The 72,089-nt window shown below is 46.1% G+C and overlaps 1 protein-coding gene across 1 annotated transcript; it reads right to left on the bottom strand.

The window, feature by feature from the left end:
- Positions 1 to 25,948: 25,948 nt before the first annotated feature.
- On the bottom strand, positions 25,949 to 62,958 carry LOC141053928 (uncharacterized). The gene is made up of 2 exons (XM_073551098.1): positions 62,853 to 62,958; positions 25,949 to 28,600 (listed from the first exon to the last, which is right to left on the bottom strand). Exons 1-2 carry the CDS (start codon positions 62,956 to 62,958, stop codon positions 26,409 to 26,411), a joined length of 2,298 nt encoding a protein of 765 aa, XP_073407199.1. The 3' UTR covers positions 25,949 to 26,408.
- Positions 62,959 to 72,089: the final 9,131 nt, after the last annotated feature.

The raw sequence follows: 72,089 nt of genomic DNA, 5'->3' as shown, positions 1-72,089 counted from the left end.
CGTGAAAAAAGTTGAAGAAGTTGTGTTGGCAGATCGAAGAGTGACTATCAGGCATGTAGCTGAGGTCACAGGGATCTCATATGGCAGTATTCAAAGAATCCTTGAAAAAGAATTGCATATGAGAAAGGTCTCCGCGCATTGGGTGCCATAAATGTTAACCGACGAGCAAAAGAAGAAACGAGTTGACATTTCAATAGCAAATCTCGAAAAGTTCCAAGCAGACAAGGAGAATTTTTTGTCACGTTTTTTGACCATGGATGAGACCTGGATCCACCACTTTGATCCCGAAACTAAACAACAATCGATGACATGGAAACGAGCCGACAAAACGACGCCGAAGAAATTCAAAGTGTCAAGCTCAGCAGGGAAGGTTATGGCGTCCGTTTTTTTGGATACTGAAGGAATAATTAAGGTGGACTATTTGGAGAAGGGAGCCACTATTATGGGCTCCTACTACGCAGAACAAATAAGAAGATTGCGGGAGGCTATCAAGGAGAAAAGGCGCAGCAAACTGCGGGCTGGAGTGCTGTTTCACCAAGATAACGCACCGGCTCACAAAGCTGCAGTTGCCATGGCTACCATTCAAGAAGCGGGCTTTGAACTGGTGGAACACCCCCCCTATTCACCAGATCTAGCCCCCAGTGACTTCTTTCTCTTTCCTCGGCTCAAGGAACACCTCCGGAGCAAGAAATTTGCCGACAATAGCGACGTGATAACCGCTGTTGGGGAGTTTTGAGGGTCAAGATCAAGAATTTTTTTCGAAGGGAATTCTAAGTTTAGAAAAGAGATGGACTAAATGTATAGACTTGTTAGGAGACTATGAAAAACAAAAACAAAACACAAAACAAATATCCTGGAATAAAAAAAGTAAAAAAATATATTGCAAAAATTGCATGAAGGTAGTAATAATAGTAATAATAAGGGTATTTAGTTAACATAATTTTGATCAAAATAATGTAGAAGCCATCCCGCCATGTCACGGCAACCCTTGTGGGACAGTCCTAACTCTTGTATTTAAAACCGTTAGGAGACTATGTAGAAAAATAAAACATTTTTTTGACTATATTCATTGTGTTTGTTATAGATTATCATTACTTTTGGATCGCCCCTCGTATGTGGTAATCTTCAATCTCTCCCTAAAGTCTGGATTCAAACGTCTGATGCTTTTGTTTTCTTGGATATTAAATCACTGGCAGAGAAGTCTCAGAGCAGATTTCTTCTCTCCCCATATAAAGAAGAGATAAACCTATGGCCGAATGTTAACTTCTATGAAGTAATCGGAAGAGACAGCTGTGAGCAGACTCCGGTATAGCTGTGTCTACACGAACATCACTACATACAGTATGTGTCTAATAACAGCTAATGGCTCCATAGTCCCAAAATTGGACACATCCTCATCGTCATCAGTAGTGACAGTAGATGATAGAGATATCGGCTCCGGTCACGCTCCTCACCACCATGTTCTCGCTGTATCTTACACCCATATTATAGCTGCACTGCGGTGTTATCATAGAGCACTATCACATTATCACCAGATATCACCTGTATTTATCTGAATGGGGAAATCTACGGCTGAAGAAATGGAGAAAACACAAAACATAAAACCTCCAGCTCAGAACTGTCCGGTTTGGAGATTGAGGAGAACGTGACTCTTCTCTGCTTTATTTAGTGATGGCTCCTCACCGGGGTGGTTACCTGTGGGACCGTCCTCTGTGCACCGCTCATCACCCCGCACATCACACTCTTCTTTCTCCATTACGGCTGCAGAACTAAGATTCATCAGATCTTCACCAGATTTCATAACTGTGAAAGAAATAATAGAAAAGTTATAGATGGAAAGAAAAGTCAACATAACTGGAGAAAAAAGACAATGGACCGCACATCTAAAACTAATACAGGTGCTTCTCATAAAACTAGAATATCATCAATATGTTAATTTATTTCATTTCTTCAATACAAAAAGTGACTCTCCTATATTCTATAGAGTCATTACACACAGAGTGATCTATCTCACGGGTTTATTTCTGGTAATGTTGATGATTATGGCTTACAGCCAATGAGAACCCAAAAGTCATTATCTCAGGAAATATTGTGGTATTTCCTGAAGAAGGAGTCATATGGACTCCGAAACGCGTTGAATAAACCACTATTTTCTTCTTCACTACGTCTGGTTTTGAATTTGCTGGCAGTGCGGATTACAATCCACAAATCTTCCTATATAACAATTCTGTTATGGTCGTAGGCCGACCCCTGGAACTGCAGCAGCCGGCATTATACGCTTGTGAATACACTGACATCAGGTGAGCAGCTCTTTGTAGGTATGTTTTTCTTTTAAATTGTGAGATAAGACACTATCTGTGCTTTTTTCCTATAAGTTTTATTACTAAAAATGTGGTGGAGTGGACCGCTGCTGGAGTCATTGCTTCAAGAGCCGCCACACACAGACGTGTCCAGGACATGGGCTACAAGTGTCACATTCCTTGTGTCAGCCACTCATGACCAATAGGCAATGCCAGAAGCGTCTTACTTGGGCCAAGGAGAAGAACTGGACTGTTGTCAGTGGTAACGGAGTCTGGAGGAAGAGTGGAGAGGCCACAATCCAAGCTGCTGGAGGTCTATTGTGAAGTGTCCACCATCAGTGAGGGTTTGGGGGCCATGTCATCTGCTGGTGTAGGTCCACTGTGTTTTATCAAGACCAAAGTCAGTGCAGCCGTCTACCAGGACATTTTAGAGCACTTCATGCTTCCCTCTGCCGACAAGCTTTATGGAGATAGAAATGCCATTCTCCAGCAGGACTTGGCACCTGTCCACACTGCCAAAAGTACCAATATCTGGTGTACATGTGGCGCCCCTGAGGCTCAGTCACCACAGAGGTACTGCACCTCCTCCTGAGGTGCGGTGCCCCACCATCCAGGTAAGGTGGAGACTCCCAACCACGCTCCAACACCTGCACCCCACAACACAAAGTAGTGTAGCAAAGCACCTTCAGCGGCTCCCTGCTTGGAGTATAGCAAAGCACCCATTGGTGGCTCCCTGCTTGGAACATGAAACGTGCTTGGAGGTGGGTGGAGTTAGTTTATATTACAAAGAGCGGGAAGAGTTTAGGAATCAGTCAGTCATTCAGTCAGCCATGCAGTCGGTCATGGAGTGATTCAGTGATTGGGATGCAGAAGGACAGAGAGTGAGACAGAGAAGATCCCCGGGAGAGGGATGGATGAAGGAAGTGCTGCAGCAGGCCACAGTGACCTGGGTCTGCTGGCACAAGAAAGAGACATAGAAAAGAAATCTGATTTTTCCATAGAAAGAAAGGATTAGTACGGAATGTGAGGAGTAAAAGAGAACAGAGGACGTGGGTTAGAGGAGAACCCTTCCTAGAAGTTCTAAGCGCAAGGCCGGGGCCCGGTCCCTGAGGTTGTGTGGATACTAATGATCCTGCAGCAGACACCGGAGGAGTAGAAGTTAACAATACTTTATTCCCACATCAGACTTGGGGGCATAACAGCATCAGAGAAGTGAGCCGGGGCTAGGAAGCAAGGAGTCCCCGAAGCAGGCTACAGCTGTCTGCCGTACAAGGAAAGTTCATAATAACATTGAACACTAGGAACTCCAGTGTAACTCAGTACTAGGAGTACTTCATTTATAGGCGCTATAAGAGAAGACGTTCAGAAAGGCACATGTTGGTGGAGTGTTGGAAGGGAGCATTCCATCCGGCCTGGAGGTTGACTGAGTCCCTGACCCGGAGGATACAGCACGGAGGCAGGCACCTGTTTGCACAACAGACTGTGAGTAAAGCTTTGGAACTACATGCTCTGGTGTCCTCCACTTATTCCTGCACCAACACACCCGGCACTGCTACATCTTGGTGCCCGACATTGCCTCACCTACGCCTTCCCTTTGTCTCTACATCTACACTGCCCTGGGACTACAGCTTCACCTGTGGGGAGCTATAACATCTTTGCTGCACCACACCATCAGTCCCAGAGGATCTGCATGCAGCGTCGGCTTAACATCTCCCTTGCCGAACACCACAGGTGGCGTCACAAACTATTTATTTAATCAACTACATTCCCCCATTCAATCTCCCTTTTACTTGGGCGCTCAGGGCCACGGACCAGGTCACCGCTGCTGTGACATTCCCATCTGAGAGACCGGCCTGGTACCGAGTACTCCACAGCCCTGGGAGGGCGACCCAAACTTGGCGTCACGAACAGGATGACTAGACCCGATGCCATCGGGTTCTGTGTGCCTAAGACTCAAAGTTTTTGAAAATGTGCAGAAGACCCAATTTAATAGACTGTAGAATGAACGCTAAAAATGGCCGCTAGTGGGGTAAAGAAGGGCGTGACAACATGGGTGGTCCTAAGAAAAGACCGCGAACTGTCCTGGGCCTCCCCTGTCTGAACTTCTATGCGACAGCAACATGGCCCACCCCCCGAGGGGTTCGTATACTGGCCTGGTATGGAGGAGTTGGAAGAAGACGCCACCCCCAGAAGGAGGAGCGGAGGCCAGTGGCGGGAAAAGAGCTTAGGCAGGAAGAAGAACGCCAGAACGCCATCTTGGAAGGAGAAGGGAGGAGGCCTGCGGAGCGCGCAGAGGTTGAGTTGAACCTCCCCGGCGCCATGGCTGAAGGCTCCAACCCCGTCTCTGGGATGAACCGCCAACAGCTGGAGGACGAGATAGCACAGCTGACGTGCTGCCTGCGACTGAGGCAGGAAGCGTTATGGACATTGAACCTGCAGCGTGCCCAGAAGGGTCCTACACCTGCGGTACCAGCAACACCGTTACCTGTCACCGCTGCATCGGATCTCCCCAGGAAGACCCTGTAGCACCTGAGATGGCTGCAATGACCCCGGCAGGGTCTGTGGGCATCTCCCCGCCGCTCCATGCTGCCAATTGAGCCGAAGCAGAGGAAGAGGAGCTCCTGCCTGGACCTGACACGGCTGTGCAGGTCCCACCGGAGACCCCCGCAGACCGGGAGCCGCCAGTTCCACCGCCATCTCCGGTATCTACCCGGGCAGCCATTACCATCGCCGCTGCCACCGGGAACCACACCGTGCCTGTACCAGACCCGAGACAACACCACCGGGAGGTGCCAGGTATAGATCCGGGCCCTCCTAACGGGCTACCCCCTGAATTTACATTGTCAGAGGCTGGCCTGCGGGAGCTTGAAATGGGGATGTTGGACGAGCCGTCTGGGGGCACTAGACTGTCGGAAATGGGGAGGTGGAAGAGGTCCTTGCTGAGAAGGGTCCGGCTGGACCAGGCGTGCACGATTCGACACCTTCAGGGCTTGGAAGAGTCTAGGCCGCTTGGGGATATCGAAATCCCTTGGCCACAAAGCCCCTGTGTAGCTGCCTACCAACGCCAACAGGCCGCGGTGTCCCTAGATGTCAGGCCATGCACCAGAGCAGCAGTACCACCTGCAAATGAGGAACAGTATCCATTAGTACCAGCTGCTACTCCTACTGAACTCCTGGTAGCAGAGACGCCACCAGCAACCATTGATATCACCACTCCTGCTGTACCTCAGGCAGCAGCCATGCCATATGAGAATCAGCACATCCTCAACCCATCTGGACACCCAGAGCATCTCCCCTGGAAGCAGCCCAAGCAATCAGCTTCCAGAACCCAAGGAGGGGATCACCACTAGTAATTTACAGTAAACTAACTTTGTTGCCCAGGAGGGTATTTGCACCATTGTGCCTGTTTTTTCAGTTTTCTAATATTTTTTCTATTTTTGATTATGGTATCTGTTGATCCAGTTGTTGCCTAGTTCCATTGGCAGCCTTTACACTTGAACTGTGGAGATCATGGACCCTGAGTGATCCAGAACTGTAAATGTAAATAGTTTGCACCTCTTTAGGTGCTCTCTCTTGGTTTTACATAGGAACCTTCCCTTGAACAAGGATTACCTCATAATAAGGACATTTCAAGACATGATGGCCGGACCAGTGTCTACTCTTTCCCCTTATTAATAATGCTTAATATTTTTGAATAAGAACTAGACAGTGATAGTGTGTAGTGAAAGTATTAATGACAGATTTTATAAGGTCTAATTGAGAAAGAAAAATAGTGAATGTGTTACAGAGTTTGAATAAAGATGTGAGCGTTAAATAAAAATGTGAAAGATAAACAGAAAAGAAATGTGTTGCTAGCAAATGTATTGCTCAAGTTGATAGTGAATCTGTTGCTATAGCACTTTGAGCTAGGTAGCATAACTTTAAATATAGATAGGCAGTTAACTTGTTTGTAACATTCAAGAAACAGTGCCTCCCACATTGGGAAGTTTAGTATAAGGAATGTTCATTATGTAATATAAAAATGTTGTATGTTCCTATATTGCCAACTTTGTTTAACTTGCAGCCCACGGACGTGCTGTGTTTAATGGGGGGGTATGTGGCGCCCCTGAGGCTCAGTCACCACAGAGGTACTGCACCTCCTCCTGAGGTGTGGTGCCCCACCATCCAGGTAAGGTGGAGACTCCCAACCACACTCCAACACCTGCACCCCACACCACAAAGTAGTGTAGCAAAGCACCTTCGGCGGCTCCCTGCTTGGAGTATAGCAAAGCACCCATTGGTGGCTCCCTGCTTGGAACACGAAACATGCTGGGAGGTGGGTGGAGTTAGTTTATATTACAAAGAGCGGGAAGAGTTTAGGATTCAGTCAGTCATGCAGTCAGTCAGGCAGTCAGTCATTCAGTCAGTCATGCAGTCGGTCATGGAGTAATTCAGTGATTGGGATGCAGAAGGACAGAGAGTGAGACAGAGAAGATCCCCGGGAGAGGGATGGATGAAGGAAGTGCTGCAGCAGGCCACAGTGACCTGGGTCTGCTGGCACAAGAAAGAGACATAGAAAGGAAACCTGATTTTTCCATAGAAAGAAAGGATTATTATGGAACGTGAGGAGTAAAAGAGAACAGAGGATGTGGGTTAGAGGAGAACCCTTCCTAGAAGTTCTAAGCGCAAGGCCCGGGCCCGGTCCCCGAGGTTGTGTGGATACTAATGATCCTGCAACAGACACCGGAGGAGTAGAAGTTAACAATACTTTAGTCCCACATCAGACTTGGGGACATAACAGCATCAGAGAAGTGAGCCGGGGCTAGGAAGCAAGGAGTCCCCGAAGCAGGCTACAGCTGTCTGCCGTACAAGGAAAGTTCATAAGAACAGGAGGAACTCCAGTTTAACTCAGTACTAGGAGTACTTCATTTATAGGCACTATAAGAGGAGACGTTCAGAAAGGCATATGTTGGCGGAGTGTTGGAAAGGAGTTTTTCATCTGGCCTTTAGGTTGACTGAGTCCCTGACCTGTAGGACACGGCACGGAGGCAGACACCTGTTTGCACAACAGACTGTGAGTAAAGCTTTGGAATTACATGCTCTGGTGTCCTCCACTTATTCCTGCGCCAACACACCCGGCACTGCTACATCTTGGTGCCCGACATTGCCTCACCTACGCCTTCCCTTTGCCTCTACATCTACACTGCCCTGGGACTACAGCTCCACTTGTGGGGAGCTATAACATCTTTGCTGCACCATAGCACCAGTCCCAGAGGATCTGCATGCAGCGTCGGCTTAACATCTCCCTTGCTGAACACCACAGGTGGCGTCACAAACTATTCATTTAATCAACTACATTCCACCATTCAATCTCCCTTTTACTTGGGCACCCAGGGCCACGGACCAGGTCACCGCTGCTGTGACATTCCCATCTGAGAGACCGGCCCGGTACCGAGTACCCCACAGCCCTGGGAGGGCGACCCAAACTCACAACAGTATCACTGGGCTTGATTGGCAGCAAACTCTCCTGATCTTATCCCCATAGAGAATCTATAGAGTATTGTCAAGAGGAAGATGAGAAACACCAGACCCAACAATGCAGACGAGCTGAAGGCTGCTATCAAAGTAACCTCGGCTTCCATAACCCCTCAGCAGTGCCACAGGCTGATCGCCGCCATGCCACGCCGCATTGATGCAGGAATTGATGCAGAAGGAGCCCGACCAAGTATTGAGTGCATTTACTGAACAGACATTTCAGATTTTACAATCATTTTTCAGGCTGGTGTTATAAAGTGTTCTAATGTACTGAGATAATGACTTTTGCGTTCCCATTGGCTGTAAGCCATAACCATCAACATTACCAGAAATAAACACGTGACATAGATCACTCTGTGTGCAATGACGCTATACTTTAGAATAGAGGAGAGTCACTTTTTGTATTGATGAACTGAAATAAATTCACTTTTTGGTGATATTCTAATTTTGTTGAAAGCACCTGTAGTTCTTTTGAAGCTATGAAAAAATATATTAAGCTGAACATGTGGTTCTTAGTTAAAGGGATTGTTCTCTTTAAGGAAATATTGGTCACCGGCTCCAAGTTATTGTAAATAAACAATCTGAACTCATCTTCCCGGAGTGTTTCCTCTGCTCCCGGTGTCTGGGATTGGCTGCAGTGTTGAGGTCAAATCAACAGCACAGCAGTCAATCAGTGAGCTCAGGAGGTCGGAGCGTTGGGTCCCCATGTAGATGTAATACCCCACTCAGTTCACTGATTGGCTGCCGCACTGTTGATATGACATCAGCACCGCAGCCAGTCCCAGACACCGGGAGCAGGGTCGGCGTTAGGGGCAGGCAGACCAGGCAGCTGCCTAGGGCCCCTGCTCCTCCAGGGGCCCCCAGCCAGCGGCACATCACACAGCCGCTATGGGGCCCCTGTGAGGCAGGGGGGCCTGCCTGCCCCCAGCGCCAACTCCCGCCGCCGCCGCATTGAAGGAGGCAGTGATGGAGGAGAGAGCGTCAGCTGAGGCTCCCTCTCCCATCATTCCCCGCTCTGCCTCTGACACAGCGGGGGCGCGATGACGTCATTGCGCTCTCACTGTGTGCCAGACAGAGCAGGAAGAGACAGGAGCAGCCAGCAGCGCGGGCACGAGGAGAAGGTGAGGAGTGGTTTTTTTTTTTTTTTTAAATTAGTATGAGTATTGGACTGTGCGGCCACTCTGGGGGGGCTATATACCATGCTCAGCTGTATCATACCATGCTGGGGGGGCCATATACCATGCTGGGCTGTATCATACCATGCTGGGAGGGCTATATACCATGCTGGGCCGTATTATACCAAGCTGGGATGTATTACACCATTCTGGGGGGGCTATATACCATGCTGGGCCATATTATACCAAGCTGGGATGTATTACACCATTCTGGGGTGCTGTATACCATGCTGGGCTGTATTATATCATGCTGCGCTGTATTACACCATTCTGGGGGGGGCTATAAACCATGCTGGGCTGTATTATACCAGGCTGGGCTGTATCATACCATGCTGGGGGGGCTATATACCATGCTGGGAGGTATTATACCATGCTGGGCTGTATTACACCATTCTGGGGGGGCTATATACCATGCTGGGCTGTATTATACCGTGCTGGGCTGTATTATACCATTCTGGGGGGCTATATACCATGCTGGGCTGTATTATACCTTGCTGGGCTGTATTATACCATTCTAGGGGGGCTATATACTATGCTGGGCTGTATTATACTGTACTGGGCTGTATTATACCATTCTGGGGGGGGCTATATACCATGCTGTGCTGTATTATACCATGCTGGGGTGTATTATACCATTCTGGGGGGCTATATACCATGCTGGGCTGTATTATACCGTGCTGGGCTGTATTATACAATTCTGGGGGGCTATATACCATGCTGAGCTGTATTATACCTTGCTGGGCTGTATTATACCATTCTAGGGGGGCTATATACCATGCTGGGCTGTATTATACTGTACTGGGCTGTATTATACCATTCTGGGGGGGCTATATACCATGCTGTGCTGTATTATACCATGCTGGGCTGTATTATACCATTCTGGGGGGCTATATACCATGCTGGGCTGTATTATACCGTGCTGGGCTGTATTATACCATTCTGGGGGGCTATATACCATGCTTGGCTGTATTCTACCATGTTGGGCTGTATTATACTATTCTGGGGGACTATATACCATACTGGGCTGTATTATACCATTCTGAGGAGGCTATATACCATGCTGGGCTATATTATACCATGCTGGACTGTATTATACCATGCTGGGGGGCTATACACCATGCTGGGCTGTATTATACTACTGGGCTGTATTATTCCATTCTGGGGGGCTATATACCATGCTGGGCTGTATTATACCATGGTGTGCTGTATACCATGGTGGGCTGTGCTGTATACCATGGTGGGCTGGGCTGTATAGCATGTGGTGCTGGGCTATATACTATGTGGCTGTGTTATATACCATGGGGTACATTTTACATTATATTCTATAGGGGGAGGCTGTGTTATATAATATGGGGGGGCTACATTATATTCTATGGGGAGGTGGGCTGTATTATATTCTATTTGGGGCTACATTATATTCTATGGGGGGGCTGTATTATATTATATTCGATGGAGGCTGCATTATGCTATATGAGGAGGGCTACATTGTATTCTATGGAGGGGCTACATTATACTATATAAGGGGCTGCATTATATCCTATGAGGGGGTTGCCATATATTCTGTGGAGGGGCTGCATTATACTATATGGGGGTGGGGCTGCATTATTTCTATGGGGGTTACATTATATTCTGTGGAGTGGCTGCATTATACTCTGGGGTAGCTGCATTATTCTCTAAGGGGTGGCTGCATTATACTATAAGAGGTGGGCTGCATTATATTCTATGGGGGTTACATTATATTTTATGGCGGGGCTGCATTATACTCTGTGGGGTGGCTGCATTATGCTCTATGGGGTGGCTGCATTATACTATATGTGGGCTGCGTTATACTGTATTGAGGACTATGGGGAATACATTATATGAAGAACTATGGGTGACTATGGTGGTGCATTATACTATATGGAGAACTATGACGAGTGTATTATACTATATGGAGGACTGAGCAGTGTATTTTAATATATGGAGGGCTATGAGAAGTTTATTATACTATATAGAGGACTGAGGAGTGTATTATACTATATGGAGGACTATGGGGCAGATTATATTATATGGAGGACTATGGGGTGTAAACTGTAGATGTGCTGCTGATAACATGATACTGTATGGTGATCTGTTAGGGTGTGTGCACACGTTGCGGATTAGTCTGTGACTTTTTCTGCAGAGAATCCATATATCTTGGCCGAAACCGCAGGGTAAAACACATGCATTTTTCCTGCGGATTCCTAGCATGTGTACAGTGGATTTGATGCAGGTTCTAGTGCGGTTTGGCAGTGCGGATGAGAGAGAGAGATTGATTTGTATGTCCCGGAACGTACACTGCAGCTGCGGTTCCGCAAAAAAGAAGTAACATGCTGTGGAAAATAAACCGCAGCAAATCTGTGTGGAATTTTCCGCAGCATGTGCATGGCGAATTTGGTTTTCCATAGGTTTACATGGTACTGTAAACCGCATGGAAACTGCTGCGGATCCGCAGGACCAAATCCGCTGCGGATCCGCAGCAAAAACCGCAACGTGTGCACACACCCTTACTGATCCATTAGTGATCGTTCTGTTCCCATCATTCTTTCTCAGACGGTGGAAAGAGGCCGGGAAACAAGTGTTGAACAACTTCTTCAGTATTGTCGATCACACTCATTTAGCGGACTGAACTCAGCGCATGTAAATACAATCGAAATGCTTCTGTGATGTGCTATATGTTATCATTTGGGGCCCCAATTTAAACTTTGCCTAGGGCCCCACTTTGCCTAAAACCGGCCCTGACCGGGAGCAGCTGCATTATGATCGGAGTCCGTGAAGCCCACCGCTATGTGTTCTGGAATGATTCGAGCAGTCCGGCTAATTCACATTATGCCACGCACATCACAATCCCTAGATTAGGAGCAGTGTGACATTCTCTCATGAAAGCTTCTTTGTGGTGTTGCCTACGTGGTCTCTAGACCAAAGTCTGGTTATCATTGTGTCTAAAACGAAAGCTGGCCTCATCTCTAATGAGGATAGACCTCCATTCCAGCCTCCGGCCCCTATCTTATTACTGCGTATACATATATATCCATCAGGAATCGGTTCTGCTGGCTCCAGCGCAGTCTGACTTGCTGTAAAGTGATAACTGGTGTCAGCGACGTCAGTGAACAGAACACTGCAGACGTGGCGGACACTAGAGTCAGCACATGACAAGTGTGCAAAGCGCTCCTCGTGGTTACATGATAATTGCTGGAACCAGCAGAGCCCGGCCAAGTATATATTATATTATGTTATGTGTCTGGTGTCTGTACCACCTGGTATCTACTTTATTCACTGTGTATGGAGCCGATGGAAATAGCCAAGGGCAGCGCTCAGCAGCTCTATAGATAATGGAGAGAGCAGAGGCCGAGCATGCACAACTCTGCTCCATCTAGGAGCAGACTGCAGAGCCTTGTTCTCAGAATCTCTGGGGGGCCCAGTGGTCGAATCCCCAGTGATTAGCAAGTTATCCCCGATCCATTATCGGTGAATAACCCTTTAAAGCGATAGATTGATTTTCCTATTCTTTACAATAACAGTATGTGGTGCTAATAAAAATATGGATATCTTATAGCCTACATATTGTAATATATTGATTAGTCCATATTGAAGTTAGCCTGTAATGTCAGCATTTGAAGGCCCCATATCCAGTTCTTGGAAACCAGGGTTCATAAGGTCAGACCCACAATGGATATTGAGATGCAGCCTTAGTATTGAGTATACTAAAATACAATGATTGTTGAAACAGTATGTTTAATCTGGATTACTGGAAAGGATTAACCTTTGTGTACGCTGTTGACTTACTTGAATTTTAAGAGCAGTGAATGGTGTGAGTATATTGACAAGGCATCATCTGATATTTGTGCCATATGGGGGTTAAAAGTGGACCAGGCATATAGACAATTGCACATTATTGTACATAAGGCCATAGAAATATGGCTGGGGAAGCCTAATGTAGAACCAGGAATATAGTTGGCGATCTGAAACCATTATAGTGTATTCAATCTTAAAGATCTCTTTAACTGTAGTCTGAAATATATATATATTTTGTGCTAGGGTTCTGATCATAGCATGTTGTTGGAAACTTTGTTCTGTGTATGATTTACTCTTATCATATGTAAATATTAGGACAGGAGTAAAATAGTCCGAAGAGGCAAGTTTTGTTTGATGTTATTTATTCATGATAGCTGGCCTCTGTCATGTGATTGGAACATCAGACAACTAACTTGTGTATTTTCATGTTTACACAATATTATATTGTGTAAACCTTTGTTTAAAGCATATAAAAGCCGGGGAGGCAGTCAGAAGAGGCAGGAGCTTTGTTGACCTGTGTGAGAGGACGCTCTTCACAGTGTAGGTCTAGGAAGCATTCTGTCTTCGCTGACCGCTTCTCCAGCTGAAGTATTTCCGGACAGACGTAAATGCCCCTAGTGAAGATTATTTTCTCTTCTTCTTTCTGATGTGAGTATATGTACCAAACCCTTTGTAGTTTGAATATATAAGTATACGCAATATCATACTATTTTCTATGTCTATATCATTGTCATATATTCCATTAATTTGGTGTTTTATCATTTGAAGTTGGTCATTGCATAATAAAATTGTGTCATATCCAAGTGGTGCCTTCTTTAAAGCCGTATCCAAACCTTATTGCTAAACAGTTGGCAATACACAGTATCATACATGCACCGAAAACAAATATCTTCACACATACATACACATATATCTTACGTACAAATATCCACACAAAAACACATACACACATACAGTATCAGGGGTGGGATTCAAATTTTTAACAACAGGTTCTGTGTTTGTGTGTAGGAAAACCACACCCATTTTAAGCCACACCCATTTTAAACCACACCGGTTATTAAGCTACACCAATTTACACGCACCTTTTCCTCAAACATATACAAGTAGGGGTGCAGTCAAACAGTTGAAAAAAAATAAATTGGAATGAGATCAGAACAGGTCCCCAATAGGCAGGCATAGGTCCCCAATAGGCAGCATTGGTCCCCAATAGGCAGCACAGGTCCCCAATAGGCAGCACAGGTCCCCAATAGGCAGCACAGGTCCCCAATAGGCAGCACAGACATACTGACGGGGCAATGGAGTACAGTACACAGTGACAGGCTGCGACGTGTCTGCAGTAAGTGAGTCCCGTGATTGACCAGGCCTCCTAGATGGCCCCCAGGCCCCGCACCACCCATCCTGCTCCACCGTGCTGCTGCACACACACTGGCAGCACACCACCACTGCACCGGTGACCGGGGTGATGAGGATGATGGTGACACGCAGGCCGCACATCACAGCTCACACTGGGTAGGTAGCAGCGCACGGTGACTCCCCCAGATACCCAATAGCGGCAAAGCTCTGCCGCAGGTATCAGTGCACGGGGGCTGCTGGGGTCCGGCAGGGTGTGTGCTCAGTCAGAGTGCACGGACGTATCAGTGCGCCGCACGCGGTGTCCGGCGGGCGGGGCTAACATCTAGGAAGTCGAAGCAGAGAGTCCTCCTCTTACTCCTCTCCCCTTGCGCGTCGGCGCCGCTGCAAAGTACCAGATCGCGGCTCTGGATCTCCCTGGTTCGGGGAACTGGCTGCTTTTTTAACAACCGGTTCCACCGAACCGGGGAGAACCGGCCAAATCCCACCCCGGTACAGTATACACATATACATATAAACATACTATACACACACATACACCGTACATTTACACACATATCATACATACATATAGACATACACATATACTGTACATACACACACATATATACCATACATATATACACACACATACATGCACATAGATATAGTAACATAGTTAGCAAGGCCGAAAAAGACATGTGTCCTTCCAGTTCAGCATATATTCCATCATAAAAAATCCCCAGATCTATGTCCTTCTAAAGAACCTAATCACTAGAGTGGAGCGACTTTTGGTTTTTTAAGGTCGAGTTTCGTTTCGTGAAACCCGACTTTTCCAAAAGTCGGGTCCAGCAAGATCGGCCGATTATAGGGAAAAGTCGGGGTCGTCCTGAAACACGAAACCCAATGTAAGTCAATGGGGAATAAAAGTCGGCAGTGAGAGGAGGACAGGAAACACACCTACAGTGCCCATTTGAATGCCAAAAGCATCAATTCTTCTTACTTAAGCTTGTCAACCTTAATTAACTTCATAATACAAGTTACGCACTGAAAAATGGGGGTTATTTGGCTAAAGTTGTGGGGGGGTAGGGCTGGCTCCAGGTTTTCATGTGCCCTGGGCGAAAGAGCGCCCCTTTAACACATACCACAACTCATCATGCTCCGATACGGCAGAGAAATAGCGGTATAGTACAATGAAAAATACTTCACTTTTTACATCTCATGATGAGGCCCATCTATTTCTCCATACAGAATCATTGGTCCCATATAATGTTTGAAACAGTATATGATGAGCTCCACATAATGCTACAGTATATGTTGGTCCCCATGGATGAAGCTCCACTGTCTTATGGGCCCAAATAATGCTCCAAACATAATGGGCCCCATTTCTAATGCTCTAGTGTATAATGGGCCCTGTAAATGCTGCTCCAGTGTCTGATGTCCACTTTTGGAATGTTCCAGTGTATGGTGGGCCCCATCTATCATTCTCCAGAGTATAGTGCTCCCCAAAAATTGCTGTCCCAACATTGAAAACAATCAAATAAGTCTCCTCGCTAGGGAATCCCTGTACTAGTCTGGACTCCTCGTCGTCCCCATCTTCCATCTCACTGCACAGTATTTCAACCTTGCAAGTGCTGTGATCCTGAGCAAGCAGGGGGGGCCCACTCGTTGGCGACGGCACTGGCACAGGGCCCCTGATAGTACGGTGGTGTGTCTGATGGCGGGTGGGCCGAACCTGCACTTTCATCTGCAGCTTCCTCTTTGTCACCGTGTAAGATGGAACTGTATATGGGAAGGGTAACCTGAGTTTCATCAGGGTCAGATTCAGGCCGTGTAGCGTGCGAGGGGAATGTAGTGGTCTGGGTCAATGTACCAGCAGATTCATCGAGCAGTGGCTGGGCATCAGTGCACTTGTGTCGCCCCCAGGAGTACGGTCGCCACAGTGGCATTACCTTCCTCCTAGGGAGTGTGATGTCATGCTTGGGAGCAACGAAGGATCTCTCTAGCAGGTTAACTAATTGGGCGGCGTTATTCCCACGAGTCATGACCCTCCAAACAGCATTCATGAAGGCAAAGTGTTTGTTTTACGTGGGCAGTATGGTTGCAAAGCTGAACCTTAAAGGAATGTCCAGAAGGGCACCACCAGGAGTGGAGCCTACGGTTAAATTCGACTCCACCTGGGAAACCTCAACCATGCCAGCTACAGAAAAGATGCACACATTGCAAGCTTAATTCCGTTAACGAACGAGACTCCGTCATGCCCCGCGGTCTGAGTCCGGCTTACTAGAGGGACACGTGAGGCTCTGGCACATGAGATTGGCCAATAACTGGTGTGTCATGCCCTTACATGTCTGTGGCTGCATGTGCGCTACACTGAAAAGGCCAGCGTTTGTCGCTTACAGGTGCAGATAACCCGCTGAACAACGTTAGTGATGGGGATCACTGATTACAATTATTACCCGCGAACGATGATTTCCCAGTAAGTGCAGGTCAACCGCAGTTCCGGAATTAGGCCTAACCGTCATTCCTGAAAAAATGAAAAACTTACGCGTGCAAACCACAGGTGCTGTAGCTTGCTTAACAGCTCGCCAGCCGTTCTCACGCCCAGTATGGATTACACGTGATTGCACAAAGGTGAGAAAGGGTACCGTATCCCCGAATAACATGTATGGATAGCGTACACATTCAAAATATATGTCTATACATCAGGAGGCAGGCTCAGACGGTGATAGGCCCAGTATGGCTTGCATGTGATTGCACAAAGGTGAGAAAGGGTACCGTATCCCCGGATAACATGTATGGATAGCGTACACATTCAAAATATATGTCTATACATCAGGAGGCAGGCTCAGACGGTGTTAGGCCCAGTATGGATTGCACGTGATTGCACAAAGGTGAGAAAGGGTACCGTATCCCCGGATAACATGTATGGATAGCGTACACATTCAAAATATATGTCTATACATCAGGAGGCAGGCTCAGACGGTGTCAGGCACAGTATGGCTTGCACGTGATTGCACAAAGGTGAGAAAGGGTACCGTATCCCCGGATAACATGTATGGGTAGCGTACACATTCAAAATATATGTCTATACATCAGGAGGCAGGCTCAGACGGTGTCAGGCACAGTATGGATTTGACGGCCCAGACTACACAGCGGAGGAGCAGGGAGAGGTAAAGATTGCAAATGCTGGGGCCCTGCCCATGCAAGGGTGGCCCACTCGTGGGCGTCGGTACTGGCACTGGGCCCCTCATAGTACGGCGGTGTGTCTGACGGCGGGTGTGCACCACCACCGTCAGAGACACTTGATTGCACTATGAGGGTCCCTGTGCCAGTGCCCGCGCCCAAGAGTCGGCCTACCCACCTGTCCAGGGCAACGGCACTCGCACGGTGTCTTGCGCTAGGTGGTGACCACGGCCATGGGGGGGGAGGCAGCACAGTTAAGGAGTTTTTGAAAGTGGCATATGTTGATGTTGGACATTCAGCTGATGCAAAAGGCGAAATAGGTCAAGTCCCAGGAAGAGGTGGACCAAAGCAAGCCATTTTTCTGTCACCCTATGTGTCATCAGGGGAAGGTGGGACAAAATCCTTGGAAACCCATGCATGGTTCATTTTAATGAAGGTTAGATCATCCACATTTTGGGTTGACAGACGGGTCCTTTTTTCTGTCAGGATTGATCCAGCTGCACTGAAGACTCTTTCCGATAGCACACTTGCAGCTGGGCAAGCGAGCTCCTGTAAGGCATATTGTGCCAATTCAGGCCAGGTGTCCAGTTTAGCGGCCCAATAGTCAAAGGGGAATGACCTGTGTGGGAGAACATCGATATGGGAGGAAAAGTAGTTTGTAACCATAGTTGACAACTGCTGTCTCCTGTCACTTTCCATCGATGCAGTATTACCAGTTGTGTGAGTGGTACTTGAAAAATCAGTCCACAACATTGTCATGAAACCCCTGTCTCCAACGCCACTTCTGCTGTGTGCACCAGGAACACCTCTGCCAAGCTGCCCCCGGCCCGTACGGCTCGTGTGAGAACCATCACCGCTGCTGTGTGCTGGGAATGCCTCAAGCAACCGATTTACCAGAGTTGCTTGTTTATTAGCCAATATTAGGTCAAGGTTCTCCTGTGGCATGATGTTTTGTAATTTGCCTTTATAGCGTGGATCCAGGAAGCTGGCCAACCAGTAGTCATCATCGTTCATCATTTTGGCAATGCGGGGGTCCCTTTTTAGGATCAGCAAGGCATAATCTGACATGTGGGCCAATGTTCCCGGTGTCAATGATGCACTGCGAGTGCTGGTTGGAGGAGCACTTTCTGGAAAATCCACATCCCTCCAGTCACGCACAAACCCTGTACCAGACCTTGCCACGCCAACATTTTCACTTGCCCCACGAGATGCATCCTCCTCCCCTAAGTAATCATCCCCATCATCCTCCTCCTCCTCTTCTTCCTCCACCTCATCCAGGAGAGGTCCCTGAGCAGACAATGGCTGAATGTCATCAAGGATTCCCTCCTCCTCATCAACATTGGCTGCAGAAGCCTGCTCCTTAAGGTGCGTCAAAGTTTGCATGAGCAGACGCATAAGTGGGATGCTCATGCTTAGGATGGCGTCGTCTGCGCTTACCAGCCGTGTGCATTCCTTAAAACACTGAAGGACTTTACAGAGGTCTTTCAGCTTCGACCACTGCACACCTGTCAACTCCATGTCTGCTCTCAAAGTGCCTGGCCGTGTATCCTCCCACAAATGCATTATGGCCTGCCTCTGCTCGCACAGCCGCTCCACCATGTGCAGGGTGGAGTTCCACCTTGTTGCAATGTCGATAATGAGGCGGTGGTTGGGAAGGTGGAGCAATCGCTGCAGCTTCTGCATACGAACGGAGTATACAGGCGACCGGCGGATGTGCGCGCACAGTCTTCGCACCTGCTGGAGCAGGGCTGTTAACTCCGGATAATTTTTGAGGAAGCACTGCACCACCAGGTTCAAGGTGTGAGCCAAGCAAGGTATGTGGCTGAGTTTTGAAAGTGCTGTGGCTGCCACAAAATTACGGCCGTTATCACTAACTACCTTGCCTGCCTCAAGATGTACACTGCCCAGCCATGACTCAGTTTGTCGCTTCAAGTACTCGGCCAGCACCTCGGCGGTGTGTCTGTCGCCCAAACACATCATCTGCAACACAGCCTGCTGACGCTTTCCACTAGCTGCTCGATAGGGGGACACCTCGTGTGCAACAGTGGCAGCTGCAGATGGAGTGCTCGTACGACTGCGCTCTGTGGATGAGCTTTCGCTTCTGGAGGAGGAGGAGGAGGAGGGTCGAAGGCCTACAGCCAACTGTTTCCTATACCGTGGGCTAGGCAGCACTGTCCCACCAGCGCTGTCCCCTGTGGACCCTGCATCCACCACATTAACCCAGTGCGCAGTGATGGACACGTAACGGCCCTGGCCATGCCGACTGGACCATGCATCAGTTGTGAGGTGCACCTTTCCGCTCACTGACTGCTTGAGTGCATGGACAATGCGGTCTTTCACATGATGGTGGAGGGCTGGGATGGCTTTGCGAGAGAAGAAGTGGCGACTGGGTAGGTCATAGCGTGGTACTGCATAGGCCATGAGTTCGCGGAAAGCTGCGCTTTCCACCAACCGAAAGGGCATCATCTCAAACGAGATTAGTTTGGCAATGTGGGCGTTCAAACCCAGTGTACGCGGATGAGAGACTGAGTACTTTCTTGACCTACTCATAGTGTCTGGGAGGGTGAGCTGGACTTGAGAGCTGCATATGGTGGAAGTAGCGGTGGACAGGGCGGACTGAGAGAGGGTTGATGATGGTGATGGAGTTGTTGTTCTTTCTGATGGCCTAGAATCAGTCTTTCGTTGATATAACAGTGGGATTCCCTGACTGCTGTGGCCTTGCAACGACACCTCAACATTTGCTGCTGTGCTAACCGGTAGGCTTACAGTGGGGGAAACAATGTAGCGCTGCTGACTACCTTCGTTGTGATCAGTTGCACATGTGGCACTTGATGTTTGGTGTTGTGTCCACGCTTGCAAGTGCATGGTGGTTAAATGTCTAAGCATGCAACTGGTATTCAAATTTTTCAGATTTTTCCCTCGGCTAAAGGTCTTTGCGCACTTCTTACAGATAACCTTGGCCTGATCATGAGGATTTTGTTCAAAAAAGTGCCACACTGCACTCTTCCTACTTTGGCAGACATTTTGCGGCCTAGCACGCTGTGATCTTTTGACCCTCTGGACAAGCTGTCCAGCAACTCTTTTGATTTTTGGAACCTGTCTTTGGAGTGCTCCGGGCCTGCTAGATAACAGCTGTTGCGATGTCGATGTCTGCTGTGGATGCTCCTCATCTGAGCTATTGGAAGCAGCACCCTCTTCCCCCAATTGATGCCAATCTGGGTCAACAACTGGGTCATCCATCACCTCCTCTTCAATGTCATGTGCACCTTCCTCTGTGTCACCGTGTATGGTGGTATAGTGTGCGGGATGGGGCACCTGAGTCTCATCAGGGTCAGAATCTGGCTCTGTACACTGCGAGGACAATGTAGTGCTCTGAGTGAATGTACCAGCACAATCATCTATCAGCGGCTGTGCATCAGTGCACTCCATGTCAGATTCATCTTGGCCTGGGTAATTCACCATTTCACTTGATAATCCAGGCATGGTATGTGAAAACAGCTCCATGGAGTAATCAGTAGTATGGCTTGCGTCATCCTTCAATCTTGGTTGGGGTGAAGGACACAAGGAAAGGTGTGGTTCATGAACATGAGCCTCCAATGACGACTCAGTGCTTTTACTTTTTACAACTTCAGAAGAGGAGGCGATAGAGCTGGAGGCTGAGTCAGCAATGTAAGACAAAACTTTTTCCTGATGCTCTGGCTTTAAAAGCGGTTTGCCAACTCCTAGAAAACTAAGCCTTCGAAGCCTTATGGAGCCAGACGATGACGCAGGCTCAACACCTCCTGCATTCGGTCCTATTTTGCTCTTGCCACTACCATCAGATCCACCACCAACACCATCATTACCAGCTGCCAACCCCCGCCCAATTCCAAGGCCTCTTCCACCAGCCTTCCTCATTTTTTGTAGAAATGTAGACAAAATCCAACAAACTATATAGTAATGTAAAACAAGGTACAAGGTGTCTATAGGACAGGGGAGATTTTGAATTTCTGCACACACTGGTGGACACTGGACACTTTTGGATTGTGTGAGGCCCACTGAATATTAGAGCGCTATGTCACAGGCTCGATGGCACAGGTGTGAAAAAAGTGACTAGAGGATAAGGGAGATTTTGAATTTCTGCACACACTTGTGGACACTGGACACTTTTGGATTGTGTGAGGCCCACTGAATATTAGAGCGCTATGTCACAGGCTCGATGGCACAGGTGTGAAAAAAGTGACTAGAGGATAAGGGAGATTTTGAATTTCTGCACACACTTGTGGACACTGGACACTTTTGGATTGTGTGAGGCCCACTGAATATTAGAGCGCTATGTCACAGGCTCGATGGCACAGGTGTGAAAAAAGTGACTAGAGGATAAGGGAGATTTTGAATTTCTGCACACACTTGTGGACACTGGACACTTTTGGATTGTGTGAGGCCCACTGAATATTAGAGCGCTATGTCACAGGCTTGATGGCACAGGTGTGAAAAAAGTGACTAGAGGATAAGGGAGATTTTGAATTTCTGCACACACTTGTGGACACTGGACACTTTTGGATTGTGTGAGGCCCACTGAATATTAGAGCGCTATGTCAGAGGCTCGATGGCACAGGTGTGAAAAAAGTGACTAGAGGATAAGGGAGATTTTGAATTTCTGCACACACTTGTGGACACTGGACACTTTTGGATTGTGTGAGGCCCACTGAATATTAGAGCGCTATGTCACTGGCTCGATGGCACAGGTGTGAAAAAAGTGACTAGAGGATAAGGGAGATTTTGAATTTCTGCACACACTTGTGGACACTGGACACTTTTGGATTGTGTGAGGCCCACTGAATATTAGAGCGCTATGTCACAGGCTCGATGGCACAGGTGTGAAAAAAGTGACTAGAGGATAAGGGAGATTTTGAATTTCTGCACACACTTGTGGACACTGGACACTTTTGGATTGTGTGAGGCCCACTGAATATTAGAGCGCTATGTCACAGGCTCGATGGCACAGGTGTGAAAAAAGTGACTAGAGGATAAGGGAGATTTTGAATTTCTGCACACACTTGTGGACACTGGACACTTTTGGATTGTGTGAGGCCCACTGAATATTAGAGCGCTATGTCACAGGCTTGATGGCACAGGTGTGAAAAAAGTGACTACAGGATAAGGGAGATTTTGAATTTCTGCACACACTTATGGACACTGGACACTTTTGGATTGTGTGAGGCCCACTGAATATTAGAGCGCTATGTCAGAGGCTCGATGGCACAGGTGTGAAAAAAGTGACTAGAGGATAAGGGAGATTTTGAATTTCTGCACACACTTGTGGACACTGGACACTTTTGGATTGTGTGAGGCCCACTGAATATTAGAGCGCTATGTCACTGGCTCGATGGCACAGGTGTGAAAAAAGTGACTAGAGGATAAGGGAGATTTTGAATTTCTGCACACACTTGTGGACACTGGACACTTTTGGATTGTGTGAGGCCCACTTAATATCTGAGCGCTATGTCACAGGCTCGATGGCACAGGTGTGAAAAAAGTGACTAGAGGATAAGGGAGATTTTGAGTTTCTGCACACACTAGTGGACAATGGACACTTTCGGATTGTGTGAGGCCCACTGAATATCACAGCGCTATGTCACAGGCAGAAATTGGCTAGTGTATCACAAACTACAAGGTGTATGTAGAATTGGGCAGAATAGGAATCTCCTTAGAGTGTAGGTCTGTAAGAACGGAACAAGTCCTCCACTTATCCTTCCACAGTGACACACAGATAGCTTCACTGTGGCCGTGATAACAGCCGTTACACGGTACTGAGAGGAGCGTGCACGTACACGGCTGTCCGGTGTACGTTAAATTGTCAAGCTCCGTGTTTTTTAAGTATACGGACTGACACATGCTGTCTCTCTATAGTTTTGAATGCGATCAAACAGCAAATATATTTAACTGTTTGAAAGCTAGACAAAACTAGTAGGTGCAGGTCTGTAAGAACGGAACATGTCCTCGACTTATTCTCACAGAGTGACACACAGATAGCTTCACTGTGGCTGTGATAACAGCCGTTACATGGTACTGTGTAAGGAGCGTACACCGCAGTATGGTGTGAAAAAATGCACGCTCAGTACCTCAGCAGGACAAAAAAAAAAAATTGGGATTGCTTTTAAAAAAGCAGTTTGCAGAGCAGTGGGTAAACAGCAATGCAGCTGTCAGGAAGCCTTAGAAGGCAGCCTAACAACCAACACCACTGATACACCACAATATAGCCTCCCCTTGCACTGCACACAGTGACTGGTGTGTTGTACAGGCACAATCGCTAGCAGCAGAAGCAGTTTTTTTTTCTTCTTCCCTGCCTAACGCTCTCCCTACAGAATCAGCAGCAACCTCTCCCTATGCTAAGATCGGCAGAAGTAAGATGGCGGTCGGCGTGCACGCCCTTTTATACCAAAGCAAGCCAATCACTTGCATGCCCTTCTGAAAGATGGTGGTGACCCGTGCCTATGTCATCACGTTGCCCACAGTGTCCGTGGATCCTGATTGGCTGAAAAAGAGCGCAAAACAAACTTTTGAAACGCGACTTTGGCGCGTAAGTCGCCGACCTCGTGGCCGACCTCATCCTAGGGTCGGGTTCCGTTTCATGAAACCCGACTTTGCCAAAAGTCGGCGACTTTTGAAATTTTTCGACCCATTTCGCTCAACTCTAGTGGCTAAGATTAATGTTTCAGGTGCACCCTGGCCTCCCATCACGTGCAAACAATGTCCATTACTTCTCATACCTGTGGTTTCACTTTCTGCTCCGTCAGAGTCCCCTCTGCGCTGCTAAAGGCTCCCTATAGACGGTTCCGCACAAATCGAGACAGTCCATTTCAACTTTCAAATGAACAACTTTACCGGTTCGTTTACGCAGCACATTCATATTCTTCACAGCATCAACAAGTTCCACATTGCACGTTTCTTCCACTTTCCCTGTATTTCTCTCTATCACACGGCACGTACCCAGGTCGGACCATATCATGCGGTACCTCAGCGTCCTCCCCGTCCAGATCTGCTACAGTTAGGCGTTCCCCAGTCTGATTTGCCCTAGACATAAGAGCATCAGCCCCCAAAGTCAGCTGCCACATGGTGTGCGACCTGCCTTTCTGTACTGTTTTGACTTCTCCTGCAGTTCTTCTTACGGCCTACAGTACATTGCGGGGTCATACCGCCATTGGTGGTAACGCAGCGTCCTCCCTGTTCAAACTCACTGCGCTTGGGGGTTCCCTCAGCCATTTTGCCCCAGATCTGAGGGCATCAGCCCATGCGATAAGTTGCCACATAAGTGGACAGATTAGACCAAGATAGAGGTTTTTAGTAAAGCACATCATTTGACTATTTACTGAAAACAAAATGAGGGCAACAAAGAAAAGAACACAGTACCTACAGTCAGATATGGTGGAGGATCAAAGATATTTGTGGTTGTTTTGCTGCCTCTGGCACTGGGTGCATTGACTAGGTGCAAGGAATCAAGAAATCTGAAGATCACCAAAGATTTTTGGTTGTAATGTAGTGCCCAGTGTCAGAAAGCTGGGCTTGTATCATTGGTTGATGGGACTAAGAAACTTTATGCAACAGTCATAATATGTTGACTATGAAAAGTATCATCAGAGTGTTTGTTCTCAGAGCATTCCGTGAAGTGTACTGTCAGTGTACTCCTGGCCTTCAGTAATAAACATTATCTTCTTTAAGATTTTATCTCTTGAGTCCTATTCCACAACAGTAAGAATATCCCATAATATATAAGGCATACATTATTTAACAATGGCCAAACATGTATTGTACACCTGACAGGAGGAATAACACTGTACTGTACACCTGACAACAGGAGTAATACTCTGTACTGTGCACCTGACAGGAGTAAAACACTATACACCTGACAGGAGGAAAAATCTACTGTACTGTGCACCTCACAGGAGGAGTAACATACTGTACACCTGACAGGAGGAATTGTGGCACCCCAGGAGTCTGGTTGCCACAGTGGCATTGCCTCCCTCACAGGGGGTAATGTCATGCCTGGAAGCAAAGAGGGTTCCCTTTACAGGTAACAGCAGCATCCAACACTTTTCCTGACTTCAGACCAGAAGAAGGGGGAGCTCAAAACCTGGTTTCAGGGAAGCTTCCCTATACGTTCTGGCCTGGAGGCGGGGCTAGTCAGTCAGTAGCAGAGAGACTGCAAGAGACAGTCTGAGGGAGACAGAGAGGAGAGAGGAAGTAAGGAAGAACTTGAGGAGTGAAGCTGTAGATAAGCTCACTCCAGGGCCAAGTGCTGGAGACTGGACGCCGGAGTCCGTGGTTGTGCGGGTACTGAAGTCCCAGCAGCTAAATCCCGAGGGCACCTTTCTTCATTCTTATTGCATGTGATTGTCTGTATATTCATACTTTCTACATAAACTATATATAAAACAAGGGTATGAAAGGAAATAACCGAGGTCTCATGCTGTCATCCACTCACAGTTCTAAGGGGCAGGAGGGAGCGAGTGACCATCTTCTCACTACTCCTGCATGGAGAGGTTGACCCTAGGACAGACCCTACTGTAACCCTTTAAACCGCCTGAGTTCAGGGCAGCCTCTTTATGCTCAAGCACAAATTGTGCAAATAATATTGGCCCATGTCTGAGAAATATATGATTTTTGGGGGGATGGTTTTAGTCTACCCAAGCATCAGGAGAGCACATGATAAGATTCAATAAAATATAGTCGTATATTGAATATTCATGAAGGATTTATAGTAGGAAAATACAGAATACGACATGTTTTATTGTTTTCTTTATTGTATCCTTGAGACTATTTGGTCATTACATATAATCTTTGTACTAACCAGTAATGTTTTTTGTTTCATAGCCAAGCATTAAATTGTAGCTAAATATTTATATTTCCTTGGCATGTTTTTAAAGCATTGTTGTTCATAGGTGATCCAGACCCTGAGATCCTCACCGATTGGTCAGACAACAATGCAGGAGCGCTCCTGCACAGTGGTGTAGAGACCTGTAGTCTGTCTATTGAGTTTGTACACCGCTGTACATGCACTCGTGAATTAGCTCAGCAGTTCTCAAAATAGAGCATCACATTTACAATCATACTATGAATATGGCTTCTCTCCTGTGTGAAGTATCTCGTGATAATTAAGCTGTGATTTATGTGCAAAACATTTCCCACATTCTGAACATGAATATGGCTTCTCTCCTGTGTGAAATTTCTCGTGATAATTAAGCTGTGATTTATGTGCAAAACATTTCCCACATTCTGAACATGAATATGGCTTCTCTCCTGTATGAATTTTCTCGTGACTATTAAGATGTGGTTTATCTGCAAAACATTTCCCACATTCTGAACATGAATATGGCTTCTGTCCTGTGTGAAATCTCTCATGATAATTAAGATGTGATTTCTGTGCAAAACATTTCCCACATTCTGAACATGAATATGGCTTCTCTCCTGTGTGAATTTTCTCATGATAATTAAGCTCTGATTTATGTGCAAAACATTTCCCACATTCTGAACATGAATATGGCTTCTCTCCTGTGTGACTTTTCTCGTGACTATTAAGAGTTGATTTATGTGCAAAACATTTCCCACATTCTGAACATGAATATGGCTTCTCTCCTGTATGAATTTTCTCATGACGATTAAGAAGTGATTTATGTGCAAAACATTTCCCACATTCTGAACATGAATATGGCTTCTCTCCTGTGTGAAATTTCTCGTGATAATTAAGATGTGATTTATGTGCAAAACATTTCCCACATTCTGAACATGAATATGGCTTCTCTCCTGTATGAATTTTCTCGTGACTATTAAGATGTGATTTTTGTGCAAAACATTTCCCACATTCTGAACATGAATATGACTTCTGTCCTGTGTGAAATTTCTCGTGATAATTAAGCTGTGATTTATGTGCAAAACATTTCCACCATTCTGAACATGAATATGGCTTCTCTCCTGTGTGAAATTTCTCGTGATAATTAAGCTGTGATTTATGTGCAAAACATTTCCCACATTCTGAACATGAATATGGCTTCTCTCCTGTGTGAAATTTCTCGTGATAATTAAGCTGTGATTTATGTGCAAAACATTTCCCACATTCTGAACATGAATATGACTTCTGTCCTGTGTGAAATTTCTCGTGATAATTAAGCTGTGATTTATGTGCAAAACATTTCCCACATTCTGAACATGAATATGGCTTCTCTCCTGTGTGAAATTTCTCGTGATAATTAAGCTGTGATTTATGTGCAAAACATTTCCCACATTCTGAACATGAATATGGCTTCTCTCCTGTGTGAAATTTCTCGTGATAATTAAGCTGTGATTTATGTGCAAAACATTTCCCACATTCTGAACATGAATATGGCTTCTCTCCTGTGTGAAATTTCACGTGATAATTAAGCTGTGATTTATGTGCAAAACATTTCCCACATTCTGAACATGAATATGGCTTCTCTCCTGTATGAATTTTCTCGTGACTATTAAGATGTGATTTTTGTGCAAAACATTTCCCACATTCTGAACATGAATATGGCTTCTCTCCTGTGTGAAATTTCTCGTGATAATTAAGCTGTGATTTATGTGCAAAACATTTCCCACATTCTGAACATGAATATGACTTCTGTCCTGTGTGAAATTTCTCGTGATAATTAAGCTGTGATTTATGTGCAAAACATTTCCCACATTCTGAACATGAATATGGCTTCTCTCCTGTGTGAAATTTCTCGTGATAATTAAGCTGTGATTTATGTGCAAAACATTTCCCACATTCTGAACATGAATATGGCTTCTCTCCTGTGTGAAATTTCTCATGATAATTAAGCTGTGATTTCTGTGCAAAACATTTCCCACATTCTGAACATGAATATGGCTTCTGTCCTGTGTGAAATCTCTCATGATAATTAAGCTGTGATTTCTGTGCAAAACATTTCCCACATTCTGAACATGAATATGGCTTCTCTCCTGTGTGACTTTTCTCGTGACTATTAAGAGTTGATTTATGTGCAAAACATTTCCCACATTCTGAACATGAAAATGGCTTCTGAATTGTAAGACCTCTCTGATCTTCCACATTTCTTCTGTGACTTTTATTTTGCTTTATAATCTGTGATGAATTTGGTGATAACATTTCTTTACAGAGACCAGAAATCAGATCTTTGCTGTGAGGTGCTGAGGGTATATCGGAGGCGCCAGCATGGTCTTCATATGTATCTCGTGTAATACTGCAATCATCTGCTTTACAATACGACAAAATCAGATGTCCTTCAAAGTTCCTGGTGCACTCATCTGCCAAGAATTAAATTGATGTTAGTTTTTGAGAATAATGTAACCTCAAAAATTATATTTATATATATATAAATAGTACACAATTAATTTAAGAAATTCTGTGTAAATTGCAAGATAGGTAGCAAATTGTTAATAAAGGGAACCTACCATCAGATTGATACCTGTCGATACATGTCGAACTATGGGCTGCATTGATCAGACACTGGCTGCACAATGCTCACATGTCACAAGCGGAAGGGCAAGGGCAGCGCACTCCGCAACACAGTAGAGTGTGACGGGGAATGTAGATGTAGACCTTGATTCTTTACAAGGTAGAAATATGTTTGTAAGGCCGGGGTCACACTTGCCGTATGGAAAATCGGTCCAAGTCTCCCTGCCGAGGGTCGCAGGAGTGTTCTCCGTATGGTGATCCATGTGTAATGCGTTTCCAAAGCGATGATGCGATTTTCTTGCACCTATGTATCCGTATGGCTTTACATTTCTCACTGCTTTTCCCCATTTAATTTAATGGCTCAATGGGTTGAAATGAGAAAAATGTGCGCGTATTCGTTACAAGATACACAGATGGTCGGTGTGGTGTCCGAGTTTTTCTCGCACCCATAGACTTACATTGGAGAGTCACGGACGATATACGCGTAAAATCGCAGCACGCACGTCGAATACGCCCGAGAAAATAAACGGTGATGGGAGCTGCCCCATAGATTAACACTGGTCCGAGTGCTGTGATCTTTTCTCGCATAGCACTTGTCCGTATTGTACGCTAGTGTGACCCCGGCCTAAGGCGCATTATACCTCCGTTCTTGAGAAGATAATTGTGCTGTCATTTCGCAGGACCCTGGTCCAGAGGCCACATCTGTAGTCTGTGGACACCAGGCAGGAACTCTGCCAATCACGTAATACCGGCTGAAACCCTAGATCCTCTTTTGATTTGTAGTCCTTGGATGACGTTATCACTGCGGTGTGAAGAATACATGATTGCATGCCAGGGCAACAAATCAAATGAGGAATCACAACTGCCGGCAGGTAAATGGTGATTTGAATGGTTCCCATCCAGCAGCCACAAACGTCTGACATTGCTGAAGGTCCCGGGTTTTGCAAATTAATTTGCTCATTTCAATCATGCAACCAATACTCCAGAAAGAGGTGAACACCAGGAGTAAGGCCTCATGCTCACTTGCGATGAAATTGGACAAATTCAATCGAATAAAAAATGGAATTGAATTCGGGCCAATGTTAATCTATGATGGTGTCTTTATCTGCGTTTTGTTTTCCAGATCGGATCAAGATCGGGCTGGAAAAAAATTACAGCATGCTTTGATTGTCAGCAAAAATCGAATCACATCTCGCAATAGAAGTCAATGGGTGTGATAAAAAAATCACACAGCACTCGCGCCATGTATCGTAAAAAATTTTTATCGCACCCATTGACTTCTATTGCGGGATGCGATCCGATTTGCGAGTACAATTGCAGAATGCTGCAATTTTTTTTTCCAATCCGATCTTGATCCGAACCGAGCTGGAAAAAAAAAGCAGATGAAGGCACCATCATAGATTAACATTGGTATGAATTAAATCCGATTTTTTTTTTATCCTATTGAATTCGTCCGATTTCATCGCAAGTGAGCATGAGGCCTTAAAGGAATTTAACAGATCAGATAAAAAAGCTGATTTTACTTAAGCTAATTACATAGTGAAAATGCTAAATATGAAAGAAGTTTCTGTTCCAAATATTCCAGGAGAACAACTCACCGAACGCACCACAGTGAAGCCAGGAGATTGGGTGCTGATAAAAGTTATAAAAGGAAAGCACTAGTATCAACTCCGATGGGAAGGTCCATGCCAAGTCCCAGTAACCTCTCCCACTACAGCAAAAACAACTGAAAGGACCTCTTGGATCCACATGTCCCATTGCAAGCTGGTAAAAGTAGAATAGGGAGGGACACAATAGAATCCAAAGCTAAATGCATTAAAGTCCAGTTACAAAGGGGAACGTGCCACAAGCAAAGGCTGGTCTCAGACCTGGTGAAGACTCCCTATCCCCAATTCTGGGCAAAAGATTTAGATTTAGGATGAAGCTGGTAGGTGTAATGGGGCCTGGGGCGGCAGCTGCGGGTGAAACACTTGTTTTCTCTTTTCACCGTTAAATATTCATTACGTTATTCATTTTCTACTAGCTCAGCACTGCGTATATTTGCTGACATGACATTTAGGTTATTCTTGTACACTAACATGGACAGATAGTAGCACCATATATAGAAACAGGTGCTATGTGAGACATATATACGGTGGTGTGCAGTGGCGTAACTACAAAGTAATGGGCCCCGATGCAAACTTTCAAATGGGCCCCCCCATGCCAAAATACACGCACATCTCCGCTCCGTCCCCCTCTTACACACGCGGCTCCTCTCCATATACCTCATACACACACGGCTCCTCTCCGTACACCTCGTACACACGCGGCTCCTCTCCGTACACCTCGTACACACGCGGCTCCTCTCCGTACACCTCGTACACACACGGCTCCTCTCCGTACACCTCGTACACACGCGGCTCCTCTCCGTACACCTCGTACACACGCGGCTCCTCTCCGTACACCTCGTACACACACGGCTCCTCTCCGTACACCTCGTACACACGCGGCTCCTCTCCGTACACCTCATACACACACGGCTCCTCTCCGTACACCTCGTACACACGCGGCTCCTCTCCGTACACCTCGTACACACGCGGCTCCTCTCCGTACACCTCGTACACACACGGCTCCTCTCCGTACACCTCGTACACACGCGGCTCCTCTCCGTACACCTCGTACACACGCGGCTCCTCTCCGTACACCTCGTACACACGCGGCTCCTCTCCGTACACCTCGTACACACTCGGCTCCTCTCCGTACACCTCGTACACACGCGGCTCCTCTCCTAACACCTCATACACACACGGCTCCGCTCCGTGCACTTTGTACACATACGGCTCCTCTCCCTACACCTTGTGCACACACACTCCACTCCGCACACCTCGTACACACGCGGCTCCGCTTCGTACACACGCGGCTCCTCTCCATACACCTCATACACACACGGCTCCGCTCCGCACCTCGTACACACGTGGCTCCTCTCCCTACACCTTGTGCACATACGCTCCACTCCGCACACCTCGTACACAGGCGGCTCCGCTCCGTACACCTCGTACACACGCGGCTCCGCTCCGTACACCTCGTACACACGCGGCTCCGCTCCGTACACCTTGTACACACGCGGCTCCGCTCCATACACCTCATACACGCACCGCTCTGCTCCATACACCTCGTACACACATGGCTCCGCTCCGTACACCTTGTACACACACATCTCTGCTACATCCACCCTGCAAACCCCTCTTGACCCCACACAGAAACTTCCCCTCATCCATGACAACCAGCACAGCAGAGTCCTGCATACACAGAGGCTCCTGATTATGTGACCCCTGACTCCTCCCCTCCTGTGACCTCATCACAGGTCCTGTGCGCATAGCCACAGAACAGCCTACGACATCATTGCAGGCTGTGGGGGGCTGCGGTGGGTCTATCTGGGAGGGCGAGGATGGGGTGCATGTGGGGGGAGCCTGGCGGGGCAGTGCAGGAAGAATAGAGTCCCGGGCGGAATGCGGGGGGTTAAAAAATGGGACTGTCCGGCAAGAATGGGGACGGTTGGGAGATATGGTCTGACCTGCCGTGCCCCTGACTCTCCCCGGGCCTGGTCGCAGTGGCGACTGCTGCAACCGTGGTAGTTACGCCCCTGAAAAATTGTTTGCCCCTTCCTTATTTCCTGTTGTTTTGCCAAGATTTTCATACTTAAATGTTTCAGATCACAAAATAAATTTAAATATTATACTGGTATATTTCCCCCATCCTGGTATATGTTCCTCATCCTGGTATGTGACCCTCATCCTGAAATGTTTCCCATACTGGTATATGGCCCCCATCCTGGTATATGGCCCTCATCCTGGTATGTGAATCCCATCCTGATATATGTCCCCCATCCTGGTATATGTCCCCCATCCTGATATATGTTCCTCATCCTGGTATGTGACCCCCATCCTGGCATATGGCCCCCATCCTGAAATGTTTCCCATCCTTGTATATGGCCCCTCTCCTGGTATATGTTCCTCATCCTGGTATGTGACCCCCATCCTGGAATATGTTTCCCATCCTGGTATATGTTCCTTATACTGGTATATGCTTCCCATCCTGGTATATGTCCCTCATCCTGGTATATGTTCCTCATCCTGGTATGTGACCCCCATCCTGGTGTCTGGCCCCCATCCTGGAATGTTTCCCATCCTGGTATATGTCCACCATCCTGGTATATATCCCCCATCCTGGAATATGTTCCCCATCCTGGTATTTGTTTCTCATCCTGGCATATGTTCCTTATCCTGGTATGTGACCCCCATTCTGGTATGTTACCCACATCCTGGTATATGGCCCCCATCCTAGTATATATCCCCCATTCTAGTATATGTTTCCCATCTTGGTATATGTCCCCCATTCTGATATATGTGCTTCATCCTGGTATGTGACCCCCATCCTGGAATATTTTCCTTATCCTGGTATATGTGACCCCCATTCTGGTATATATGCATCATCCTGGTATGTGACCCCCATCCTAACATATGGCCCTCATCCTGGTATATGTTCCCCATCCTGGTATATGTTTCCCATCCTGATATATGTCCCCCATCCTGGTATATGTTTCCCATCTTGGTATACACTACCATTCAAAAGTTTAGGGTCACTTAGAAATGTCCTTATTTTTGAAAGAAAAGCACAGTTTTTTCCAATGAAGCTAACATTAAATGATCCAGAAATACACTCTATACATTGTTAATGTGGTAAATGAATATTCTAGATGCAAACGTCTGGTTTGTAATGCAATATCTTCATAGGTGTATAGAGGCCCATTTCCAACAACCATCACTCCATTGTTCTTATGGTACTTTGTGTTTGCTAACTGTGTAAGAAGGCTAATGGATGGTTAGAATACCCTTGAAAACCCTCGTACAAGTATGTTAGCACAGCTGTAAACAGTTTGGCTGATTAGAGAAGCTATAAACCTGAACTTCCTTTGAGCTATTTGAGAATCTGGAGCATTACATTTGTTGGTTCCATTAAAGTCTCCAAATGGCCAGAAAAAAAGAACTTTCATGTGAAACTCGACAGTCTATTCTTGTTCTGAGAAATAAAGGCTATTCCATGTGAGAAATTGCCAAGAAACTGAAGATTTCCTACAACGGTGTGTACTACTCCCTTCAGAGGAGAGCACAAACAGGCTCTAACCAGAGTAGAAAGAGAAGCTTCATTAAATAGTACAAGCAAAACGCCAGTGTCAATGTCTACAGTGAAGAGGCGACTCTAGGATGCTGGCCTTCAGGGCAGAGTGGCAAAGAAAAAGCCATATCTGAGACTGGCTAATTAAAGGAAAAGATTAATATGGGCAAAAGAACACAGGCATTGGACAGAGGAAGATTGGAAAAAAGTGTTATGGACAGACGAATCCAAGTTTGAAGTGTTTGGATCACACAGAAGAACAATTGTGAGATGCAGAACAACTGAAAAGATGCTGGAAGAGTGCCTGACGCCATCTGTCAAGCATGGTGGAGGTAATGTGATGGTCTGGGGTTGCTTTGGTGCTGGTGAAGTGGGAGATTTGTTCAAGGTAAAAGGGATTTTGAATAAGGAAGGCTATCACTCCATTTTGCAGCGCCATGCCATACCCTGTGGACAGCGCCTGATTGGAGCCAATTTCATCCTACAACACGACAATGACCCAAAGCACACCTCCAAATTATGCAAGAACTATGTAGGGAAGAAGCGGCAGCTGGTATTCTGTCTGTAATGGAGCGGCCAGCGCAGTCACCAGATCTCATCCCCATTGAGCTGCTGTGGGAGCAGCTTGACCGTATGGTACGCAAAAAGTGCCCATCAAACCAAACCGACAAGTGGGAGGGGCTTCTGGAAGCATGGGGGGAAATGTCTCCAGATTACCTCAGCAAATTAACTGCTAGAATGCCAAAGGTCTGCAATGCTGGAATTGCTGCCAAGGAGCATTCTGTGCCGAGAGCAAAGTGTGAAGGAGAAAATTATTATTTCAGATAAAAATCTTTTTTTCGAACCTTGTCAATGTCTGGACGAGATTTCACATTCATTTGGCAACTCATGTGATTAATAAAAGTATGAGATTTCATGGAAAGCACAAAATTGTCTGGGTGACCCCAAACTTTTGAACGGTAGTGTATGTCCTCCATCCCGGTATATGTGCCTCATCCTGATATGTAACCCTCATCCTGATATATGTCCCCCATCCCGGTATATGTTCCTTATCTTGGTACATGTTCCCCATCCCGGTATATGTTCCTTATCTTGGTACATGTTCCCCATCATGGTATATGTTCCTTATCTTGGTACATGTTCCCCATCCCGGTATATGTTCCTTATCTTGGTACATGTTCCCCATCCCGGTATATGTTCCTTATCTTGGTACATGTCCCCATCCCGGTATATGTTCCTTATCTTGGTACATGTTCCCCATCCCGGTATATGTTCCTTATCTTGGTACATGTTCCCCATCCCGGTATATGTTCCTTATCTTGGTACATGTTCCCCATCCCGGTATATGTTCCTTATCTTGGTACATGTTCCCCATCCCGGTATATGTTCCTTATCTTGGTACATGTCCCCCATCCCGGTATATGTTCCTTATCTTGGTATATGTTCCCCATCCCGGTATATGTTCCTTATCTTGGTACTTGTTCCCCATCCCGGTATATGTTCCTTATCTTGGTACATGTCCCCCATCCCGGTATATGTTCCTTATCTTGGTACATGTTCCCCATCCCGGTATATGTTCCTTATCTTGGTACATGTTCCCCATCCCGGTATATGTTCCTTATCTTGGTACATGTTCCCCATCCCGGTATATGTTCCTTATCTTGGTACATGTTCCCCATCCCGGTATATGTTCCTTATCTTGGTATATGTTCCCCATCCCGATACATGTTCCTTATCTTGGTACATGTTCCCCATCCCGGTATATGTACCTTATCTTGGTATATGTTCCCCCTCCCGGTATATGTTCCTTATCTTGGTACATGTTCCCCATCCCGGTATATGTTCCTTATCTTGGTACATGTTCCCCATCCCGGTATATGTTCCTTATCTTGGTATATGTCCCCCATCCCGGTACATGTTCCTTATCTTGGTACATGTTCCCCATCCCGGTATATGTACCTTATCTTGGTATATGTTCCCCCTCCCGGTATATGTTCCTTATCTTGGTACATGTTCCCCATCCCGGTACATGTTCCTTATCTTGGTACATGTTCCCCAATCCGGTATATGTTCCCCATCCCGGTACATGTTCCCCATCCCGGTATATGTTCCTTATCTTGGTACATGTTCCCCATCCCGGTATATGTTCCTTATCTTGGTACATGTTCCCCATCCCGGTATATGTTCCTTATCTTGGTATATGTTCCCCCTCCCGGTATATGTTCCTTATCTTGGTACATGTTCCCCATCCCGGTACATGTTCCTTATCTTGGTACATGTTCCCCAACCCGGTATATGTTCCCCATCCCGGTACATGTTCCCCATCCCGGTATATGTTCCTTATCTTGGTACATGTTCCCCATCCCGGTATATGTTCCTTATCTTGGTACATGTTCCCCATCCCGGTATATGTTGCTTATCTTGGTATATGTTCCCCATCCCGGTATATGTTCCTTATCTTGGTACATATTCCCCATCCCGGTATATGTTCCTTATCTTGGTATATGTCCCCCATCCCGGTATATGTTCCTTATCTTGGTATATGTTCCCCCTCCCGGTATATGTTCCTTATCTTGGTACATGTTCCCCATCCCGGTATATGTTCCTTATCTTGGTATATGTCCCCCATCCCGGTATATGTTCCTTATCTTGGTATATGTCCCCCATCCCGGTATATGTTCCTTATCTTGGTATATGTCCCCCATCCCGGTATATGTTCCTTATCTTGGTACATGTTCCCCATCCCGGTATATGTTCCTTATCTTGGTACATGTTCCCCATCCCGGTATATGTTCCTTATCTTGGTATATGTCCCCCATCCCGGTATATGTTCCTTATCTTGGTATATGTTCCCCATCCCGGTATATGTTCCTTATCTTGGTACATGTTCCCCATCCCGGTATATGTTCCTTATCTTGGTATATGTCCCCCATCCCGGTATATGTTCCTTATCTTGGTACATGTTCCCCATCCCGGTATATGTTCCTTATCTTGGTACATGTTCCCCATCCCGGTATATGTTCCTTATCTTGGTACATGTTCCCCATCCCGGTATATGTTCCTTATCTTGGTACATGTTCCCCATCCCGGTATATGTTCCTTATCTTGGTACATGTTCCCCATCCCGGTATATGTTCCTTATCTTGGTACATGTTCCCCATCCCGGTATATGTTCCTTATCTTGGTACATGTTCCCCATCCCGGTACATGTTCCTGATGCTGGTATATATCCTCCAAACCTGATATATGCCCCCATCCTGGTGTAGAGTGGTATGAAAAAATGTTTGTCCCCTTCCTGATTTCCTATTCTTTTGCATGTTTCTCACACTTTTTAGATCGAACAAATATAAATATTAGCCAAAAATAAGACAAATAATCACAGAATGCAGTTTTTAAATGAAGGGCTTTATTATTAAATATTAACATTTGCTCGGTGATCTGAAGCATTTAAGTGTCACAAACTTGCAAAAGAATCGGAAATCAGGAATAATAATAATAATAATAATAATAATAAATTTTATTTTTATAGCGCCGACATATTCCGCAGCACTTTACATTTCAGAGGGGATTTGTACAGACAATAGACATTACAGCATAACAATAATCACATACAGTAGATTATAACAAATAACAAGAGGAGTGAGGGCCCTGCTCGCAAGCTTACAGTCTATGAGGAAAGAGGGAGACACGAAAGGTGGGTGGTAACAGTTGCCCTGATTGTATGGACCAGCCATAATGTTAAGTAACAGTACAGACACAGAGGGCTAATGGAGGCATAAAGCATGTGGGAACATGATGCTGGGAACCTGGTTATGGTAAAACTTTTGGCTGTGCCACACAGGGATAGGTTAGGTTAATGTGTTGAGGCGATAGGCCAGTCTGAATAAATGCGTTTTCAGGACACGCTTAAAATTGTGGGGATTGGGGACTAATCGTATTGACCTGGGAAGTGCATTCCAAAGAATTGGCGCGGCACGTGTAAAGTCTTGGAGACGGGAGTGGGAGGTTCTGACTATTGAGGATGCTAACCTCAGGTCATCAGCAGAACGGAGGGCGCGGGTAGGGTGGTATACTGAAACAAGGGAGGAGATGTAGGGTGGTGCTGAGCTATGGAGGGCTTTGTGGGTGAGGGTAATAAGTTTATACTGAATTCTGGAGTGGATGGGTAGCCAGTGTAATGACTGGCACAAGGTAGAGGCATCGGTGTAACGATTGGTGAGGAATATGATCCTGGCTGCAGCATTCAAGACAGATTGGAGAGGGGAGAGTTTGGTAAGAGGGAGACCGATTAGAAGAGAGTTACAATAGTCCAGACGAGAATGAATAAGAGAAACAGTAAGAGTTTTTGCTGAGTCAAAAGTAAGAAAAGGTCGAATTCTAGAAATGTTTTTGAGGTGCAGATGACAAGAGCGAGCCAGTGATCGAATGTGGGGGGAAAAGGAAAGCTCGGAATCAAGTATGACCCCAAGACAGGAAGGGGGTGAACACTTTTTCACACAACTGCATAAACCACATGAGACACAGAGCGGGCTCTTCTCTTCATTCATTACAGGGTCTACATGCCACAGCTGACATGTGCTTCTAAAGGCTTGACACCTGCTATTTCTGCAACATCTGGAGCCATGATATAGACATGGACAGACAAAAATATCCATTCAGAATCCAGGAAAAGATGGGTGAATTTCAACTAATCTAATGAGCTAATTATCGACAAATGAACAATTTCTTTCTATTTCACGTATTTTCTATTTGACTGCAATGATGCTTTTTGGTGGACAATCCAATAAAGCACTACATTTTTTCTAAGAATTATCGTGACATTTTCTTTGGAGAATTTCATCTTGTAAGAAGTCGCAAATCAATTAATAAACAAAATATATATATCTAGCAGTCACATCTCGGCGTGCCACATGAAAGCGTGGATCCCGGCGGGGTGTCAGTGTGGGGAGGTTGAGCTGGGTACGGTTCTGTCTGTAATAGGAGACAGAGTGATTGACAGCAGGTGTCATGTGGCAGTCCGCCATCAGAGGTCACTGGAGAGCACCGACGGCAATGGTTATGTAACTGTCATATGAGGGTTACATAACTGCCAGAGGTCAAGGTGACTCTGATTGGGCGAAGGTGACTGTCAGGTGACAGAGGGCGGGGCTACCTGGACTGACTGGATAAATACTGAGGTGAGCTTCTAGAAGCTTCAGTCAGCCAGGGGAGCTCACAAAGAAGCAGGGTCTGTCACACAGAGGAGACCCCTCAGAGACTTTCTGACGGCAGAAAACGGTAACGGGGGGGTGACCCTACAGCACATTGGTCACAGGCAGAGACGGCCTGTGAGGGTCTGGTGTACGGTGGACTTTGTAGGGTGAAACGCCGTGGTGGATTGGCCTAGGGCAGCCACGGTGGATAGAGCCACGAAGTACGCCTGATGGAGAAAGTGAACAAGTGAAGGTGCCCGGGCCTGTCTGCAGTGGTAAAACAGTGTAAACCATCTGTCATATATGGTGCTGGTCGTCGTAAGGGCGGCCAATAAAAGCAAACCCTGTTGAATACATTTCCTGCCTCTGTCTCTTGCCTGTGGATGTCAAGAAGCGGGTCACCCCCCATTCCTGTGAGTACAGCACACCTCCGCCGCCTACCAGCCACATCTCCTAAATACCCACAGCACGCTATCCTCCGCCCCAGCCTGCCACCAGTCTCTGCATTTGCGCTGCTGTTGTGTGGGCCTTGCGCCCATGTAGGTCGCCTTTAGCACATGGTGTTGGCTGGCCAGGACCACAAGTTCCACAGATTACCATAATACAGGAGACATCTGTTCAAACATGGGGAATTTACTGAACTTGATATGTACAAGGGATAGCGGGTGCACAGCCTTAAGCAGGGTTCTTTCACACTGTATCCTTCCTCTGTTGGCTACTTCAGGGCTCTGCAGCTTATCGTTTCGCCTGTATGTCACCATAACCCAGCTTCTAGGCCGCAGTCCTGATGAGCGAGTTTCTTGCTACTCACCCATCTGTTCTACGTCCTACCACTATAGACGTTCTGGATCTACCACTCGGAACCCCCACTGGTCCCACGCTCTCAGTCCTCCTTAGGTCCATCACATTTGGCACTAGCAAGCTCTCAGGTTTCTAGTAACTCGGCGTCTCATCTGATATCGCCTTCAGGAAGGTCTCTCAGTAGCTCTCTTTACGATCTCACTATTCCTCACTCCAGTCTCTTCTCTTCCAGCTGTGGATCACTCCTTGGCAGCAATGCACACTTCTAACAACCCCAAATCTATCTAACTCTATTCAAGAAGCACAGTCCTGGTGTAAGGAGGTGGCAGACACGCTCCCCTGCCTTCCCTCTCTCCTTCCCTGTATGTGGTCATTTATGCGTGTTGTACTGTAATGTTTGCTATGTATATTAATGCATGTGCTGTGTTTGCCATGTTTTAATGTGTTACCAGTGTACCATGTAATATATAGATGTGTTTGGAGTAGGGAAAGATAGGGTTAATTTAGGGGACTGAGCCAGCAGCCTCCAAGCTGACAGGAAGTCCCTGTCTCCAGAGCAGAGGCAGGGCAGGCGTGCCTGTGGCAGGATATGCTCTCCTGCTGGGAGCTTGCCTTACCCCTGAAGTGGACAGAGCAGCCAGGGGACCATTGGGCAGCATTCACAAGGACTGTATACGTGTCCTCTGAGAGACTTTCAGCTTCTGGGATCTCCCTGGGAGTTATGGACTTTGCTGCTGCAGCCATTGCTGTGAATTGGAACAAATCAGAAACCATTATCGTTTTGTTTACTACACCTTCATTAAAACCAAGTTGCCACTGTTGGGCCCTAAAGAGTGTGATGTGTGGTGCATCCATTTTGGCATGGAGTGGAGCCATCCATCTGAGGTAACCCACTGTGACCTGGGTGTGGGACTAGGACTGCCTTTTCATGTGCAAGGGGCCGGAGAGTGGACTGACTATGCCTTAGTGGACTCGCCCGCGACTACCACCATGTACCACCATTTTACATTTGGCGTAGTCGGCAGGATCGATTCAGCAGCCCTGAAACCCCAAGACTGACAAACAGAGAAGGATACGGGTCTGTGACCAGGGTGGGAGTAGCTGAGATGGCGTTCCCTGCAACTTTCCCAATTGGAACCAGACGAGAAGCTGAAAGTGATTTTGAGATGCTGATGGAGAAGACTCTCGAGCTTTGTGAATTGTTGTCCATCGTGAAAGAGTTGACAATGATTTTGAAATGTTGACCGCCGTGAGAGAGTCAAAGATGGCAGCTGACACTGACTGTAAAATGGTGCCGAACACTGGCAAGATGACAGAGGTCAGTGGCGTGGAAATGACGGAGGGTGCCGCCTTTCGTTGGCGTCATGCCAGAGATTTGGCGCCAGGAGAGAGAAGGCGGCACCCCATTGTGATGGATGCCCACCCAAAATGGGTGTGGGTGAAGAGAGAGTTCCCTTCCTCGCAGCAGAGTCTGGAAAAATGGGTGGAGCAGCAGGAAGTGACTCCACCCACGAACGGGAATAGTCTGGCAAAGAGAGACTACCTGTTAATGGAAGAAATGCCATTGCTGGACGTGATGGAGAGGCGCAGCACATCTTTCCATGGTGGCATTGGCCATCAGGACTGGAGGCGATCCGTGGCCTGGGCAGAGATCGGCCTGAGCTTTGAAGCCTGGTGGAGGAGTTTGAGGAATGGCATCCTTTCCGGCAGTCAGACAAGCGGCCAGTAGAGAATGAGGAACCCGCGGAACTGGAGAAGCGGAAGGAGCCCGGAGGACATTAGAAGCTGCAGGGTATTTGCTGCGGTCACCATCCCTGTATTCCATGGCCACGCAGGAGGACTGTCACCATGTAAGGGGGTGAACAGGAATAGTGCCAGCAGACAGAAATACGCTCTGGAGCCGGAACGATCAGGGCTGTCACCACTGTTGCAGGGGGGTGACTTGCCTGACGTGCCTGACTTGCCTGGGCGGGAAGAGCGCGAGCACCTGACCGAAGGGGGCATGGGGGACTTAAAAGGAGAGGAGCGCGGGAAGGGGAGAGACTTGGCGGGAAGGCGACTGCAGAGCAGGACGAAGGTTGACTCCCTCTCCTCATCTACTGCCACTGAAGCCAATCCTTTTCAGACTGTTCCCTACTTGAGTACTGTATCCAGTTCCTCCCCACGTACGAGACACTTAACAGGTAGTGCAGCAGATTTAACGACCTTTCCTAAAGGCTGTGACTCTGTACGAGGCCTTGTCATACCTGCAGCCTGTACGACATCATGCTCCCGGCGTGTCGCGTCAAGCTTCAATGACCCACAGCAGGAACTTTATCCGAAGTTTAATGGACCCAAGTTAAACGGACCCAAGACCAACGCAGCGGGATACTTTGGCACGGTCAGGAGACAGTGCATCTCGTTTTTACACCACAAAGGCAAAGACTTTGTTCATGGACTACAACGCTGTTGGGAACTGTACCAACCGTTCTCCAATAAGATCTTCAATCGATAAGTCCTTATCTTCACTTTTACTTTTATTGTGTTTTATTTTATATTTCACTGCCTGTCTCAACACCTCCCTGCGCGGAAGATTTCCTTGAACTCATATTCAATAATTGCCTTAGTAAACCTTGTTAACCCCTTCTCTGCCTCCTGCTGTTCACTGCATCCGACGAACCTCTTACAAACAGATGCAGTGGCAGTGAGTAGGAAGTTTCTGTCCGAACGACCTACCGGCCTGACCACTGTTTCTTCACCCTCTGTGGCTCTGTCATCCTCTCTGGTCGCGCCCCGTCTCCACCGTCATCCCCGTTGTTGGTGGCACCTGTTTCCTCCCGGCCTGCACTTGTTCTGGCCGGTGCCAGTGCTGCGTATGTGGAGGAGCCCCGGAGGTCCGTTGCAGAAGAGGTTCAATGGATCCAGAGTGTGATCCGGGAAAAGAAGCGACAGGAATGCTGCATTGTCAGAGACTTGAAGCGCCCCGGCGGGGGAGTTGTAGCTGGCTAAATGACCAGCGGAGTGGTCTGGCACCTCGACTTGGCCAAAGGATATGGATTCATTCAGGAGGCCCAGACTGGAGAAAGGGTCTATGTGAATAGGCCTGTGTCTAGGTAATATGATGACGATTATGATAATCCTAAAAATTGAATAGGATTATCATTATCATCATATTACCTGTTTATGGACTTTTGTATTTTGGTGCTTTCATGTCCGGGGAGCTGACCACATTATGGGGTATGTATCACATGATCTGTTTTTAAATGTTTTTAATCTTTGGGTGTTGCGTTGACTCTAATAAACTTTGCACTTTTGAATATTTAATTGGTGGTCCCAGATATGTAGCATGTTTCTTGGCTCTTCTTTTCACCCCCTGCTACATTGTTACACTGTCTCTCTCACTAAGTCCTCCCCTTGCGGGCAAATCCCAACACTTATAGTGGGGAAAAAAGTATTTAGTCGCCACCAATTGTGCAAGTTCTCCCACTTATAAAGATGAGAGCGGCCTGTAATTGACCTCATAGGTCGACCACAACTGTGAGAGTCACAATGAGGAAACAAATCCAGAAAATCACCTTGTCTGATTTGGGAAAATTTATTTTGCAAATTATGGTGGAAAATAAGTATTTGGTCATTAATAGAGTTGAGCGATACCGTCCGATACTTCAAAGTATCGTATCGGATGGTATCGGCCGATCTTTAAAAAAAGTATCGGTATCGCCGATTCCGATACCGGAAGTCCCATTCAAGTCTATGGGACTTCCGGTATCGGAATAAGAAAAACCCTTTCCTGCCCTTGTACAGCCTCTCTGGGGTCTGTACGGGCCTTTCGGGGGGCTGTGCCGGCCTGCCAGGGGGTCTGTGCAGGCTCCGGTGGTCTGTGCCGGCCTGCCGGTGGTCTGTGCAGGCTCCGGGGGGCTGTGCCGGCCTGCCGGGGGGCTGTGCCGGCCTGCCGGGGGGGCTGTGCCGGCCTGCCGGGGGGCTGTGCCGGCCTGCCGGTGGTCTGTGCAGGCTCCGGGGGTCTGTGCAGGCATCGTCCGATGGGACTACAAGTCCCATCGGGCGATGCCTGCTACCATGACAGTGATTGACACATTAGCCAATGATGGGACAGTAGTAGTCCCATCATCCGGCTAATGTGTTAAATGTAAAAAAAAAAAAAAAAAAAATAATTACATGCTACATACATACTTCCGGTATCGGAATAAGAAAAACCCTTTCCTGCCCTTGTACAGCCTCTCTGGGGTCTGTACGGGCCTTTCGGGGGGCTGTGCCGGCCTGCCAGGGGGTCTGTGCAGGCTCCGGTGGTCTGTGCCGGCCTGCCGGTGGTCTGTGCAGGCTCCGGGGGGCTGTGCCGGCCTGCCGGGGGGCATAAAGTGAGACTAGGGACTTTTTTTTTTTAAGTGGCGGAGGAATACAGTGCGGAAGGATACCTACCTTCCGTCATTGGATTCCTGCAGCCCGTAGAGAACGGCAGCATCATCTGATGCTGCAGTTCTCTACCCAAGATCGTCGTGGGACACACTCGTGGACTGCTTCGGATCGTGGGTGAGTATTTTTGTGGTTTGTTATGTTAATATTTATTCCGGAAAAGACAATGGCTTCGGGGAACAATGTGACAAGTATTGGTAAGTATGTTACTCTATGTTATATGTACTGTATGTCTATGTATGTATTGTATGAATGTATTGTATGTATGTAGTATATATGTGGTATGTATGTAGCATGTAGTATGTATGTAGTATGTATGTAGCATGCATGTAGCATGTAGTATGTATGTAGCATGCATGTAGTATATATGTAGTATGTATGTAGCATGCATGTAGTATATATGTAGCATGTATGTAGTATGTATGTGGTATGTATGTAGCATGTAGTATGTATGTAGCATGCATGTAGTATATATGTAGTATGTATGTAGCATGTAGTATGTATGTAGTATGTATGTAGTATGTATGTGGTATGTATGTAGCATGTAGTATGTATGTAGCATGCATGTAGTATATATGTAGTATGTATGTAGCATGTAGTATGTATGTAGTATGTATGTAGTATGTATGTGGTATGTATGTAGCATGTAGTATGTATGTAGCATGCATGTAGTATATATGTAGTATGTAGTATGTATGTAGTATGTATGTGGTATGTATGTAGCATGTAGTATGTATGTAGCATGCATGTAGCATGCATGTAGTATGTATGTAGCATGCATGTAGTATGTATGTAGCATGCATGTAGTATGTATGTAGTATGTATGTAGCATGCAGTATGTATGTAGTATGTATGTAGTATGTATGTAGTATATATGTAGTATGTATGTAGCATGTAGTATGTATGTAGCATGCATGTAGTATATATGTAGTATGTATGTAGCATGCATGTAGTATGTATGTAGTATGTATGTAGTATGTATGTAGCATGCAGTATGTATGTAGCATGTATGTAGTATGTATGTAGTATATATGTAGTATGTATGTAGCATGCATGTAGTATGTATGTAGCATGTAGTATGTATGTAGCATGCATGTAGTATGTATGTAGCATGTATGTAGTATGTATGTAGTATATATGTAGTATGTATGTAGCATGTAGTATGTATGTAGCATGCATGTAGTATGTATGTAGTATTTTTTTTTTTTTTTTTAACATTTAACACATTAGCCGGATGATGGGACTACTACTGTCCCATCATTGGCTAATGTGTCAATCACTGTCATGGTAGCAGGCATCGTCCGATGGGACTTGTAGTCCCATCGGACGATGCTTGCACAGACCCCCGGACATCAGCACAGCCCCCCGGCAGGCCGGCACAGCCCCCCGGCAGGCCGGTACAGACCCCCACAGGGTGCACAGACCACCGGCAGGCCGGCACAGCCCCCCGGCAGGCCGGTACAGACCCCGGGCAGTCCACACAGCCCCCCGGCAGGCCGGCACAGCCCCCCGGCAGGCCGGCAGAGACCCCCGGAAGGCCCGAAATGACGGCGCATCATGATGCGCACACACCGCGCATCATGATGACGTCAGGCCGTCAATCAACTGAACTTCCGATTCCGATGCCGAATTCCGATATTGAAAAAATATCGGAAGTCGGTATCGGAATTCCGATACAGCAAGTATCGGCCGATACCCGATACTTGCGGTATCGGAATGCTCAACACTAGTCATTAACAAAAGTTCATCTCTGTATTTTGTTATATATCCTTTGTTGGCAATGACAGAGGTCAGACGTTTTCTGTAAGTCTTCACACAGTTGGCGCACACTGTTGGTGGTATGTTGGCCCATTCCTTCATGTAGATCTCCTCTAGAGCAGTGATGTTTGGGCCTGTCGCTGGACAGCACGGACTTTCAAATCCCTCCAAAGGTTTTCTATGGGGTTGAGATCTGGAGACTGGCTAGGCCACTCCAGGAGCTTTGTTGCCCTGGCGGTGTGTATATACAGTATATACACACACATAAATGCATGACATTATTCACATGATGTGCTTTCTGCCTCCAGGGAACTGGATCCTTCACCCAGAGTTGGGTACAGAGGATCTAGACTTCGGGCCCCACCTACTGGAAAGACACTAGAATGGGGTATCCCATAGCAAATATAACATTTATTGAAGGACAGGAATCTACAGTACAAGTAAATTTCTGTAGATTATTGAATGGTTATTGCAAAAATCAAAATCAAGCATCCAGACTCACACAGTCAGATAAATATATTTGCTTTATACCCACAAACACACCAGATAATACCTGTACAGAGGCAGATAATTGTAATGATTTGTGAATTACTTTAAAGAAACCCCAGATTACAGACCAAAGATTACATGACATTGAAGGCGATGTATTAGGTACAGACCCTATGGCTATGTTCACATGTTGCGTCGTTTTTGCAGCATTTTTTTTCTGCACGCAAAACCTGTTCTCTTGGCATTAAAGAAGCAACTACAAAATAACAGATTTTGCTTCGTTTTTTTGACGCGTTTTTGCTGCGTTTGTCTACTGCGGTTTTGTCAGTGTTCATTTGTCTCTTGTGAATGCTGATAAAGTTTAGGGCAGAAAAAAATAACCTAATTCAACTTCAGCAGGCTTTGGCAGCAAAAACGCAGCAAAACCAGACACCTGCGTTATTTTTTTTAGGCGTTTTTGCAGCATTTTTGCACTACCCATTGCTTTCGAAGGGTGAAAACCGCTCCAAAAAAGCTGAAAGAATTGACATGCTGTATTTTGCAAAAATGCAGCTCTTTGACAAAATTCAGATTAAAAAAAAATAAGATGCTTGCATGAGATTTCTGAAATCTCATAGACTTTGCTGGTACTGTAAACGCGGCTGAAAATTTGCCTTAAAAAAAAGCTGAAAAAATGCAGCATGTGAACATAGCCTATCGGTCACTTCTCCATAAAAGTACAACAGCCCCAAGCCAATAAGATAAATAAGAAGCGAAAAATGGAAATCCCTGGTGGAGCAACTTTAGGATCCTTATGACCCACAGTTAGGTACACCTGATGTATGAAGACGAACTGGCCCTAGAAATTGGGTACGATGAAAAGAATTGGTGCTTAGATCAGATAAGATACACAGCTAAGAGCCTAAATAAAAACAGCTCTTACCGACCTACTGAGGGTAAAGGCAAAATCCCTGCTCTTTCCACCCATGAATAAACCAGACGTCCCACTCCAGGTGATCGCTTAGGCCTCTTTCACACATCAGTTTTTCGCCGTCAGGCGCGATCCGGCTATTTTTACGAAAAGCGGATCGCGCCGGATGGTCATGCGTTTCGTCCGGTTTTGGCCGGATCCGGCAATGTGTCGCAATCCAGCGTCTGGAAAAAACGGCAACTGTAACGTTTTTTGTCTCCGGCGAAAAAGCTGTACACGCTGGATCCGGCGCTTCCGGCTTTTTCACGCAATGAAAGTCTATGAGCGTCGCAATGTGCCGGATCCGGTTTTTTGGTCTGAGCATGCTCAGTAGCCCTGCCCACAGCAAACATATATAAAACCATGACTGTGGGACCCTCAGCCACAGCCAACATGCCACCCAAGAGAGGAGCCAGCCGCAGGAGATGGCAGGAGATAACTGCACCACCAGCACCACCACCCCAAATGGAGCGAAGGGACCATGGTGACCATGCGGAGGGGAGTCCACCAGCAGATGACAGACGGTAATTATCAAATCTCCCATTCCTCAAAACTAGGGCCATGGAATATCAATATATTCAGTGGCCCTTTGTTTCTCTTTATTCACCAGCAGAAGACGCCCTATTGATGCAGCAGCACCGGCAGCACCAGCAGCAACAGCAGCAGCAGCAGCAACAGCAGCAGCAGGAGTGGAGACTGGCCAGCAGGAGGACACCACATCTTCTTCTGGGAGCCCTCCCTCACATCGTCAGCGTTTGACGGTAAGTTTGTATTTCCAAAATCCATCATCTCTGTAATATATGTCTATTCATTGGCTTTTATTTCAAAACAGGAATCACAAGCTGAAGAGGAACTCCCAGATGAAGAAGGAAGGGGTGGACAGACACCTGGAGTGGGCTCACAATTGGTAAGTTTCCTGCATCAAATACAGAAACACAGCATCACACTACACACAACACATTGAAAACAATGTAGCGCAGATATCACACAGCAAACACATAAGCCTACATCCAAACATAATTTTTTTGCTTTTCTTTTCTAGTCTTCCCAATCTGGTGCTCGGCCAAGAGGTCCTCGCAGTGCCTCCAAGGGTCGTCGGCGACAGCGACGCGGCGGTCACCAGCGTGTAAGTATAATATTTTTGCTTTGTTTTTTTTGCACTTTTTATTTCATTTCTTTAAGTCTGGAGGCTAATTATGCTATTTTTCTTTTTTTCTTTAACAGCCTTCACAGCGTGCGCCCTACTCTGACGGTGAGGATGGAGGGATTGATGTGGACCACCTCATCGATCTTGTTAGAGAAAGAACCGCTTTGGAATATGGCTGACCGCCGGCATGCTGATCTAATTGTGACCCGACGGCTCTGGGAGGAAATCTGTTCGCTCCTTGTGGACCGCTGGGAGGACCTTGATGCTCGGGCCCAGATTCAAGAGCGTAAGTATATACAGTTTCAGCTGCTTGATGTCAAGCAGTGTTTCCCGAACTCCAGTCCTCGTGGTACCCACGGGTCATGTTTTCAGGCTTTCCTTTTGAGCAACACTATGGAAATCCTGAAAACATGACCCCTGGGGACCACGAGGACTGGAGTTTGGGAAACACTGATGTTGTATACTAACCACTTTGTGCTTTCTTGTTTCAGGGGAGAGAATTGTGAAGCGGTGGCGGTCTGTGAGGGATCGTTTCAAGAAGGAGTTCAATAAAGAGATGCGGGCCCCGAGTGGATCTGGTGGACGCAGGAGCAAGTACAGGTACGCCCGAGCCCTGTCGTTCCTCCAATGGTCACCAGAAGGTAAATATTACACACCCCATGTCAAAAAATAATTTTTACATGTCTAATTTTTTTCAGCCAGCGCCATGCCATGTCACTATATTAATTAAATTTTTTTCTCTTTATTCCACAGCACGGTGACCAGCACTCGGGAGCCTGCACGGTTGGACCCTTCTGCAGCGATCCCTGAGGAGACCGGCACAGAGGGACACTTCAAGCACCCCGGCACATCTGCACCTTCCCAACCTTCCCTCACATTCGATCCATCTCTCCCATCCACCAGCGCAGGAGCATCATGGCCACCTACATTACATGAAGCTGCTGGTGAGGAGAACGCTTTCCCTTTACCCCACCCTTCTGCCCCTGCCACCTCTAGTACACCTGCGGGTACTGGGCGGCAGCGGCAGAGGGGTCAGGAAAAGAGCTATGCCCCAGAGTTCTTGCATCTGAATGCATCTTTCCAGAACTGTCTCAAAGTCTTGTCAGAGCAAATCTCCGTAGACTTTCAACAGCTCAACTCCGGCATTCTGGAGTTGAAGACACTTCCGCAAACAATGCATTCAGAAGCAAGATCTTCTCCAAACCACACCTTTTTCAGGTCTGTTGTGGAGCGCATGACAATGCTATCTCCTACCCAGCAGATGCATGTAATGCATTCGTGCCACGGTGCTCTACAGCAGGTTACCTCCCAACCTCCACCTCCCACCACAGTAGTTCCTCGACCTGCACCCCCTCCAGCCACTGTCCCTCTTCCCCCTCCTATTCCTTACCAGCCACCTCCTCAGTACCAGACACCTACCCAGTACCAGCAACCTCCCCAGTACCAGCAACCTCCCCACTTCCAGCAACCTGCCCCTTACCAAGCTCCTTCCCCGTACCAAACTCCGTCCCCCTACCACTTCCCAACCACATCATCTGCTACTCCAGTCCCTGCCCAACCCATCACTCCACCACCCACCACCTGTTCTGCTACCCACATGTCCACCCATTCTCTTGCTTTTTCCACCCCTTCACCTCTAACTGTTCCTTCCCCACCACGATCCCAGTCCTTTCTACACACTCCCAGTGTCGAAGTGTCCCGCAGCCCCTCCAGCAGTATTTCCACCCCACACTACACTAACTTATAAATGTGTGTCTTCAAATAAAAATGAAAATTTTTTTGGGACATTTACAGTTTAATAAAAAACAAAAGTTTTCAATAAAAGTTAAATTATTGGTTTACACTGGTTGTCTGTGTTTTATTTCTGCGGCAAAATATGGTTTAAAAAAAGGTTAAGTACAGGGTAGACAAACTGTCAAAAGGTATACAAAACAAGGTACATAACAGTGGGTAAAAGGTAATTAAATTTTACCTTTTGCCCACAGTTGTGTTCCTGGTTGTGCTTTACACAAAGTATTTCACCTTTTACCAAAAGTTGGGTATCTTGTTGGCGATTTCCTAACAATGTACACAACTTTGGTTAAAAGGTGAAAGACTTTGCCTAACACACAACTGTGGGCAAAAGGTAAAAATAGTTAAACCACGACAAGATAGACAACAAGATAGCCAACTTTGTTTGGAAAAGGTATATACTGTTGGTACAGAAGGTACACAACTTTGGTTAAGGGCAGAAATTTATTAAACTCTATCATCCTGCCAGTCTATTCTGCCTTGGGGTGACAAAGTATTGTGCAAAATTGTCCCTCATTCGTGACACCGTCACAAAACTTCGATTGGTAATGTTGTGGTAATCTTGCAAGGTGCTTTCTTCCGAGTCCTCAATGGAAATGGGTTCCTTGCACATAACAAAATGTAGTACCACGCAAGCTTTGATCTCCTCGTCCACAGTTTCTGTCTTGAGGTTGATCGCAGTCAATAGGACCCGCCATTTGGCTGTCAGAATACCAAAGGAGCATTCCACCATTCTTCTTGCTCTTGTTAGGCGGTAATTAAAAATGCGTTTTGTTCTTGTCAATCCTCTGCTACAGTAGTGTTTCAAAAGGTGTTCTGACAGCTGGAAGGCTTCATCCCCTACACAGACAAATGGCATAGGGGGACCAGATGTTTGCGGCAGCGGTCTAGGTGGTGGGAACTGGAAGGTGTTTCCATATAGTTTACGCCCCATGGCAGACAGTTTGAAAACTTGAGAGTCATTGGAGCAGCCATAGGCCCCAATATCAACAGCAATAAATTTGTATTCGGCGTCAGCGATGGCCATGAGGACAATGGAAAAATATTTCTTGTAATTGAAATATTCCGATCCCGATCCGGCTGGCTTTACAATGCGGATATGTTTCCCGTCCACAGCGCCCAAGCAGTTCGGAAACTGACATATCTGTTGAAACTTTTCTGAAATTTCAATCCACCTCTCTGTTGTGGGCTCTGGTAAAAACTCTTCAGCTAAGGAGTCCCACAGTGCACGGCATGTGTGCTTCACTATTCCAGATATGGTGGAAATCCCGAGTCTGTACTGGAAATGCAGTGACGAAAGGGATTCTCCAGTTGCAAGAAATCTGTGGGGAATTAAAAAACAATAAATTAGTTAAAAATCACAGCATTGCATACCAAAACTCAGCTCTAACACTTGGAGATACAAACTACCACCAACAAGATTGCAGTGAAAGTGTGCTCTGATGCGAGCATATCCAATAAATGTGTCTTACCTTAGAGTCACCATCAGATGCTCTGCGGGTGAAACGGAGAAGCGGCAATAGGTGTCCGATTTTCTTATGAGGTGTGCAATGCGCTCCACCAAGTAATCAAAATTCTCCATTTTCATCCGAACATATCCCAAAAATTTCTCCGGGTTTCGTCTAAGGTCCATGCAGAGTGTAGAATAGACCCCACGCGTCATTCTCTTGGCTGTGATGGGGTGGATCCGCAAACGGCGTCGCTGATGCCTGATGCGCTGCTGTCTCGCTCTCTCCTTCTCCAGAACAATCACCCTCAAACGGTTCGCCTCCGCTGTAAAATCCAACAAATTCTTCAAAATATTTGCAATCACAACATCCATCTTCGCCAGTCACTTGCTCTTCTCTCCAGCCTGCAGTTTCTCCTCTACAACCTGTCAAAGATGGGCTGTAGGAACACGGTATATATAGATTTCAGCAGCCAATCCCGTTTCAAAACCCCCAAGGGGTGTTTTTAAAAAACGGATCCGGCGTAATCCGGTGGAAAACGGATGGAAAAACGGATGAAACGGATGAGACGGATCCGGTTTTTTGTCTGATGACCAAGACGGATCCGGCAGAAAACCGGATCCGTCACATCCGGTTTTACATAACATTTGCCAGTTCCGACGCACCGGCGCGATGCCGGATTGCGCCTGACGGCGAAAAACTGATGTGTGAAAGTAGCCTAATTTGGGCAGCTAGACTTGTTTGTGCTCCCAGCTACTGGACTTGACTATGACAAACTTCAAGGGGACTCATGAGCAGAAAGGATCGACATCTCCGTACATGAGAACCACACCAACATCTGGACAAACCAGACTACCGTGAGAGAAGACATATGGAGGTTATGTGGTCATGGTAAGATAAGGGCCCTGTGGGCGTGGCTGTGGAGTCAGTAAGCCAAACCTGTGACTCTGACTCCAACTCCGACTCCACGACTCCGACTCCCACATATATTGCTTATATTTAAGTGAAAAATTTATTGTAGTACAATGTGAACATCAGACATTAAATCATTTTTATGATACAATAATAAAGATATTTAGATAGAACATAATATTTTTTGGAATACAACTTTAGAACACAAAAAACTGTAATAAATTGTAAATATGTAATACACTATTTAATATCGATTACATATATATATACAGTATATATATAACACTATGTAATAAACTATAAGTGGCAAAAAGCAGTTTTCAACAAAAACATACTAAATAGCATTTGTGCAGTCTATGAATTTGTTCTAAGAAATAGAATTGCCTCCATCAGATCCTCCTTCATAGATGACCTCACATCTGACCTAATAATTTTAAGGCTAGAGAACAACCTCTCTACACTAACTTGGGTTGGAGGCAAAGACGTAACCACATGGGCAACATCTCTAACAATTTCCGGGTATAAAGGAATTGCCTCATGCACAGTCAGTTTTGATGAATGGTTGAATTTTTCTATTTCTTTGCGAGCAAGTGAAACATTTTGCTGAAATATGGTCAATCTGCTTGCTATAGGAGACGGAGTGAAATCTTTTTCCTTGCGGCAATGCTTTGCCTGCTCCATGTCATCCAAATACTTGTCAAAGTCAAATCTGATGAGGCTGAAGATATGGCAGCAGTAGCACTGTCAGGACCCGAGTCCTCTTGCGCCTGGCAGTCCTCCTGTAGGCCACTCTTCCTAACTGTTACCTCAGGCAGAGCTTCTTTTCCTTTAGTAAGCTGTTGATTATTAAGCAGTATACGATGACTTGGGTCCACATAAACAGCTGCCAGAAAATTTTTATTTTCCAATAGCTGTGTCTCTCTCCGTTTCATTGAAGCAGAAATGCCGTCTGCGATTAAACAGCAAAATAGCAAGTTCTTCCACTCCCTCATGAAAATGCCAAGAGTTAAATCCTCAGCTTGTAATTTTTTAGTCACGGTAAATGGGTAATTAAGCAATTCCTTCAATTCAGCCACCTGTGTCCATTGACCTTCATTTAGGGTTACCTGAGGGTTCGCCATATCTATAAGAAACGGTTTTAGTTCAAGCAATCGCTCAATCATTAAATAAGTGCTGCCCCACCGAGTGGCTTGATCAACAATTGCCCTTTTCCAGAACGTCTCTTCAAGATGGAATCAATTTTAGGGGTTCTGGCGGCAATAACCAATTTCCTCACTTTTCCAATCAGATTTCCAGCATGTCCCTCTTGCAGACTCTCTCTTATTGCCAGCTGCAGCATGTGCACAGCACAGTGCATGTGATGAATAGGAAAGTGTTTTGAAGCAGCTTCAACAAGATCATCAATTTCTACAGCATAATTTTGCTGTTCTTCTGTTGTAATATCTGTTTGTTCCTCAGTTACATGAACAGCACTGTGGCCTTCCATCTCAAACATACTGAATCCTAAATGTTCCTCTAGCTGTTGTTCATTATTCTCATTCATCAGTGTAATTGTACTTATGTTTGAAGCATTGTCCGTTACAATAGCAAGAACCTGTTCTTTTTTGAGTTTGTAATCTTGCAGAACTTTTTCCACTAAGGCCTGGAGAAACTGGCTGCTGTGATGAGCTTTAGTATCTGTTACTGCCAGCGTGTTGGTAACAATTTTTGTTGTCACAAACATATCGAATATTGATGGCAAAATAGTTCACTCTGTGACGTGTGCAGGCGTCCATTGTAAGAAACATGAAGCGTCTTTTGAGAGTCTTTTAAGATCTTCCTTTTGTTTAAGGGCTTCTTCAATCACTAATTTTCTAATACTTTCTCTTTCCAGAGAAACACCAAGTTTGCGGCCATTTCTCCATTAAGAGCTATAAAAGCTGGTCGTGCAAATAATGATAATGGTACACCGTCCTTCACAACAAGCTGGAGGAGCTGTCTGTTAGACACATCTGCTGTCATTGTTACAGTAACTTTGTCACTTACAAAATATCTTGTTAATGATGTTTTAGACGCTCTTTCCTCATCCTTTGCCTGGCAGGAAGTGTTAGTCTGTGTGCTACCCGGCTTTCATTCTTTTTGGTACAGATAAGATATGGATAGACAGATATGGACATATAGATAGAGCAGATTTCTAATCTGCTTTTGATATTGAAAATATTATCTATGAGCTCAAAAACCTTTCAGGTGATCGGGTGTTTTAAAATCTGATCTGCTTTTGCAGCTGAAAAATGTATCCACAAAAAACGCAGCAAAAATGCTGTGTGTGAATCTAGCCTTAGATCAGGAATAGAACAGCCATTTATAGGACATTTCATAACTTTCCCAAATTCCTATGAAAAAATATTCAGCACATCCTGCATTGAACTACTGTACCCAATTTATTATATATTTTAGGAGTCGGAGTCTGTACATTTTATACTGAGTCCAACTCCGACTCCGACTCCACCAAAATGAGCACCGACTCCGACTCCGACTCCACGACTCCGACTCCACAGCCCTGCGTAACACTGAAGGGGAGTGTGCCTTAATCCAACTAATAAAGCCCTGACACCTGCCGTCTACATGGAAAAGGTTGGAGAAAGCCCGAATACATGCCAGCGCAAGAAGGGAGTCTCCGAAACGATCCTTTGACTCTAGCATCTATGTGTATGAGACAGGAGTCCCCCGAGGAGTTCCCAATGAATTTCAATCCAGTAATCAAATAACAACTGGGTGGGAGTCTACAATTCAGTGGGTGACCATAAATGAGAATGCTGATTGGATAAACTACAGGGTGGGTCATTTATATGGATACACCTAAATAAAATGGTAATGGTTGGTGATATCAACTTTCTGTTTGTGGCACATTAGTATATGGGAGGGGGAAAACTTTTCAAGATGGGTGGTGACCATGGTGGCCATTTTGAAGTCGGCCATTTTGGATACAACTTTATAAATGGCCCACCCAGGTCTATCCATAAAAATGGCCCACCCAGTACACCTACTATGAGCAGCAGAGATCTGTTCATTACAGCCGAGATGCTATTAAAGAGAAAGCTGAACAACTGGAGCCCACCACTCTGATGGCATGGCAGAATAGGATGGCTCTATATATGTCGCTAGTAGACATGGAAGGTGTCTGTTACATGGTTGTTTTATTTTGGCATTTTTATTCCCAATAATACAGCGCCAAATGGAAGTATAACCAAGGCCTTGGAGGCATAGACAGCACTTTCTGAAGAATTGGCTGACAATTCTGGCTGTAATGGGTGGCATGACACTGATTAAGGAATGTGCCACTGACTGTAGCGCCCCGCTATCTCATACTCTGGGTTAAGAGTTAAGTGATGTCTGACCCTCTTATCAAACTGCTGCGTCCAAGTGTGGCACAGGAAGGTGCTCTTAGTTCAGGGCTTAGTACTCACCTTCCATCCCCTGCCGAAGCAATACCAGGCCGGTGGTCTACAAGGCGTTCTCGTCCTCTTGTTCGTCTCAGCCCCTTCCCCTCTGCTTCTCTTACACGAATGCAGTGCAGACAATGGGGCTCTGCCCCCCAATCCTCTGTCCATCATTCCTCCACCCATACCTCTTACTCCTCTGGGTGTCGGGTGCTTACACGCACGCTGTGAAGATGAGGTAGCTCCGACAACTTCCTCCACACCCACACTCTCTGCTCCTCTGTCTGCTGGGCGACTACATGCGTGCCAAACAGGCAGTGTTGCTCCGCCCCCTTTCCTGTTATGATTGAGTCACCGAGGAGCAAAAAACAAAACACAAGCTCAGCCCAGAAAATCAGAGAGGTTGGAAGCTAGCGGATTGCAGACCCCTAATCCTATAATACAACTAGCAGTAGCCATGGAGTGTTCCTACGGTGATCCTAGACACCTCGTCACAGCCGGAGATCTAAATAAGCCTAAAGAGAGAAAAGGGAAAAACTGACTGCCCCAGAGCAGACCCCAAAGCAATAGGCAGCCCCCAACATATAATGACGGTGAAACGAGATGAAAACACTAACACAGATAGAAAGATAGGTTGAGCAAATGATGGGGCCCAAGCTAACTAAAAAGGACAGGACAGAAAAGCTGCTGTCTGCAAGCCGAGAAAACCCTGCTAAAAATATTACCAACACAACTGATAAGCAAAAAGGACCCTGAAGTCACTAGACTTCAAACCCTATGTCAGCACTCAGAATATTCTGAAAGCAGAGCAAAAGAGAACACTGATCAAGGAATAAGAATCCAGCACACCTCCGGCCGGTGATGGCTGAACTCAAAAAACAAGGTAAACAAAACCAAAACTAATAAGTTCAATAGCAGAGCAAAAACTTATCTTTGGGAAGCAGGAATCAGACTGGACTCCAAGAATCCAGCAGAGAAATCACCAGCCACTCAGAAGGGCGTCGGCTGCCTTATATCCAGTCTGATATTCCTGTTACCCAGTCACAATCAACCTGATCAGGTGTTTGTTTTCTTTCATCCAAATCAGCCTCACTACCTTCCTTCACCAGAAGAGGGAGATCCTCGGACACAAAAGGTGAATGAACAGATGAGCTCACACCACTTTCCCCCATCCAGTCCCCACATGTTGGCATCCACTGTCCTCAGTGTGTGCGGCACCATTAAAGAGACGCCATCAATAACCCTACAGCAGACATTATATATTACTCCTCAACCCCCATATGGTGAGCAGATGGTTTCCAGAGGCAATACTTCTACCTCTGCAAAGGAGCCTCCTGAACCACTGCAAATAAATCCCCAGTTACCAACAAGTGGTGTAATTCCTCCTGCTGGTGTTGTACCCAGCACTGCTGAATTTAATAAAGAGGATACTGAGGTCCCTGTAGCTCCTACTTTGCCCCATGTGGCCTCTGCTGTTTTGGCCACAGCCATGTCACATGGAGCTGAATCAAATAGGGGTTGAAGGCGTGTATCCAGCTCATTCTCGTCTGGGTCCTCATACCGACGCAGCAAGCGTTCCAAGCATGTGCGTCAGATGTCCAGATCTCACAGGAGGGGCTCCTGGTCTTGGTCCTCAAGATGGTGCTCTCCCTTATCATCGGAATCTTCGAGGACATCTGCAAGTCCCGCTCCCCGGTCTTGTTCTCGTAGGGAGAGACATGAGCCGAGGGCTACATCCAGGGCTTCCTGCCTGGCCGATCTGGGAGCATCATCTAGTGATCATCCATTAGCAGGAGGCTGCATTCCCAGATGGGACCCTGAACTAAGGTGACCTCACCGCTAGCACCGTGAGAAAAAGTCTCACTGTGCAGCAATGAGCTCAGTGAGTTCATCGCAGTTCACAGTGAGAAATTTCAGTGAGGTCACTGCATATCAGCCCGGCTGGGATCGCAGCCTCAGTGAACTACGGTAACCTCCATGACATCACCACTAGTCACTGGTAATGTGCTCGCAACAGCTCATTCCTCAGTGGTTTTATGCTTGGGCAGCCGCATCTTGGCATTGTCCAGGTAGAAAACTATTTATCGCACACATGGATTACAGCATGGGACAGAACGTTGGACTGGTGTAGGATATGGTTGTTTTTTACTTTTGTTTTTTTTACAGGAAACCATGGCTTCAATGAAATGGGTGTTAGGTGAGTATTTTTGTTGTTTATTATTTTCTGTTCTTTTACAGGAGGTGATGATTTCAATGGAATGGGCGTTAGGCGAGTATAACTGTGTTTGATATTTTTAATTAAAAAAGTAAAAAAGTGTGCTCTTTTCAAATAGAGGACATTATTCTTTCTGTGTGTTCATTTACAATATCACTATAGGATTAGTAATGGATAGGTGTCTTATAGACACCTCTCAATTACTAACCCGTCGGATTGATGTCACCTGAGAATATAAAGATGACATCAACCCCACAATTATGAACCCCACTTGCCACCGCTACAGGGCAAGTGGGAAAAGCTGAGCAAAGCCCCAGAATTGGTGCATCAAATAGATTAGCCTTTTCTGGTGCGGCTGCAGGTTGCTATTTTTATGCTAAGGGGGGCAATATTCATGGCACCTTACCAGCCTGAGAATACCAGCCCCCAGCTATCTTCTTAAACTTGGCTGGTTTTCAAAGATAAATTTTAAATTATTTATTTAAATAATAATTTTAAAAAAATGGCGTGAGACCCCTCTATTCTTGATAACCAACCTTGATAAAGCTGACAGCTGAGGGTATCAGCCCACAGCTGTCAGTATTGCCTGTCTGGTTATCAAAAATACAGCGGAACCCATGCCATTATTTAATTTGTTTTATTCATAGCGGAGGCACCAGCTGATGAACTCTCCAATCAGCTGCGCCTACTCACTGTTATCAGCAACTGCAGATGTAGACTGATGGGAGTACTAGTCCCATCAGCCGACGTCTGTGACAGGAGGTAAAATGTTTACCTCTGGTCGCAGCTGCGGTCTCACACTGTCATATGACAGTGTGGGAACCGCAGCTCTCTGACTGGTGGTATTAATCTTACCTCTGATCAGAGGCAGTGTTTGCCGCGCAGTCATGCTCATGACATTGTGGCAAACATATGGTGTTTGGGCCCGTCATTCACGTGAATGGGGTCCGGGTACTGTTCTGGTACCTGAACAAAACTTTTTTAACTGTTTGGCCAATCTTGTCGGACCCAAAAAACAGGGGTTCACCCATCACTGCTTGTGTTGTCTCCTTGCTAGCAAGCCAACAAACAACCTTGCGCTTAAATCAGTTGATGATTTGGGTCCTGACTTGATTGAACAAGTCTCACGATTCGACTGGCGACTGACCTGGGACCAGGGGCACCTTTCCTGGCCCTAACACTAAGGGGCATCCTAGCTCACCCTATTGCCCAGGATACTTCAGATGGCAAAGATGCCGGGGCCTCCTCCCTTGCCTTATCTCCTAGATCAGCCCTTAGTCTGTCCATTTCCCCCGCACAGGAAGAAGGGCGCTACTGTTCACCGCAGTACACCAACCCGACAGACAGGGTAACAAGACAAGGGTAAACTGAAAACTCCACACACACAAAATATACACTCACATATAACAGAGGTATTCACCAGGGTGTGTAGGGAGGGGGAAGAAAGCAAAACAGGGAAGGATAAGGAATTACCAAGTGTACAAACAAGACAACAGTCGCTTATAAACTCGTCCAGCACTACTTCTCAAACCTAACTTCTCCCAATCCAATGTCATGCAGTAATTGCTAACTCTGATGAGGATTTGGTAATTGAGCCCAGATTTTATAGGGAGAAGGAGTGGCTAACCGAGCACAGCTGAATGCCGGAGTTTCCAACATGGCTGATTAACCCATGTTCTGCTGGAAGAAATAAACATGTTTAATACACTGGAGAAGTGCTCCTTCTCAGCTTAGTAGGAGCCACCAGACGTCTTCTGGCTCTGCTCCGTTGTGGTAAGCCCTTGACAACAAGTTTCCGTAACACTCAGCACAAGAATATTTTTATATATTCTGTTCTTGGGAAAACCCCTTTAACCGTGAGGTTAAAGATATCAGAATCTTCTAACCATCTAGTGTGTACGAGGGGCGATCCAAAAGTAATGAAATCGGTTATTTCTATTGCACACAGAAATTAAAATAAAATGTTTTCTTCTCTCTTGGGTACCCACTAGTCCAGGAAAAAAAAAATCACTTAAATAGGCCACGATTCCCGGGAGCTACATTCATTTGAATATGAACTGCCAAGGAGTGAACATCAAAATGGAAAAAAATGAGCTCAGAGCTGTCATCAAATACCTCTGCTTGAAAAAAATGTCTACCAAAGACCTACACAGCGACTTGGTGGAAACATTGGGGGACTCTTCTCCATATTCCACAGTTACACGCTGGGCCAAGGAATTTAAGCTGGGAAGAACATCGACGGAAGATGAACATCGCGAAGGACGCCCATCCACGTCCCTCAATGAAGAAAACGTGAAAAAAGTTGAAGAAGTTGTGTTGGCAGATCGAAGAGTGACTATCAGGCATGTAGCTGAGGTCACAGGGATCTCATATGGCAGTATTCAAAGAATCCTTGAAAAAGAATTGCATATGAGAAAGGTCTCCGCGCATTGGGTGCCATAAATGTTAACCGACGAGCAAAAGAAGAAACGAGTTGACATTTCAATAGCAAATCTTGAAAAGTTCCAAGCAGACAAGGAGAATTTTTTGTCACGTTTTTTGACCATGGATGAGACCTGGATCCACCACTTTGATCCCGAAACTAAACAACAATCGATGACATGGAAACGAGCCGACAAAACGACGCCGAAGAAATTCAAAGTGTCAAGCTCAGCATGGAAGGTTATGGCGTCCGTTTTTTTGGATACTGAAGGAATAATTAAGGTGGACTATTTGGAGAAGGGAGCCACTATTATGGGCTCCTACTACGCAGAACAAATAAGAAGATTGCGGGAGGCTATCAAGGAGAAAAGGCGCAGCAAACTGCGGGCTGGAGTGCTGTTTCACCAAGATAACGCACCGGCTCACAAAGCTGCAGTTGCCATGGCTACCATTCAAGAAGCGGGCTTTGAACTGGTGGAACACCCCCCCTATTCATCAGATCTAGCCCCCAGTGACTTCTTTCTCTTTCCTCGGCTCAAGGAACACCTCCGGAGCAAGAAATTTGCCGACAATAGCGACGTGATAACCGCTGTTGGGGAGTTTTTTGAGGGTCAAGATCAAGAATTTTTTTCAAAGGGAATTCTAAGTTTAGAAAAGAGATGGACTAAATGTATAGACTTGTTAGGAGACTATGAAAAACAAAAACAAAACACAAAACAAATATCCTGGAATAAAAAAAGTAAAAAAATATATTGCAAAAATTGCATGAAGGTAGTAATAATAGTAATAATAAGGGTATTTAGTTAACATAATTTTGATCAAAATAATGTAGAAGCCATCCCGCCACGTCACGGCAACCCTTGTGGGACAGTCCTAACTCTTGTATTTAAAACCTTTCCACTTGTCAAGTGACGTAAATGTGAACAAGGACAGAGGGACTGAGCCACCAGTAATAGTATAGGCCAGACAGGATGGATTTTCCAACTCAGAAACAGGGCGGTCACACCCTTATATGCACAGAATGCACAATGAAACAATTGAGAAACTGGGCCTGAGCAGAAAAAGTAAATTAATGTGCATGCAAAATGTAATTGCATATGAACACATGACCTTTACACAGAGAAAAACAAAAACAAAACACAAAACAAATATCCTGGAATAAAAAAAGTAAAAAAATATATTGCAAAAATTGCATGAAGGTAGTAATAATAGTAATAATAAGGGTATTTAGTTAACATAATTTTGATCAAAATAATGTAGAAGCCATCCCGCCACGTCACGGCAACCCTTGTGGGACAGTCCTAACTCTTGTATTTAAAACCATTAGGAGACTATGTAGAAAAATAAAACATTTTTTTGACTATATTCATTGTGTTTGTTATTGATTATCATTACTTTTGGATCGCCCCTCGTATGTGGTAATCTTCAATCTCTCCCTAAAGTCTGGATTCAAACGTCTGACGCTTTTGTTTTCTTGGATATTAAATCACTGGCAGAGAAGTCTCAGAGCAGATTTCTTCTCTCCCCATATAAAGAAGAGATAAACCTATGGCCGAATGTTAACTTCTATGAAGTAATCGGAAGAGACAGCTGTGAGCAGACTCCGGTATAGCTGTGTCTACACGAACATCACTACATACAGTATGTGTCTAATAACAGCTAATGGCTCCATAGTCCCAAAATTGGACACATCCTCATCGTCATCAGTAGTGACAGTAGATGATAGAGATATCGGCTCCGGTCACGCTCCTCACCACCATGTTCTCGCTGTATCTTACACCCATATTATAGCTGCACTGCGGTGTTATCATAGAGCACTATCACATTATCACCAGATATCACCTGTATTTATCTGAATGGGGAAATCTACGGCTGAAGAAACGGAGAAAACACAAAACATAAAACCTCCAGCTCAGAACTGTCCGGTTTGGAGATTGAGGAGAACGTGACTCTTCTCTGCTTTATTTAGTGATGGCTCCTCACCGGGGTGGTTACCTGTGGGACCGTCCTCTGTGCACCGCTCATCACCCCACACATCACACTCTTCTTTCTCCATTACGGCTGCAGAACTAAGATTCATCAGATCTTCACCAGATTTCATAACTGTGAAAGAAATAATAGAAAAGTTATAGATGGAAAGAAAAGTCAACATAACTGGAGAAAAAAGACAATGGACCGCACATCTAAAACTAATACAGGTGCTTCTCATAAAACTAGAATATCATCAATATGTTAATTTATTTCATTTCTTCAATACAAAAAGTGACTCTCCTATATTCTATAGAGTCATTACACACAGTGTGATCTATCTCACGGGTTTATTTCTGGTAATGTTGATGATTATGGCTTACAGCCAATGAGAACCCAAAAGTCATTATCTCAGGAAATATTGTGGTATTTCCTGAAGAAGGAGTCATATGGACTCCGAAACGCGTTGAATAAACCACTATTTTCTTCTTCACTACTTCTGGTTTTGAATTTGCTGGCAGTGCGGATTACAATCCACAAATCTTCCTATATAACAATTCTGTTATGGTCATAGGCCGACCCGTGGAACTGCAGCAGCCGGCATTATACGCTTGTGAATACACTGACATCAGGTGAGCAGCTCTTTGTAGGTATGTTTTTCTTTTAAATTGTGAGATAAGACACTATCTGCGCTTTTTTCCTATAAGTTTTATTACTAAAAATGTGGTGGAGTGGACCGCTGCTGGAGTCATTGCTTCAAGAGCCGCCACACACAGACGTGTCCAGGACATGGGCTACAAGTGTCACATTCCTTGTGTCAGCCACTCATGACCAATAGGCAACGCCAGAAGCGTCTTACTTGGGCCAAGGAGAAGAACTGGACTGTTGTCAGTGGTAACGGAGTCTGGAGGAAGAGTGGAGAGGCCACAATCCAAGCTGCTGGAGGTCTAGTGTGAAGTGTCCACCATCAGTGAGGGTTTGGGGGCCATGTCATCTGCTGGTGTAGGTCCACTGTGTTTTATCAAGACCAAAGTCAGTGCAGCCGTCTACCAGGACATTTTAGAGCACTTCATGCTTCCCTCTGCCGACAAGCTTTATGGAGATAGAAATGCCATTCTCCAGCAGGACTTGGCACCTGTCCACACTGCCAAAAGTACCAATATCTGGTGTACATGTGGCGCCCCTGAGGCTCAGTCACCACAGAGGTACTGCACCTCCTCCTGAGGTGCGGTGCCCCACCATCCAGGTAAGGTGGAGACTCCCAACCACGCTCCAACACCTGCACCCCACAACACAAAGTAGTGTAGCAAAGCACCTTCAGCGGCTCCCTGCTTGGAGTATAGCAAAGCACCCATTGGTGGCTCCCTGCTTGGAACATGAAACGTGCTTGGAGGTGGGTGGAGTTAGTTTATATTACAAAGAGCGGGAAGAGTTTAGGAATCAGTCAGTCATTCAGTCAGCCATGCAGTCGGTCATGGAGTGATTCAGTGATTGGGATGCAGAAGGACAGAGAGTGAGACAGAGAAGATCCCCGGGAGAGGGATGGATGAAGGAAGTGCTGCAGCAGGCCACAGTGACCTGGGTCTGCTGGCACAAGAAAGAGACATAGAAAGGAAACCTGATTTTTCCATAGAAAGAAAGGATTAGTACGGAATGTGAGGAGTAAAAGAGAACAGAGGACGTGGGTTAGAGGAGAACCCTTCCTAGAAGTTCTAAGCGCAAGGCCCGGGCCCGGTCCCCGAGGTTGTGTGGATACTAATGATCCTGCAGCAGACACCGGAGGAGTAGAAGTTAACAATACTTTATTCCCACATCAGACTTGGGGGCATAACAGCATCAGAGAAGTGAGCCGGGGCTAGGAAGCAAGGAGTCCCCGAAGCAGGCTACAGCTGTCTGCCGTACAAGGAAAGTTCATAATAACATTGAACACTAGGAACTCCAGTGTAACTCAGTACTAGGAGTACTTCATTTATAGGCGCTATAAGAGAAGACGTTCAGAAAGGCACATGTTGGTGGAGTGTTGGAAGGGAGCATTCCATCCGGCCTGGAGGTTGACTGAGTCCCTGACCCGGAGGATACAGCACGGAGGCAGGCACCTGTTTGCACAACAGACTGTGAGTAAAGCTTTGGAACTACATGCTCTGGTGTCCTCCACTTATTCCTGCACCAACACACCCGGCACTGTTACATCTTGGTGCCCGACATTGCCTCACCTACGCCTTCCCTTTGTCTCTACATCTACACTGCCCTGGGACTACAGCTTCACCTGTGGGGAGCTATAACATCTTTGCTGCGCCACACCATCAGTCCCAGAGGATCTGCATGCAGCGTCGGCTTAACATCTCCCTTGCCGAACACCACAGGTGGCGTCACAAACTATTTATTTAATCAACTACATTCCCCCATTCAATCTCCCTTTTACTTGGGCGCTCAGGGACACGGACCAGGTCACCGCTGCTGTGACATTCCCATCTGAGAGACCGGCCCGGTACCGAGTACTCCACAGCCCTGGGAGGGCGACCCAAACTTGGCGTCACGAACAGGATGACTAGACCCGATGCCATCGGGTTCTGTGTGCCTAAGACTCAAAGTTTTTGAAAATGTGCAGAAGACCCAATTTAATAGACTGTAGAATGAACGCTAAAAATGGCCGCTAGTGGGGTAAAGAAGGGCGTGACAACATGGGTGGTCCTAAGAAAAGACCGCGAACTGTCCTGGGCCTCCCCTGTCTGAACTTCTATGCGACAGCAACATGGCCCACCCCCCGAGGGGTTCGTATACTGGCCTGGTATGGAGGAGTTGGAAGAAGACGCCACCCCCAGAAGGAGGAGCGGAGGCCAGTGGCGGGAAAAGAGCTTAGGCAGGAAGAAGAACGCCAGAACGCCATCTTGGAAGGAGAAGGGAGGAGGCCTGCGGAGCGCGCAGAGGTTGAGTTGAACCTCCCCGGCGCCATGGCTGAAGGCTCCAACCCCGTCTCTGGGATGAACCGCCAACAGCTGGAGGACGAGATAGCACAGCTGACGTGCTGCCTGCGACTGAGGCAGGAAGCGTTATGGACATTGAACCTGCAGCGTGCCCAGAAGGGGCCTACACCTGCGGTACCCGCAACACCGTTACCTGTCACCCCTGCATCGGATCTCCCCAGGAAGACCCTGTAGCACCTGAGATGGCTGCAATGACCCCGGCAGGGTCTGTGGGCATCTCCCCGCCGCTCCATGCTGCCAAGGGAGCCGAAGCAGAGGAAGAGGAGCTCCTGCCTGGACCTGACGCGGCTGCGCAGGTCCCACCGGAGACCCCCGCAGACCGGGAGCCGCCAGTTCCACCGCCGTCTCCGGTATCTACCCGGGCAGCCATTACCATCGCCGCTGCCACCGGGAACCACACCGTGCCTGTACCGGACCCGAGACAACACCACCGGGAGGTGCCAGGTATAGATCCGGGCCCTCCTAACGGGCTACCCCCTGAATTTACATTGTCAGAGGCTGGCCTGCGGGAGCTTGAAATGGGGATGTTGGACGAGCTGTCTGGGGGCACTAGACTGTCGGAAATGGGGAGGTGGAAGAGGTCCTTGCTGAGAAGGGTCCGGCTGGACCAGGCGTGCACGATTCGACACCTTCAGGGCTTGGAAGAGTCTAGGCCGCTTGGGGATATCGAAATCCCTTGGCCACAAAGCCCCTGTGTAGCTGCCTACCAACGCCAACAGGCCGCGGTGTCCCTAGATGTCAGGCCACGCACCAGAGCAGCAGTACCACCTGCAAATGAGGAACAGTATCCATTAGTACCAGCTGCTACTCCTACTGAACTCCTGGTAGCAGAGACGCCACCAGCAACCAGGGGAAGAGTCTTGAGGAGATCATTTGCATATTCCCAGTGCCTTCTGGGATAAGTGAAGAGTCTCCGCGAGCTCAACGATCACTGGGTTTTGGCGGTTGCAGCTCAAAAGAGTAAATCGGAAAACCAGGGGAAGAGTCTTGAGGAGATCATTTGCATATTCCCAGTGCCTTCTGGGATAAGTGAAGAGTCTCCGCGAGCTCAACGATCACTGGGTTTTGGCGGTTGCAGCTGAAAAGAGGAAATCGGAAAAATTTGGCTCATCTTTCATCGTTTTTAAGAAATCTCAAGATGGAAGAGGCCAGGAGCCATTTGGTGAGCTGCATTTCTTGCTACATGTTCACAGATTTACCAGTGGAAAAGCCAAACTTCACATGCCACAAATGCAAGCTTGTGTCCCTGTTGGAGAAAAAGTTGCAAAATCTCGAAGAGAGGTTAGCTACGTTGAAGATCATTAAGGAAGGTGAAGAGTTCTTGGACAGAGCAGAATTATCTCTTCATGTTACAGAAAGAGAAGAAATTCGAAGTGCACCTGAAGAAACAGAGGAATGGAGACATGTGACCCAGAGAAGCAGGAGGATCAGGAGGCAGTCAGCACCCATACTGCTCAGAAACCAGTACCAGGCTCTCACGCAGGAAAACGATGAAGAAATACATCAGGATAAGACTTTGCCAACAAACAGCAACCTTGTACGCCCTCAGAGTCCTCCTGGATGGAGAAAGAAAAATGTTGTGAAGAAGAAACGGAGAGTGGTGGTCATGGGGGATTCCCTGCTGAGAGGAACAGAGGCCGCTATCTGCAGACCGGATATAACTACAAGAGAAATGTGCTGTCTTCCAGGTGCAAAAATTAAAGATGTGTCTGACAGGATATCAGGACTCTTCAGACCTACAGATGACTACCCATTCCTGCTACTACATGTGGGGACAAATGACACCGCAAGAAACGACCTGGAAATCATCTGCAGAGACTTTGAAGACTTAGGCAAGAAAGTGAAAGAACTGGGAGCGCAGGTGGTCTTCTCTTCCATCCTCCCAGTGGATGGCCATGGAACAAGGAGGTGGAATAAGATTCTGCAGGTGAACAACTGGCTACGTCGATGGTGCCGTCAGCAACGATTTGGATTTCTGGATCACGGAGTGAACTACTTATACGATGGACTACTTGCTAGAGATGGGGTGCACCTTACGAAGACTGGAAAGCATGTATTTGGAAGTCGCCTTGCTACACTTGTAAGGAGAGCTTTAAACTAGAACAACATGGGAAGGGAAGCAAAAGACCAGAAAAAGCCATACACCTGACAAATGCTATTGAGAACTCTGCTATTAGAAGTGGAAAGGAAGAACAAAGACGAAAGAATCTAATTAATAAAAATATTGGAGAAAGAGAAACCAATCACAAACTAAAATGTTTCTATACTAATGCACAAAGCATGGGCAACAAACAAGGAGAATTGGAACTACTAACACAGGAACAGAAATATGATGTAATTGGAATCACTGAAACTTGGTGGGACGATACACATGATTGGAATACAAGACTAGAAGGATACAACTTATTTGCAAGAAACAGACTTGATAAACGAGGAGGGGGTGTCGCATTGTATGTTCGAAACGCGTATATCTGCACAGAGATTGAAGCTTCAGAGACTGGGAGTTCTGTGGAAACTGTTTGGGTAAGAATACAAGGACAGAACAATGGAAAGGACACCATTGTAGGCATTTACTACAGGCCGCCTGTGCAAGCCGAATATATAGATGAACTCTTTATGCATCAGATGGCCAAGTTCTCCAAAAAATATGACATAGTTGTCATGGGAGATTTCAACTATCCAGACATTTGTTGGGAATCTCTCTCAGGCAAAACTAACAGGTCAAGGAAATTCTTATCCTCTCTTGCTGACAACTTTATCTTCCAAAAGGTAAGGGAGAAAACAAGGGGAACTGCTACCTTGGATCTAATCCTTATAAACAGGGAGGAAATGGTTGAGGAGGTAAAAGTGGCTGGGACCCTAGGAGGTAGCGACCATGCTATTTTAGAATTTTGGATTACTAGAGGTGGAAGACCTGTGAAGACTCAGACGTCAAGGTTAGATTTCAGAAAGGCAGATTTTAAGGGATTCAGAAAGAGAATTGGAGGGATCCAATGGCTGGATATCCTTAAAGACAAAAATGTCCAGGAAGGATGGGAAATCTTGAAAAATGAAATTCTCAAAGCACAGTTGTTAACAATTCCGAAAAGAGGGAAGAATAGGAAGCATTTAAGGAAACCAGGATGGATGAACACAGAACTTAAGCACATGCTAAAAAGGAAGAAAAAAATGTTTATAAAATGGAAAGAGGGAGGCATATCTAAAGAAGAATATAATGCTGTCTGCAGAACCTGCAGGGCACAAATCAGATTATCTAAAGCTGAAAATGAACTGAGGCTTGCAAGAGATGTCAAAAGCAATAATAAAGGATTTTGGGGATATGTCAAAAGTAAAAGAAAAGTCAAAGATGCTATAGGATTTTTACAGGATGAAAATGATGAAATGGTAAGACAGGATGTTGAGAAGGCTGAACTTTTAAATTCCTATTTTGCATCTGTTTTCTCTCAGAAAGGAAATGCAACATCAACTGTTATTCACTGTCCTATTAAGGGAATAGAAGAATCCAGGATATCTATAAACAGAAAGATAGTGAGGAAACACTTAGCTAACCTAAATGAATTCAAGTCTCCAGGTCCAGATGAATTACACCCCAGAGTACTGAAGGAGATAGCAGAAGAAATTTTTGAACCCCTCTCCATAATCTTTGAAAATTCTTGGAGAACAGGAGAAGTGCCAGAAGACTGGAGAAGAGCAAATGTTGTTCCTATCTTCAAAAAGGGGAAGAAGGTGGACCCAGGCAACTATAGGCCGGTGAGTCTGACTTCTATACCAGGAAAGATCTTTGAACAAATTATTAAACAACATGTATGTCAATACCTGGATAAGAATGAAGTGATTAAACAGAGTCAGCATGGGTTTCTAACTAATAAGTCATGTCAGACTAACTTAATTTCCTTCTATGACGGTATCACTGATTGGGTGGATCAAGGAAATGCTGTAGATATAGTATATCTTGACTTCAGCAAAGCATTTGACAAAGTCTCTCATACAATCCTTATTGAAAAAATGACTAAGTATGGAATGGACAAGGCAACTGTTAGGTGGATTCATAACTGGCTTAGTGATCGGACCCAAAGAGTGGTCGTAAATGGCTGCACATCCAGTTGGAAGAATGTCTCAAGTGGGGTACCACAGGGCTCTGTCCTGGGCCCTGTATTGTTCAACATCTTTATCAACGATTTAGATGAAGGAATTGAGGGTAAACTGATTAAATTTGCTGATGACACAAAGCTAGGAGGGATAGCTAATACTAGAGAAGAGAGAGAGAGGATTCAAAAAGATTTAAATAAACTGGAGAAGTGGGCAGCAACTAACAGAATGGTTTTTAACAGGGAGAAATGCAAAGTACTACATCTGGGCAATAAAAATGAAAAAAGCATATATAGAATGGGAGGAATAGGGCTAAGTGACAGCACATGTGAAAAAGACTTGGGTATACTAATAGATCACAGACTGAATATGAGTCAACAGTGTGATGCAGCAGCAAAAAAGGCAAATGCAATTCTAGGATGTATTAACAGAAGCATACAGTCTAGATCACGTGAAGTCATTATTTCCCTCTACTCCTCTTTGGTCAGACCTCATCTGGAATATTGTGTCCAGTTTTGGGCACCACATTTTAAAAAAGACATCAACAAACTGGAGCAAGTTCAGAAAAGAGCGACCAGAATGGTGACCGGTCTGCAAACCCTGTCTTATGAGGAAAGGTTGCAGGATTTGGGAATGTTTAGTTTGCAAAAGAGAAGACTGAGAGGAGACTTAATAGCTGTCTACAAATATCTAAAGGGCTGTCACATTGTAGAAGGATCAACTTTATTCTCATTTGCACAAGGAAAGACTAGAAGCAATGGGATGAAACTGAATGGGAAGAGACACAGATTAGATATTAGAAAAAACTTTTTGACAGTTAGAGTGATCAATGAGTGGAACAGGCTGCCACGAGAAGTGGTGAGTTCTCCTTCAATGGAAGTCTTCAAACAGAGGCTGGACAGACATCTGACTGGGATGATTTAGCGAATCCTGCTTTGAGCAGGGGGTTGGACCAGATGGCCCAGGAGGTCCCTTCCAACTCTACGATTCTATGATTCTATGATATCACCACCCCTGCTGTACCTCAGGCAGCAGCCATGCCATATGAGAATCAGCACATCCTCAACCCATCTGGACACCCAGAGCATCTCCCCTGGAAGCAGCCCAAGCAATCAGCTTCCAAAACCCAAGGAGGGGATCACCACTAGTAATTTACAGTTAACTAACTTTGTTGCCCAGGAGGGTATTTGCACCATTGTGCCTGTTTTTTCAGTTTTCTAATATTTTTTCTATTTTTGATTATGGTATCTGTTGATCCAGTTGTTGCCTAGTTCCATTGGCAGCCTTTACACTTGAACTGTGGAGATCATGGACCCTGAGTGATCCAGAACTGTAAATGTAAATAGTTTGCACCTCTTTAGGTGCTCTCTCTTGGTTTTACATAGGAACCTTCCCTTGAACAAGGATTACCTCATAATAAGGACATTTCAAGACATGATGGCCGGACCAGTGTCTACTCTTTGCCCTTATTAATAATGCTTAATATTTTTGAATAAGAACTAGACAGTGATAGTGTGTAGTGAAAGTATTAATGACAGATTTTATAAGGTCTATTTGAGAAAGAAAAATAGTGAATGTGTTACAGAGTTTGAATAAAGATGAGAGCGTTAAATAAAAATGTGAAAGATAAACAGAAAAGAAATGTGTTGCTAGCAAATGTATTGCTCAAGTTGATAGTGAATCTGTTGCTATAGCACTTTGAACTAGGTAGCATAACTTTAAATATAGATAGGCAGTTAACTTGTTTGTAACGTTCAAGAAACAGTGCCTCCCACATTGGGAAGTTTAGTATAAGGAATGTTCGTTATGTAATATAAAAATTTTGTATGTTCCTATATTGCCAACTTTGTTTAACTTGCAGCCCACGGACGTGCTGTGTTTAATGGGGGGGTATGTGGCGCCCCTGAGGCTCAGTCACCACAGAGGTACTGCACCTCCTCCTGAGGTGTGGTGCCCCACCATCCAGGTAAGGTGGAGACTCCCAACCACACTCCAACACCTGCACCCCACACCACAAAGTAGTGTAGCAAAGCACCTTCGGCGGCTCCCTGCTTGGAGTATAGCAAAGCACCCATTGGTGGCTCCCTGCTTGGAACACGAAACATGCTGGGAGGTGGGTGGAGTTAGTTTATATTACAAAGAGCGGGAAGAGTTTAGGATTCAGTCAGTCATGCAGTCAGTCAGGCAGTCA

Source organism: Dendrobates tinctorius, unplaced genomic scaffold (assembly GCF_039654945.1).
Source record: "Dendrobates tinctorius isolate UK_male_01 unplaced genomic scaffold, ASM3965494v1 ptg000173l, whole genome shotgun sequence".
In the NCBI taxonomy this organism is placed as follows: domain Eukaryota; kingdom Metazoa; phylum Chordata; class Amphibia; order Anura; family Dendrobatidae; genus Dendrobates; species Dendrobates tinctorius.
The sequence above is the reverse complement of the archived record's forward strand: the minus strand, read 5'-3'. Positions and strand labels throughout refer to the sequence as shown.

Bases quoted from the DNA above. Each gene is read 5' to 3' on its own strand.
- LOC141053928 (XM_073551098.1), bottom strand. From the start codon at position 62,958: ATGAAATCTGGTGAAGATCTGATGAATCTTAGTTCTGCAGCCGTAATG. The intron at 28,601-62,852 runs GTAACCACCCCG...AATTCTTGGCAG, and splicing joins CACAGAGGACGGTCCCACAG to ATGAGTGCACCAGGAACTTT.